At 53.0% G+C, this 68,949-nt stretch overlaps 4 protein-coding genes and 1 long non-coding RNA gene across 10 annotated transcripts in view; 4 read left to right on the forward strand and 1 right to left on the reverse strand.

Moving 5' to 3' along the window:
- Positions 1-234: 234 nt before the first annotated feature.
- SOX12 (SRY-box transcription factor 12) lies at positions 235-3,436 on the forward strand. The gene has a single exon (XM_030309866.1). It carries the CDS (start codon positions 579-581, stop codon positions 1,521-1,523), a length of 945 nt encoding a protein of 314 aa, XP_030165726.1. The 5' UTR covers positions 235-578; the 3' UTR covers positions 1,524-3,436.
- Positions 3,437-14,864: 11,428 nt separating this feature from the next.
- On the forward strand, positions 14,865-21,696 carry NRSN2 (neurensin 2). Of its 2 annotated transcripts, none has more exons than XM_030309867.1 (3): positions 14,865-14,924; positions 18,435-18,629; positions 21,112-21,696. In XM_030309867.1, exons 2-3 carry the CDS (start codon positions 18,441-18,443, stop codon positions 21,535-21,537), a joined length of 615 nt encoding a protein of 204 aa, XP_030165727.1. In that variant the 5' UTR covers positions 14,865-14,924; positions 18,435-18,440; the 3' UTR covers positions 21,538-21,696. The 2 variants fall into 2 exon arrangements, with proteins under 2 accessions (XP_030165727.1, XP_030165728.1); XM_030309868.1 differs by lacking the exon at positions 14,865-14,924 and adding an exon at positions 14,956-15,082.
- A 2,770-nt stretch (positions 21,697-24,466) lies between these two features.
- On the reverse strand, positions 24,467-32,440 carry LOC115510232. Its single transcript, XR_004343362.1, has 2 exons — positions 32,309-32,440; positions 24,467-24,699 (listed from the first exon to the last, which is right to left on the reverse strand). It is a non-coding gene; the product is annotated as an uncharacterized LOC115510232 (long non-coding RNA).
- Positions 32,441-43,095: 10,655 nt separating this feature from the next.
- On the forward strand, positions 43,096-52,400 carry TRIB3 (tribbles pseudokinase 3). Its single transcript, XM_030309875.1, has 4 exons — positions 43,096-43,269; positions 46,882-47,172; positions 48,936-49,228; positions 51,153-52,400. The coding sequence occupies exons 2-4, from the start codon at positions 46,882-46,884 to the stop codon at positions 51,643-51,645; spliced, it is 1,077 nt and encodes a 358-aa protein (XP_030165735.1). The 5' UTR covers positions 43,096-43,269; the 3' UTR covers positions 51,646-52,400.
- Positions 52,401-59,565: 7,165 nt separating this feature from the next.
- Positions 59,566-68,949, forward strand: part of RBCK1 (RANBP2-type and C3HC4-type zinc finger containing 1) — a 17,992-nt gene continuing 8,608 nt past the window's right edge. The window contains exons 1-7 of one of the 5 annotated variants that reach the window (XM_030309871.1): positions 59,566-59,597; positions 60,220-60,309; positions 61,396-61,540; positions 67,036-67,129; positions 67,272-67,470; positions 68,648-68,769; positions 68,892-68,949. The exon at positions 68,892-68,949 is cut by the window's right edge and continues 116 nt beyond it. In XM_030309871.1, coding sequence (XP_030165731.1) covers positions 60,288-60,309; positions 61,396-61,540; positions 67,036-67,129; positions 67,272-67,470; positions 68,648-68,769; positions 68,892-68,949 — 640 coding nt within the window. In that variant the 5' untranslated portion in view covers positions 59,566-59,597; positions 60,220-60,287. The other 4 variants (XM_030309872.1, XM_030309873.1, XM_030309870.1 and 1 more) reach the window with 4 other exon arrangements.

Below are 68,949 nucleotides of genomic sequence, written 5' to 3' on the forward strand. Positions count from 1 at the left end.
CCGGCAGCCAGCGATTGGGAGATGCAAATACCAGCTTCTCTGCCCAGCAACGGGTGACGCGCCGCCTGAGCGCGAGGCGTGGCCCGGCCGCAGCCCAAGCGGGCACCTCGGTGTTTACACGGGGCGGCCCCGCGCGCGCCGCAGCGGCCCGCAGACGGCGAGGGGGAGGGGTGGCGCGCGCGCCGGCGGGGCCGCGCGGGGAGAAAGACACTGGAAGGCGGCGGGGCGGGGAGCGGCGCGCGCGGGCCGCGGCGGAGCAGGAGACTGAGAGGAGAGCCCGCGGGGGCCGGAGGGTGCGATTCCTCCGCCCCCGCAAAACAATGTGCAGCGTGCGGCTGGGCTCAACTTGCCGGAGGCGGCGGGGGCGCGCCGAGCCCGCCTGAGACCGCGCCGCTGACCTTCTCCCCCCGCCGTCCGTTGGGCCCGAGCGCCCAGCTCCTCGCTCCCCAGCTCGCGGGGGCCGGGCCGAGCTGCGGGGCGGGGCCGCCCCTCCGTCGCTGCTGCCTCCTCCCCCACCCCCAGCCGCGGAGGATGCGGACGGCCCCCGGCGGCGTCTAGCGGCCCCGGGCCCAGGCGCGATGGTGCAGCAGCGGGGCGCGAGGGCCAAGCGGGACGGCGGGCCGCCGCCCCCGGGGCCCGGGCCGGCCGAGGAGGGGGCGCGTGAGCCCGGCTGGTGCAAGACGCCGAGCGGCCACATTAAGAGACCGATGAACGCGTTCATGGTGTGGTCGCAGCACGAGCGGCGGAAGATCATGGACCAGTGGCCCGACATGCACAACGCCGAGATCTCCAAGCGCCTGGGCCGCCGCTGGCAGCTGCTGCAGGACTCGGAGAAGATCCCGTTTGTGCGGGAGGCGGAGCGGCTGCGCCTCAAGCACATGGCGGATTACCCGGACTACAAGTACCGGCCGCGCAAAAAGAGCAAGGGGGCGCCCGCCAAGGCGCGGCCCCGCCCCCCCGGCGGCGGTGGTGGCGGCAGCCGGCTCAAGCCCGGGCCGCAGCTGCCTGGCCGCGGGGGCCGCCGAGCAGCGGGCGGGCCTTTGGGGGGCAGCGCGGCGGCGCCCGAGGACGACGACGAGGACGACGACGAGGAGCTGCTGGAAGTGCGCCTGGTCGAGACCCCAGGGAGGGAGCTGTGGAGGATGGTCCCAGCGGGGCGGGCTGCCCGGGGACCCGCGGAGCGCGCCCAAGGGCCGTCGGGCGAGGGGGCGGCTGTCACCGCCGCCTCCCCCACTCCGTCGGAGGACGAGGAGCCAGAGGAAGAGGAGGAGGAGGCGGCGGCGGTGGAGGAAGGCGAAGAGGAGACGGTGGCGTCGGGGGAGGAGCCGCTGGGCTTTCTGTCCAGACTGCCCCCCGGCCCCGCCGGCCTGGACTGCAGCGCCCTGGACCGCGACCCGGACCTGCCGCCCCCCTCGGGCACGTCGCATTTCGAGTTCCCGGACTACTGCACCCCCGAAGTTACCGAGATGATCGCGGGGGACTGGCGCCCGTCTAGCATCGCCGACCTGGTTTTCACCTACTGAGCCCACCGTCAGCGGGGCGCGCACGCCCCCAAACCAGCTGTTTACATACAGGAATCAGGTATTGGGGCCCCTCGGAGGCCGAGGCTGGCACCCCATCTCCCGCGCAGCCTCCCCCCTCCCAGACGTGCCCATCCCCCTCAAACCCAGACATGCCCCTCCCCCGCAGACACACCCCAAGGCAGCCCAACCCCCACTCTTTCCCTGACATCCAAGCCCCGCCCCGTCTTGCCCCCTCCCGCACAGCCACCAGCAGCCAGCCCCCCTCCGTTACACCTCCCGTCCACTCCTACAGACCTGCACCCCTCCCCCCACCTCGCACACGCCCCTCCTCGTGGCCGGAGGACACGCCCCTGCCCTTGCTCCCGATCCCTCCGCCTTCGCCCAGCCCGCCTCCTCCCTGGTTTAGGGGGGCGCTGCGGCTGGGCGGCACCGCGCGCTCCTCCCAAACCCCTTCGCTCCCCTCCCCCGAGCGCTGGGGCCCGCCCCCTTCTCGCGCATGCTTAATGCTTCTTAGGAGGAGGGGGCCGGTCCCAGTTGAACCGCAAGCCTCTGTGGCCCGCTCCGGGAAGAAGTGGGGCGGGCGTTGAGCGATCCTTAGAAATCTTTTGATCCGGGAGCCGCGGCTTCCTTTCAACCCGACGGGGCGTCTCTGCCTTAATGGGAGGAGCACTAGGAAGGGGGAGAAAGAGACTAGCTGGCCCGGAAGGGTTGGGTTTGGCGCTTGGAACTCTCCCTAAGTGGCATAACCCCTTTTCCTTGCGGGGTTACCCAGACTGACGTGCACCCTCCCGCCTGCTATACACACACCGCTAGACTGCCTCCACAGTCTACCTTGGCACCCAGAAACTTGCCTTTTCTTTCCCCCATCCGGGAATTGGGAATAGGGTCTTCATCTGGAACTGCACCACGAGAGGACCGCCCAAGAAAGCTCTGAACCAAGGCAATTATCAGTCTATTTGGGGACAAGGGCCTTGCTGCTCTCCACCCCCATCCCAAGTGCCCCATTACGTTAAGGCACACTCCCAGCCTGGACTCCTCCCTTAAGCCCACCGCCCTTTTCTATCACTCAAGTCCTGTGCCCACAGTGACCGTATTCAGTGGGAGAAGCTGAGGCACGTTGGTACGGGGGCGGGGGTGTTGAGACTGAGGCATGAGAGCAGACGGAGTGACAAGAAGAGACCCACTTTTGAACAGCTGGCTTGAGACCATCGACTGGGCCAGTGACACCGAAGGGAGGGGCAGAGTAGTGGAGGTGTGCCGTTTGCGCCTGTTTTTCCGTGTGAAAAATCTGGATAGCGCTGCTGTCGGAGGAGGTTGTGTCCGGTTCGAGGTGCCCTCGGGGACCCCTGCCCCAAATTCCCCCTCTTACTCCCCAACTCTCAGCTCAAGTCCCGCCCCTCCGGCCTCCCCATACCCCCTTTTGCCCTCACTACCTGTATCTCACCGGCGTGTGTTCACCCTCCCGGGTGAGCACACACTCTCATTCACACACACAAATCTCAGGAACAAACGGTCCCAGAGTCCTCCTGGACCCCTGCCCAGGGTCTCTGCAGGTCTCTGCCCCACGCGTTCCCGTCGCTGACAAAGCCACCAGCTGCCTCCTTTAAGCTTGGTGCTCCGGCTCTGGGCCTTTCTCGCGCTCTCTCTCTCTCTCTCTGTCTGTCTTTCTCTTTCTCTCTTTCTCTCTCTCTCTCTCTCTTTTTTTTTTTTTTTAAGAAAAACAACAACAACAAAAAGACAATGAAAAAAACCCAGAAAACGTCATGTGAGTGAAGAGATGTCACTGTCTGTGGTCTTGGAGAACTAGTCTAGTAGCTGAGGGGAGGGGTCCCCCGATCTGGGGCACTGGCACCCACAGCAGGACTTCGCCAGTCTGATGCCAGGACTGAATAAAGTGTATTTGCCCCGACCTTGCCCTGTGGTTCTACATGTCTGTGCCTTTCCTCAACCCTCCCCCAGACAGTTTGTCAGATTGAAGTCCATGTGCAGGAAGAGCTGGGGGTCGCTGGGCAAGGCACCTGGCCCCTTTAGGCCTCTGTCTCCCTCTGTCTCAGGACTCCCTGGTCTTGATTAAGGGTGACACATTCATCCCCCACAGGGCCAGGCAGGTCATGTCCGTGAGAGAGTCTGGGTAGACACTCCGTGGGGACAGCTGCTCTCCTCCCGCCAGTTGTGACCTTGTGGGAAGGCAACCCACGGTGGCCTGGTTTTTCAAGAGAAGGTAGAAATCTGGATGTTTCTGTGAACATCTCAACTACAAAATGAAAGCTGACTCCGTTATTTTTATTTATTTATTTTTATTTGTTTCATTTTTTTGACGCAACTCTCTTTAAATCCTTGTGGACCAAATGAAACAAGTGTCGCAGGCATCCCTGGCCCAAGGGGGCCTGTTTGACCCTGCCCTTCATGAGAATTAAGAAGGGTCGGGCCACATCGTCTGGGCGCAAAAGCCCCAGCACCACCACCACTGAGCATCTGTGTGACCTTGAGCAAATTCACTTCACCCTGACTCTTCTCTCAATATGAATAACATGAAGATGATAACAGTACCTTCTTCAGGGTGAAATGAAGTTCGAGGTGAGCAGCATTTAACAAGGTGCCCCCTGAAGTATATTACTCCATTGTCCAGAAGAGGAAACGGGGTCAGGGTGGTGCAGCAACTGCAGGAGGGCCTGCAAGCGGCCAAGGTCAAAGTCGGGGCCCTGCATCTTGGTTCTCTGCCCTGGCGGAGTGTCGTGTCAGGGTGCTGCCTCTCCTTCCCTGTTTGAATCCACAGATGGCGTTAGGCTGTCAGCGCAGGGCCTGGGCTGGCGGGGTTGGTCCCAGAGCTGGCCCGTCATTGGCCTGCAGTGTAGATTTATTGAATGACTAAAAGAGGAGCAACAGAAGCCACAGTGATTCCTGTCCTTGAGATTCTTACCAGCGTGTTTTGGAAACCGAGGAAAGCCTTTTCAAACTCTGTCACCCTCCCCCCCCCCCCCCCCCCGCCCCAGTGCCTCCACTGCCAGGTCCAGTGGATTCCTGAGGTTGGACAGAGCCTGTGTCCCCTGTAAGAACGAAGGCCAAGTGTGCAGACCTCATCGAGAGAGGGTATTTGGGGACTGGGGTACACATAGATGCGTTAAAAGAGGACGATTGCAGGTTTGGGAGGGCTGGGTGTGTACAGAAGGGGGGTGTCTGTTTGGGGAGGTGCAAGAATTCCAGTGCTTTGGCTCAGCCTCTGATTGAAAGCAAGATGGGGAAAAAAAAAAATCCCTCCAGGAAGAGTTGAGAAGGTGAGGAAGATAGAGATGGGTGTCACCCTTGAACCCCTTTTAAGGAGCACTTCCCTAGCTGTGAGGAATCTGGTCGGTGGATGGCCTCCAGCTGCCAAGATCCACTCGCCCTAGGGCAGCCCGTGTCTGGTGGCCCAGGGGGATCAGGTAGAAACGCCTGGCCATTCCTGTCCAGTGTGGGGACACGCTGACAGGCAGTACTTGCACCACCCACCCCTCCGGACACTCACCCAGGGCCCCTCCGGGGTGGCCGAGGTTTTGCCAGGCCTGAAGCGCAGTTTGACCTCCCGTACCCAACCTTGCTCCCTCCCTCTTCTTTTCACAGGTGTTTATATCCCTAATAAATCTCTTGCACCCCAGTCTCCCGTCTCCGTGTCTGCTTTGGGGGAAACTCAGTCTGCAACGAAGGGTGCCAGGGGCTGGACAGCGGGACTTGGGCCACTGGCCCTATAACCACAGCTGGGCATTTCTGCTGGCTCCGTCCCCGGGAGGGGTTCCTTCCCTTCTCCACACACACCGGCAGCCCCAAGCTCAAGGCTGCACCCTTTCCAGTTGGGATCAATTAGAAACTGCAGTCTCAGCCTACCAGTCACCCCGGATCTCTCCCCTAGTGAAAGCTGGAAACAGGGAGGTTGTCTGTCTTTTTGCCCTTGGGAATGTGGGGGCGGGTCCAGCGCCTGGCGGGAGGGATAGTCCTAGATCTCTGTGGGACCTTGGGCAAGGCTCCTTTGCAGGCCTTAGTTCCCAGACGCAAAGTTGGGGAGGAGCCCACTTATTGTTACGGGAGACCATTTATTGTTATGTTATCTGGGTCTTTCCATTTCAGAAGGAAATGGATTCTGACCTGTAAGAGGTGGGGAGAGACCTGCTTATGCGGACTCTGGAGACACCTAGAGGCTGGAAGGAGTAAGAAGCATTTGAGGGTGAGGGGCGGGGTGTGTCCCCCTCCAGGCTCACTCTGTTCACGCGGTCATTGACTCATCTCTGTGGGGTCCCAGGCCTGGGCTATTTGCACCATCTTGGTTCCAAGGTTTTAAAAACACCTGTATGTTGATGGGTTAGTTATCTATTGCTGGGTAACAAAGTGCCACAAACAGCCTAAAACAACATGCATTTATTGTTTGAGTCTCTACGGGCCAGGCAGGGCTTAGCCGGGCTCTCTGCTCAGAATCTCAGGGCTGCGTCAAGGTGTTGGCTGGGGCTGCATTCCTTTGTGGAACTCAGAGTCTGCTTCCAGATTCACCTGGTGGTGGGCAGAGTTCAGTTCCCTGGGGTCAAAGTCCCTGTGTTCTTCTGGGCTGTCAGCTGGTGCCATTATTGTAAGGGCCACTCACAGTTTCTGTCTTCCCAGGTGCTCTCACAGAGTGGCACCTTATTTTGCCAAAGACAGCGAAGAGAATCTTCTTGCAGCTTCTAGTTGTTTGGTCCAGGGAAGGATCTTATTCGTTCATTCATGCATTCATTCATTCACTCACTCATTCATGTTTAAAGTAATTTCTGCATCCAACACGGGGCTGGAACTCATGACCTCATGCCCCCAAAATCAAGAGTCATATGCTCTACCGACTGAATCAGCCAGACATTCCAGGAAAGGCTCTCTTTTATTTTTATTTATGTAGTTACTTATTTTAATTTTAAGGGAAGGCTCTCTTTTAAAGGGCTCGCTTGAGGGGCACCTGGGTGATTCAGTTGGTTGGGCATCGACTTTGGCTCAGGTCATCTCACGGTTCAGGAGTTTGAGCCCAGCATCGGGCTCTCTGCTATGAGCATAGAGCCCACTTCAGATCCTCTCTCTCTCTCTCTGTCTCTCTCTGCCCCGCCCCTGCTCACACTTTGTTTCTCTCAAAAACAAATAAACATTAAAAAAATAAACAAATGACTCACTTGATTAGATTGGGCCCACCCAGGAAAATCTCTCTTTTGATGAATTAAAAATCAACTGACTGGGGACCTCACTTCTGCAAAAGCCCTTCCCCTTTGTCACATCATGTAACCTAATTGCCTGAATGACATCCATCGTGCTCCCTGGTCTCACCCATACAGAGAGGAACTGGTTTTGTTGGGCATCCACACCAGCAGGTGGGAATCTTGAGGCTATCTTGGAATTCTACTTACCATAGCTGTGAATTCTCAAGCCCGAATCTCCATCCTGCTGCTGCCAGACACTTATGTCTAGCTGCCTTCTTATCATCTCCACCGGGGTATTTAATTGGCACCTCAAACTTGGCATAGCTAAACATGAATTCTGGTTTCCATGGTCCTCCCAAGCCTGCTCTGCACCCACATCTTTGTTGGCTAAAAGACTAAAAGGCCAACAATCTCCTGGTGATCCTTGGCTCCTCTTTTCCCCCATAGCTTCATATCCCTCATCCCTGTTGACTACACTTCCAAAGTGTGTCCTGTGTCCTATCACTTCTCACCTTTTCAATGGCCACCCTCATGATCCCCGCCCCCCGCCCCATCCTTGCTTTCTCCTTTGCCTCAATCACGGTCTTGCCTCAATCACTCATTCGCTCACCCATTCAACAAACATTTATTATGGGTCTGCTTTTACCAGGCTCTGTGCTGGGTGTACAAAGGTGAAAAAAAAAACAGACGTGGTCTGTCCTTACTGAACTCACAGTCCTGAGGAGGAGAAAGACGCATAAACAGAGGGCTGGAAATGCATTTTTGGAGATGGACAGTGGGGCTAGCGGTGGGGGGGGGGGGGACACAGGAGGCACTTAATCCAGACATGGAGCAGGGCGCGTCAGGTCACTTCCCGGAGAAGGCGATGCTTAAGCTGTAACTGACCCCTCAGTACGTTGTTGCCATTTTAGAACATGGCTACAAGTTCTTTGACATTCCTTCCATAAATTTCCTGCCTCTTGAGTCTGGACTGGCCTTCGTGATCCACTTTGTAACCAGTAAGATGTAGCAGAAAGATGCTGTAGGTTTCTACACTGAACCACCACCTAAGAAGTCCAACACCCCTAAGGTCGTCATGCAGTGAAGAAGCCCAAAACCTATGGAGAGACTCCATGCAGGTGCTCCAGGTGACAAGGGCACCTGCCCAGGTGCCAGACGAGTGAAGAAGCCTCCAGGTGATTCTAGCCCATAGTCATTTAAGTCACTCCCAGCTGAAGCAGCGTCTTCCCAGCTGAGGCCCAGCCACCATGGAGCAGAGACAAGCCATCCCCTCTTACCTTGTCTAAATTCCTGACCCTCAGAGTCCATGGACATAATGGAAGGGTGGTTATTCACACTAAGTTTTGGGGGCAGTTCGGTATATAGCAATTATAACTAGAACAATAAGATTAAGCAGATTCAGGTGAAGGAAAAAGCTTTCTAGACGCCAGCAACCACAAGGGGAAAGGCTCCGCAAAAGAAAATGGCATGGAAGGGAGTTGGCTGTGGCTGGCTGGAGGGGGCGGTGAGGAGAGAGGAGACAGACTGACAAGAGCATGAAGGGCCTTGAGGGCACTGAGACTTTGTCCTGGGTCTCCACACTGCAGCCCGAGGGGTCTTTGGAAAACAAATGGGACCACCACTGAAAACCATTCAGTGACTCCCCATTACCCTCAGGATCAAGTCTAAGATTCTTGGCCTGGCATTCAAGGCCTTTCACAATTGACTTCCTTATTGTTTTATAGACTCTTCTTCAGTTATCAGCTCTACCCTAAAACTCTGCCTCAGCCATGCCAGGTCACTCCCCATGACGATGCCCCCCTATGCCATTTGTCTTTGCTCTTGTTGAGAAACCGGAGGGAATTTGGGCTAATCATCTTGCCTTTGAGGCCTTAGTTTCCCTATCTATTCAGTTAGGGGGTTGGAGCAGAAGTGTCTAAGAGCATATCCAGTCTGGCGTTCAGAGAGACTATGAAAAGGAGGGGGAAAGCTGCTTGCAACCCAAACCTGCCTGTCTAGCTTCTTTTAGGTTGCCTAGCAATGGATGCCAACCGTCTCCCCCATTCTAGAAGGTTTCTTAGCAACCCAGTTTCTCACCCTCGGTTGTTTTCAAGGTTTCCTGTTAACTAAATGAATGCTAAGTTCTGCTCTTTCTCCTCCAAGAAATTCTGCGGCCAAGGATCTCTTTGGAGACCTGGGTCTCATTGGCCAGAACTAATCACATGGCTTTGTCTAACTTCAAGGGAACTGGGAAATATATGTGAAGCACATGGAAATTTGGTGAGCAGTCCATGTCCCTACGACAGTGTTTAAATAAAACCTCTTTGACAAGGTGACATATGAGCAGAGATCTGAATAAAGCCAGAAGCTAGTCATGCAGATATCTGGAGAAAGATCAGTCAAGGCAGAGAAACAAACAAGTACAAAGGCTCTGAAGCCTTGAGATAGGAGTTTGCCTGATGTGCTTGGCTCATTCTAGGAATAGCAAGGATGCCAGTGTGGCTGGAGTAGTGAGTGAGGGAATGGAAGAAGATGAGATCAAGGAGGTAGGTAAGGTTGTGGGGGAGGGGCAACCGTAGGTCCTAGTAAGAACTGGTTTGGCATAGTCATTGCTGCATAACAGACCATCTGTCAACTTAATGGCCCAACACTGTTTTATTCTCTCTCAAGATACTGTGGGTTTACAGGATTCAATGGGATAATTCCGCTCACATGATGTCATCTGGGGGCTCGAGTGGGCTTACACGTCTAAGATGACTCACTTACACGATGCTGTTCATTCAGTGTAGTGTTTGGTGTTAGCTGCGGGCTGGGAGTTTGTCTGGGGGTGTCAGCAGGAGCACCAGGGTGTGGGCTCTCCATGTGGCTTGGGCGTCTTCAGCGTGGGGACTGGAGTCCAAGAAGGAGCTTTCCAGAAGGGAGTGTCCCAAGAGGGAGAAGAGGAAGCTGGTCTTCTTGAAAGCTAAGTCCAGAACAGGCACGACATTGCTCCCACCACATTGGGTTGGTTGAAGCAGTCGCCAGGGCCAGCTCTGAAGAGAAATAAACGCCAGCTCTTGAAGGGCAAAGGGACAGAGAGTTCGTGGCCATATTTATTCCACCAGTTTTCTCCCTCTTACCCTGAGTAAGATGAGATGTCAGTACAGGGTTTGGGGCAGGGAATGAGACTCCCCTATGAGAATCTGACTCATGCTTTAAGGATCCCTGTGGCTACAGTGTAGAGAAGGGACCCAATAGGGGGGCAGGGCAGAAGCACTAGGTGAAAAGGGATAGATGATGGGAGTCTGAGATGGCAGTCATGCCCAAAGTAGGGCCCTGGCAGCAAGTTTGTCCCACCGACACCCAACTGTCCAATAAGGTGGCCACTAGCCACATGTGACTATTTAAACTTAAATTTAAAGTAATTAAGTTTGGGGCGCTTGGGTGGCTCAGTCGGTTAAGCGACCGACGCTTGGTTTCAGCTTGGGTCACGATCTCGTGGTTTCGTGAGTTCAAGCCCCACATCGGGCTCCGCGCTGGCTGCTGGGAGCCCGTTTGAGATTCTCTCTCTCCCTCTCTCTCTCTGCCCTTCCCCCACTCGTGCTGTCTCTGCCTCTCTCAAAATAAATAAACTTAAAAAATTAAAAAAAAAAGTACTTAAGGTTAGGGGGCACCTGGGGGGCTCAGTCGGTAGAGCGTGTGACTCTTGATGTCAGGTCGTGAGTTCAAGCCCCACGTTGGGTGTAAATAGTACTTCCAAATAAATAAATAAATAAAGGGGTGCTGGGGTGGCTCAGTTGGTTAAGCATCCGACTTCAGCTCAGGTCATGATCTCACAGCTCATGAAGTGGAGCCCCACATCGGGCTCTCTGCTGTCAGCACAGAGCCTGCTCCAGATCATGTGTCCCCCTCGCTCTCTGCCCCTCCCCCACTTCTCTCTCTCTCTCTCAAAAATAAACATTTAAATAAATAAGGTTAAATACAATTCGATTCATCAGTCACACTAGCCCCATTGCAAATGCTTAATAGCTAAATATGGCCTGTTCAGGCAGCACAGATCTAGGACATTCCCTTCTTTGCAGAAACTTCTATTGGATAGCACTGGCTTAGTGAACCTTCTCACCTCTTACCGGGTTCTACATCTAAAGTCTTTGACTACAATATCCCACACTCTGACCTCAGACTCCCTTTCTTCCCATCCACCTATTTTTGGACTTCACTGAGTTCCTCCATCTGGAACCCCTGCATCTTCTGCCCCACCTGTCCAGGAGGACCTACCCCAGGAGCTGGGGTACCAGCAGCCTCTTTCTTCATTCCCAGGTCTCCTGACACTGCCGAAGAAAGTCACAGCCGCGCACGCTGTGGCCTCTCCAGATCGTGGCCTCAGAGCCATCAGAGCAAATTCAGATTCTGCCACATTGTGACTGAATGACCTCAGGCAAGTGGCGTCATAAGGTTGCTGAGAAGATAAATTACCCTGGCACATAGTAAATGCTCAGTAAGTGATATCCGTCCCCACCACCACCATCATTATTACTGATCATTCCAAATCTTTACCACCCTTTAAAAATTGTGGTAAAACATGGGGCGCCTGGGTGGCTTGGTCGGTTAAGCGTCTGACTTCGGCTCAGGTCATGATCTCACTGGCCGTGAGTTCGAGCCCCGCGTCGGGCTCTGTGCTGACAGCTCAGAGCCTGGAGCCTGTTTCAGATTCTGTGTCTCCCTCTCTCTCTGCCCCTCCCCTGTTCATGCTCTCTCTCTGTCTCAAAAATAAATAAACGTTTAAAAAAATAAAATAAAATAAAAATAAAAATTGTGGTAAAACATACATAACATAAAATTTCTCCCTAATGATAGTACATTCACGATGTTGTGCATCCATCGCCGCTATCTCATTCTAGAATATTTCCATCACTCTGAAAGGAAACCCATTAAGCAGTCACTCTCCATTCCTCCCTTCCCCTAGCCTCTAGGAACCACTAATCTGTTCTCTGTCTCTGGATTTTCAGACTCTGGGTATTTCATATATATGGAAACATACAATATATGGCCTTTTGTGGCTGGTTCACCACCCTTTTTAAGCCTCCTGTTGAACTAAAACTTTCTCTTCCTTTTTATTTCGTATTTTATTTTTTAAGTAACCTCTAAACCCAACGTGGGGCTCAAACTCACTACCCCACGATCAAGTTTGGCAGCAAGTTTGTCCCACCGACACCTGACTGTCTAATATGATGGCCACTAGCCACATGTGACTGTTTAAAAAATTTAAAGTAATTAAGATCAACTCCAAGATCCAAGAGTCTCATGTTCCACTGACTGAGCCATCCAGTACTCCTAAAACCTTGCTCTTTCTTTTTTTTTTTTTTTTTTTTTTTTTAAATTTTTTTTTTTTTTTTTCAACGTTTATTTATTTTTGGGACAGAGAGAGACAGAGCATGAACGGGGGAGGGGCAGAGAGAGAGGGAGACACAGAATCGGAAACAGGCTCCAGGCTCCGAGCCATCAGCCCAGAGCCCGACGCGGGGCTCGAACTCCCGGACCGCGAGATCGTGACCTGGCTGAAGTCGGACGCTCAACCGACTGCGCCACCCAGGCGCCCCTCTTTTTTTTTTTTTAAGTTTGTTTGTTTCTTTGTTTGTTTGCTTAGAGAATGCAAGGAGGGGTGGGGCAGAGAGAGAGGGGGAGAGAGAGAATCCCAAGCAGGCTCCACACTGTCAGCGCACAGCCCAATATGGTGCTTGAACCCATGAACTGTGAGATCCTGACCTGAGCCAGAATCAAGAGTCAGACACTTAACCTCTTAACTGACTGAGCCACCCATAAACCTTCCTCTTAGTGGATGATGTTTCTTGTTTTTCTCCAGAGCATTCGATTTATCAGATGTCTTGTCACTCAACTTCCTACCCTCGTCACCTATAAACTAAGGTGACCATACGAGTATTAGGGACAATTTGTTGAGTTATTACTCTGGTCCAGGTGCTACACTAAGGGTCTTATATGAACACCTCATTTCACTCTTACAACTCTTCTGAGAGGCAACTACTAATATTACCTCTATTTTACGGTCAGGGAAACTGAGGCTCAGAGCCGTTAAATCATGGAAGTACCAAGTGGCAGAACCAAGATTCACACCTGGGCCTGAAAGACTCCAGAGTTCAACTCACAACCACTACCCTGTATCTCTTCTCAGTGGCCACCCTCTCTCCTTTCCCCGGGTCTCAGAGAATACTGGATCCTTCCTGTGCTGGCTCAAGGCCAGCCTATCCTCCTGTACACTTGACCTCATCCCTTCCTGTTGCCTCCAGAACTTCCAGAACCCTCTCCACTACCATCGGAGCTGAAACTGATTTGAACAGCTGTGGACTGGAATCATCTGGTTGCTTCTTCACTCACTTACCTGATGCCTGAACTGGAATGACTGAAAGAGCAACGTCTGCTGGGAATCGTAGCTTCACGTGGGCTCTCCATGTGGTTTTGGCTTCCTCACAGCATGGCAGCCTCAAGGTAAACAGACTTCTTGCATGGCTCCTCTCGTCTCCAAGAGCTAGAGTTCCAGGGGAAGTGCACGGCCTTTTTTTTTTTTTTTTTTTTAACGTTTATTTATTTTTGAGAGACAGAGACAGACAGCGTGAGCAGGGGAGGGGCAGAGAAAGAGGGAGACCCAGAATCCGAAGCAGGTTCCAGGCTCTGAGTTGTCAGCGCAGAGCCTGAGGCGAGGCTCAAACTCAAGAACCGCGAGATCGTGACCTGAGCCGAAGTCAGATGCCCAAACCGACTAAGCCACCCAGGCGCCCCCCTGCATGTTCTTTTATGTCCTAGCCTTGGGAGTCAGAGCCTCACTTGTCCCGGGCAGTCATCAGCTCACCCAAGATACTAACAGAGGGTACGTGGACCCCAGCCCTCCATGGGAGAAGTGCTAAAGAATTTGTTGCCATGTTTTAAAACCAGCACAGGTCGTTTCCAATGCTTCTTCAGCTTCACCTCCTGTCACTCTTTGAGGCCTTTAGTTTGGGGCTCCAGGACTTCCTGTCTCTGTCCATCTGTCTGTCTGCCTGCCTCTGTCTCTCACACACACACATAGTTAGAGTAAGTAGTACATGTAAAGCACTTAGACAAGCCCTTCACACATGACAAGCAGCATATATTTGTTACTATTACTGGTCTGTGTTCAGTGAATGTTTGTTGAGCTGCCTACTCAATGCCAAGCAGTACGTGAGGCTCTGGGATACAGCAGTGAACGAAAAAGATCTGGCCTCATCTCGCAGAGTTCATTCATCCCTGTGTCCCTGCCCCCAGCACATGGAGAGATAGAATGCATGCTCAAGGCATGAAGGCATGTTTGTGCAATGGTGCCTGAAGCAGCTCAGAGCAGTGCGGTGACTTTCCTAAGAGCACACAGCAGCAAGTGTGGGACAAAACCAAGGCTGTGGGCACATGACAAGGAATGAAGTAGACACAATTGCCAAGGCCTGGCTGTCCAGAGAGATGGGCCATAGGCACACGCTGCCCAGGGTGGAACTCGCCGTAGGTTAGAAGCAAGAACAAGGGAGGCCATCTCATTGGCTCCTTCCAGAGGAGACATGAAGCTTCTCTCCCAACCCCTTCTCCCCAACCCCAGCTTCCTTCTCAAGATGAGAGGGGCTGATCCTTAGCAAGGGACAGAGGCTCAAAGAGGAAAAGAGAGTGGAGAGAGGATGGGGGACTCAGTGAGAGGTGAGGGCCCCAGGGAGAGGCAGGGGGCTCCTGAGAGCGAGATGGGGCTCAGCCATGGGTGAGGGCTGAGAGAGAGAGAGCTGGAGTCTCTGGAGAAGGGGGGGTGCTCTGCAAGAAGAGCGTTTGTCTACTGGCTTAGGGGCTCCATGCAGGGGACGGAGACCCAGAGAGGGGAGTGAGGCTACAAGGAGGAAGTGAGGGCTCAGCGAAGGCGAGGGTCTTCAGGCAGAGGGATGGGAGATTGAGGGAGTGATGGAGAGTCAGATGTGGAGTTTCAGGGGCCGCGGGAGGGGGTGGGTTCCAGGGAGGCCTGGGGGTTTCCGCGAGGGGTCTGGGGTCTCAGAGAGAGAAGGGAGCTCTGGAAAGAGACAGGGGCTCTCCATCCTGCAGGGGTGCGCCATCTGCAGAGCCAGGCCGTGGGGCGGGCGCCCCCCTCCCACCCTCGTGTCACCCCCGCCCCCCGACTGCGGCGCAGGCGCCGACAGAACCAGCTTCGGCTCGGCTCTCTCGCTCCGGCTCCCGCTCCGCGGAGACCGCAGGCAGAGAGGTGAGCTCAGCCCTGCTCCGCGCGGGGCCCGACCCCCCACTCCGCCTTCTCCCGGGTTCCGGGGAACCCCACCCCCGCCCGCATCCCCAGCACGGCCACGTCCAGCCCCGGACGGGACGGCGGCGCCCAAGCCTCGGCGTTGCCTCGGGCTTTAGGAGGTGAGGTTCCAGAGAAGCAGCAGGGGGCAGAGGTCACACCAGCCGCCTCGCCCAGAGACCCCTCAGGGCTGAGAGGATGGGAGGAGGCTTCAGAGGACCAGATCCGTAGCCACCTCTCTCCTAAAACCCATCCCCACCCCTCCGTGCCTCGGTTTCCCCCTGGGAGAAAGGATGCAGTTAATCTCGCCCAGGGAACTGGTGGTCCGGTCAGAAACAGTGGTGCGGTGGAGAGAGGGGAGGAACTGGCCGGATTTCGCTGGCCTCGCCCCCCAGGAGGGAGCCCCTACTCCCAGCCTGGGCTGCGCCGGACACTGAGGCGGGCGGGTCTGGGGGTCTGGGAAGGAGAACTGAGCGAGGCCGTGCTGGCGAGAGCTTCCATCCATCTTCAGGCCGTCCCGCCTGTCACTCTCGCGTACGCCTCCCTCCGCCGGCCTCCGCCGCAGTCTCCCCCCGCCCCGACTCTGCAGCCCCCTCCTCTTCCCGCTCCCCCCCCTCGCCGAGCTCCTCCCTCCTCCCGCCTAGGGACACCTCCCCAGCGTTTCCTATGGCAACCCACGTCCCGGGTATCCGCGCGGTGTCCCGAGCATCCTCCCTCTCCCTCCCCCTGACCGCCCGACCCCCTCCCCGCAACCTCGGCAGGGGAGGAGGAGGGGCCAGGCCGACGGGGAGGCAGCGCCAAGGTCACCTTCCTTCCCCATTGCCAGCAAGATTGAGTGATTAGGTGTATTTGGGGGAGAGGGACCGTGAGAGTTGCAGGGGAGGAGCTAATCCAGACCAGCAATTCCGGGGCGTCCCCTCCCTGCCCCTTCCCCTAGGGTCTTTTAATAGTCGCCGCTTTGACTCTGACTGCCCCTCTGGCCCCCATGCATCCCCCCCTACCCGGGGCCTCCAGAGAGCCGCGGCCGGGGGGCGGGTCCCTCGCTGGCCACACCCCCTGGGAACCCCGCCCCCCACCTCTCAGGGAGATTCCCGTTCTCTCCAGGGACCACTCGCCCTCTTCCTCCGTCTTTCGTTTTTGGTCTATGCCTTTTCCCATCCTCTGTCCAAAGAAAAAAAATTGTGCCCTTTCCTTTTCTTCCTTTTCCCCGAGTTTTGAGTGAGGATGGTGAAGAACCGCGATTTATAGACAGGCCTTGAGAAGAGCCCTTCTGGCGCTTATGTGGATCCCTGGGGACTCCAAGAATCGCCCCAACACACACTTACGCTCTGCGTGTCTTTGTGTGTTCTTGTTTCTCTGTGGCGTGTCTTTGAATGTGGGTGTCTGTGTGTCTGTTTCTGTGTCCTGTCCGTGTCTCTATGTGGTGTATGTGTGCCTGCGGGGGTATGTTTCTGCCATGTTTGTGTATCCGTGTTGCTGTGTGTCTGTGCGTCGATCTGTGCGTCTCTGATGTGTGTGTGTGTGTGTGTGTGTGTGCGCGCGCGCGCGCGCCTGTCTGTGCTGTGTGTGTATGTGTGTGCTGGTGAGTCTCTCTATGCAGGAAACTGAAGGCCACATTGATTGGAAAATGTGGGGGAGGGAGGGCTAGAAATTTATCTTATCTTTCAGTAGAAGTGCCTTGCTTTATTTTGTTTGAAGCTGTTCAGGGGTGTTGGTGCAGGAGCCCAGTCCGTCCCCCTCACAAACCCCTCTTCCCCCCAACCCACCCCTCTCCCCATTCCCCACTTTGGTTTTAGTCCTCTCCGTGTGTGCATACGCAAGTACTTTCCGTGACTCAGTCCTCAGGGTCTCCATCTGTGAAAAGAGAGATTCTTAAGATTAGCGGTTGCCAGAGGCGGGGGTGGGGGGTGGGCAAAACGGGTGAAGGTGGTCAAAGGTACAAACTCCAGTTAGAAAACAAGTAAGTTACGAGGACATGATGTACAGCATGGTGACTGTAGTTAATAATGCTGTGCTGCATATTTGAAAGTTGCTAAGAGAGTTGCTCTTAAAAGTTCTCATTACAAGGAAAGAAATTTATTGGTAACTATGCATGGTAACAGATGTTAACTAGACTTATGGCGATCATTACAAATACCAAATCATTATGTTGTACACCTGAAACTAATATGACGTTATATGTCAATTACACCTCAATAAAAACGTCTTATTAAAAAAGAGGGGCTCAGGGAGCCTGGGTGGCTCAGTTGGTTGAGCATCGGACTTTGGCTCAGGTCGTGATCTCACGGTCCGTGAGTTCGAGCCCGGCGTCGGGTTCTGTGCTGACAGCTCAGAGCCTGGAGCCTGCTTCAGATTCTGTGTCTCCCTCTCTCTCTGACCCTCCCCCATTCATGCTCTGTCTCTCTCTGTCTCAAAAATAAATAAGCATTAAAAAAAATTTAAAAAAAAGAGGGGCTCTTAGATAGGTTTCCCTAGAAATCTAACAACCCTTGAGCCTCAGAGGGCCCCTGGCTTTCACCACCTCTGGAGTCAAGATTTCCTGGGACTTGGAGGCTGTTGCTTTGTGAGGGGCAGCCCTGGGGAGGGATTTTTTTTTTTTTTTTTTAGAGCTTTGCACCTTGGGAGCTCAGCCTGATTAGGCAAAGTGTCAGCCATGACAGTCACCCCCAAGAGTACCCTGAAAACGGGGAAGATTTTGAGGGGAGATAGGGATGAGAACCTCTTACTTCAGATACGGAGCTCAGAAAGTTTAGGATTAAAAATAATAATGAAGGGGCGCCTGGGTGGCGCAGTCGGTTAAGCGTCCGACTTCAGCCAGGTCACGATCTCGCGGTCCGTGAGTTCGAGCCCCGCGTCAGGCTCTGGGCTGATGGCTCGGAGCCTGGAGCCTATTTCCGATTCTGTGTCTCCCTCTCTCTCTGCCCCTCCCCTGTTCATGCTCTGTCTCTCTCTGTCCCAAAAATAAATAAAAAAACGTTGAAAAAAAAATTAAAAAAAAAATAATAATAATGAAGAAATTACAGGAATAGTAACTACAACAGCTGCCATTCCTTGGCCTCAGATACAGTGTGAAGTGGGTGTGATTATCAGCCTTGCTTTACAGATGAGGAAACCGAGGTTTGGAGAGGTGAAAGCATTTGTCTAAAGTCACACAGCCAGGAAGTGGTGGATCTGGGATTCCAACCCAGTCAGTCAGGCTCCAGAACCCACAGTGCCAGCCACTGGGTGGCTTCCAGACTAAACAAGTACAATTTGTTGGCACCTACAATTGTCAAGCACTGGGCTCAGTGTTCCTGCGCATTGGCTCATTCACAGTGTACGTAGGGAAAGACAAACCAGCATCTAGAAGGCCGGGCTGTGTTACGAGTGTGGGTTATCTAAAATGGGAGGAAGAGCGGAGGAGGTACAAAGATTCAGGGGGCCTGGGAGGGTTTCACTGGGCCCTCTGCCCACTGCACCTTGCTTCCTCCACAGAGATCCATGATGCCAAACTGTGACCGTTCCTGCGGCTGTAGCCGCGGCCCCAACGTGGAAGACGGCAAATGGTATGGGGTCCGCTCCTATCTGCACCTTTTCTATGAAGACTGTGCAGGTATGGCCCTCAGCGATGACCCTGAGGGGCCTCCTGCCCTGTGTCCCCGCCGACCCTGGCCCTCACTGTGCTGGAAGGTAAGGCCAGAGGAGGAGCAACTCATGTGATTTCCTGTGACTACAGAGAGGACATGGGATCAGTGGATAGAAAGGAGAGGGATGATATAGCAGATATAGGCGTCTTGCTTGTGCAACAAACAACAATAGCAACAAACACCCAACTGGGGGGGGGGTGTCTGCCTGGCTCAGTCGGTAGAGCATGCGACTCTTGATCTCAGGGTCATGAGTTCAAGCCCCACCTTGGGTGTGGAGCCTACTTAAAAAAAAATTGCCAAATGGCTACTGTTGATAAGTCATTCAACACCATACAAATTTGGGGCGCCTGACCGGCTCAGCCGGTAGAGCGTGCAGCTCTTGATCTTTGGGTTGTAGGTTTGAGCCCCACACTGCGTGTAGAGATTACTTAAAAATAAAATCTTGAGGGGCACCTGGGTGGCTCAGTCGGTTGAGCGTCCGACTTCGGCTCAGGTCACGATCTCACCGACCGTGAGTTCGAGCCCCGCGTCGGGCTCTGGGCTGATGGCTCGGGGCCTGGAGCCTGCTTCCGGTTCTGTGTCTCCCTCTCTCTCTGCCCCTCCCCCGTTCATGCTCTGTCTCAAAAATAAATAAACGTTAAAAAAAAATTTAAAAAAATAAAATAAAATCTTGAAAACACACACACACACACACACACACACACACACAACTCAAATGGATTTAAACAGTAGACCAGAGGTTGAGCCACTTCAGGTGAGGTTCAATCCAGCAGTGCAAACCGGCACCCCGAGGACTCAAGATTTCTCTTAGTCTTTAGGCTCCCCGTGGCGCCCCCATCCAGGTGGCCCCTGCTAGGTTTCAGGGTCCCCAGATAGCTGCCACCTTGCTGACCCTCTGGGTTTCCCTCCACACTACCCACGGGAAATCAGAATTTCCTCCAGCCTTTCCTTCAGAAACAAAAACAAAAACAATGCTTTTCATTTCCAGAAGTCCTGTCAAGCATTGCATTGGCTCTGACTGGGTCACTTGCCCGTCTCTCAACTGATCGCTATGGCCACAGGGAAAGTAGATACTGACTTGCATGAACTGGGGTTCATCTCAGTTAAATCTTACTGTGGTTTCACAATGATATATTGGGGTACTGTTGCCAGGGCCGGGGAAGACAGGGGAGAAACAATCGGTGTCTCTAACAACCAGGGAGAGAGGTCAGTCAGGGCACACAGTGTGGGGAAAGGTGTGGAGATGACAGTAAGCTGAGTGCCTACCCTGGGTGTAGCTCTTTGCTAAATACTGTACGGAGACCGAGGCAGGGGTCCCTTTCCCTCTGCTTTCAAATGGCTTCTCTCCAGGGGGGGAGGCAAAGTGTCAACCTATCTACAGTGAATGCACAACCCCAGGCCAAAGGATCAGAGGGTGCCAGGAGAGGAGATACTGTCAGTGCCTGGGGTGATCAGGGAAGAGCAAAAGAAAAGTGAGTCCGTAGCCTAAAATTTTGAGCATCTTCTAATTCCCGGGCAGGGAGCGAGGCTCTTGTGCACAGAGAATTTAAGATGCGGTCCCTGTTCTCTAGCAGCTTCTAGCTGTGCTTCGTTTAGTCATTCTGCAAACATTCCCTCAGCTCCTGCTCTTTACCGGCACCGTGCTAGGAAGACACCGCGTGACCCAAAACAGACAGTGTCTGTTGTCATAGCTCCCCGGGCCCTCTTTCCAGCGGGGCAGGCAGACATCGCTTACACGGTAACGAAAGTACATGTGCAAGGGGCATCTGGGGGGCTCAGTTGGTTAAGTGTCCAGCTCTTGATTTCAGCTGAGGTCGTGATCTCACGGTTCGTGAGATCAAGCCCTGAGTCTAGATTCCGTGCTGAGCACGGAGCCTGCTTGGGCTTTTCTCTCTCTCCCTCTCTGTTTCTCTCTCTCTCTCTCTCTCTCTTTATCTCTCTTGTCTGCCCCTCCCCCACTCATTCTTGAGCGTGCGTGCTCCCTCTCTCAACATAAAGAAATCAAGTTTAGAAAATAAATAAATGGGCAAGAAAGTAGATGTTCAAGTGTGCACCAAGGTGAGTGCACTGAAGAACAAACGTGCAGTGTTTGTATGAATCCAAAGCAGGGGACGTGACCCACTCCAGGAGCATCCTGGAAGGCTTCCCTGAGGAGGTGAGGTTTGAGATGAGATCTGGGGGATGTGTAGGAGTTATCCCAACAGACAGATGGGGGTAGATGGGACAGAGAGAAGAGATGGGACCTAAATAATGATGGCGGGAAACTCAAGGTGGGCAGGAGAAACCTACTAAGTGGTTCCTAAGTGGGAGTCGGGAAGGACATTGATCAAGGGGCCTCAAGATTCCCAACAGAACATGATATCTTGTGCCCCTCATCAGTTAGGTCCTAGAAGGTATGTTCTGTGACTCCTCTGTGATTCCCATCTCTAAGGTTAGACCAAGGAGTTACCTTTAAGTCCACTTGGGATCACCTTGGGGCCCCCCACTGACCCTCACTACCTCCCAATCTGTCTGCCTCTCTCCAGATCAGCCTGTCTACGGGGACCCTTCTTCTGTTGCTGGGTGTGGCGGCCCTGACCACTGGCTACGCAGTGCCCCCCAAGCTGGAGGGCATCGGAGAGGGGGAATTCCTGGTGCTGGATCAGCGGGCAGCCGATTACAACCAGGCCCTGGGCACCTGCCGTTTGGCAGGCACGGTACTCTGCGTGGCGGCTGGGATCCTGCTGGCCATTTGCCTGGTTTGGGCTGTGGCCGGCTGGCTGAGCCAGGACACCAAGGCAGAACCCTTGGACGCCGAAGCTGATGGCCACGTGGAGATCTTCGGGGACGAGCCAGAGCAACAGCTGTCCCCCATCTTCCGCGATGCCAATGGCCAGTCTTGGTTTTCACCACCTGCCAGCCCCTTTGGGCAATCCTCTGTGCAGACCATCCAGCCCAAGAGGGACTCTTGAGCTGCCCACAAGGCTAGAGGGGGAGCCAGACCTGGGGTCTGGACCATTCCTCTGTCCCATCACACCCTGCCCTCCAACTGTGTCCCTAACCTCTCCCTGAGAAGCAGGTCCCTTTCACCTATGCCCCCATAAGATCCAGCTCCAGGTCAGAGAGGCTGGAGCTCAGATCCCAGTGCCCCTTCCCAGGGATTGGGCCCCAACTCATCCAAGATGCCAACTTTCCCCAAGTCCTCCCCAAACTTCCCTCCTTTTCAAGGCCCTTCAGGAGTAGAAAACATCCCCCTCAATCTATCCTTACTCTACTCCGACCTTGGGCAAACCCCTTACCCTTGCAGACCATCAGTTCCTGTCTATGTACTGTGAGGGGATTGGCTCAGATTCTGGAGTTCCATGACTTTCCTATTCTACCCAGATAAAAGCATTACTCTCCATAGGCAATGTTGGGGGGAAAGGTGGTAGGGTCATCCTCTTTCCCTAAACCCTTCATCTGTCAGCTGCCCCAGGATGCCTGAGGATGGGTCAAAAACCCCCACTTGGACTTCTCCAGGATGGTGCGAACACAGTCACCTCCTTCAGAACGTTTTCTACGTCCATTTTGGCGTCAGAGCCCCTCAGTCCCCCCCCCCAAATCGTGGGCTATTATTAGCCCCAGTTTACAGATGAGGTGACTGGGGGAGGCTGGCAGTCTGCAGGAATTAGGACCCACATCTTCAACCTCCTCCTGGGCCAGCTCTTGTTCTACACATATGGAACAGGGGGCCTGCTGGACACCTTCCTGGCTTCCAGGGGGCCTCAAGGGTTGGGGGACAGTTAGGGCCCAGAGAGCCTGGCTGCAGGCTTGATGGTCCCTGGTGGCTCAGAAGATGATTTGGACATGCGCTTAAATGGTTTATAAGAGCCAGGGGTCAGGAGAACTGGGATGTCTTTGCCGCTGAAAATCCACTCATCTAGAAACCGTCACCCACAGGTTACCCACAGGTCCTGACCTCACCCTGTAACAAATGTGCCCTGCTGGGCCCCCAGCAAGCACCTCCATCCTGCAGCCTCCCTGGCCAGACGCATCATCTCCATTCTCACCACTAGAGGGAGCTCCAAGACAGCCGGAGAGAGGCGCCGATGGCCTCCGCCCCATACCCTCCCCCCCTCGGTCGCACCTCCAGCCTGGAGGGGGTCTCCCGGGAGGGTCCTCCGTTCTCCCCCACCCGGCCGGCACTACTGCCCTTGTGCCCCACGCCCCTTCCCCATCCTGCCCACCCCTTCCGTCTTGCCTTCCCTTTCAATAAACAGCTGGGATGGATACTGACTTTGCTTCTTTTCTCCCTGAGCATGGGACAAGGGTAAGGAGGAGAAAAGACTGTTAAAGCACCTACCAGGCGCTGGGCACTGACATCCACTATTTCGCATTCGCGTCTCACGCTAATTCTCCGAGAAAGGGGACTATTGTTTTCGTTTTACAGATGACTTAACTAATGGTCAGAGAAGTGACCCAAGGGTGGGTTTACATGCTAATTTGTTGGGAACGAAATTTCTCCAGCATCCTCACTGCTCCCACCCCCGAGAGGGATATGAGGCCAGGAGTACTGGGAGAGAGAGCCGGAGCCAAAGCTGGGCAACAGGAACAGCTAACCCCTACTAGCACTTAAGGAGCGCCAGGCGCTCTCAGTGCCTTACAGACAGATTATTTTCTCCAAACCCTGCTCCCAGGCTGCAGGTATGTATTTCCAACTGCCTTCGCCTGAGTGTTGAGGCCTCGCCCAACTATCCCAAACTGGATCTTTTTTTTTTTTTTAATTTTTTTTTTTAACGTTTATTTATTTTTGGGACAGAGAGAGACAGAGCATGAACGGGGGAGGGGCAGAGAGAGAGGGAGACACAGAATCGGAAGCAGGCTCCAGGCTCTGAGCCGTCAGCCCAGAGCCTGACGCGGGGCTCGAACTCACGGACCGCGAGATCGTGACCTGAGCTGAAGTCGGACGCTTAACCGACTGAGCCACCCAGGCGCCCCTATCCCAAACTGTTTCTGTCAACCCTCCCCTCCAGATCCACCCCTGCAGGAACTACCCACCCCCAGCCCCCTGCTTGCTCTAGCCAAACCCCTGGAGCGAACTTGGCTCCTGTCTTTTCCTCATGCTCTAATCCAACCTGGAGGCTAGCCCATCTTGGGAGTACAGCCTGAACCCACCCCTCCTCACCGTCCTTTCAGCTTCTCCCTGGCCTGAGCTACCATCGACTTTCTCTGAGATTATTGGACCAGCTTCTCCCGGGTCTCCCCAGTCTCCCGGCTTTCCCCCTCTGTGCTCCCTCACCGCCACCCCCCCCCCCCAAAGTCTAACCTCAGCAGAGCAGACAGATCCGGGTATAACCATGCCCTTTCTCTGCTCAGAACCTCCCATGGCTTCCATCTCACACGGTAAACCAAAGTCTTGGGTGGCCTGTAAGGTCTTACATGATTTACTGACACTCGCTTCCCCCTTTCTTCCCCTGTGACCTCAGCTCTCTCCCTCCTTGTCTCCTCTCCCGCCTCTTTGTTGTTCCTCCAACATCAAGGCCAGCTTCTGCCCCAGGCCTTTGCATAGCTGTTCCTTCTGCTGGTACATTTCCCCCAGCTCACCAGCGGGCCAACTCCCTCACCCGCTTCAAGTCTGCACAAATGCCTCCCTTTTCAGTGTGAGGCCTTCCCTGAACAGCCTGTTGTAAAATGCGACCATGCCCCCATTCCTTATTCCCTTTGGGGTTTGGTTTTTGCTTTCCTATAGCATTTATCACCTTTCAGTATACTATATCACTTACCTATTAGTGTTTGCCACTTGTCTACCCCCTGCCTCAGTATGATCTCCACAAGAAGGAGGATCTTTCCTTGCTCTATTTACTGGCATGTCCCAAGTGCCTAGAAAATGTCTGGCACATAGTAGATACTCAATAAAATGGGTTGAATCAATCAATCATAGTTTTATAGAGAACGACGGTGAGGCTCGGGAACACCGAGCAGCTTGCCCAAGGACACACAGGTAGCAGGGGGAGGAGATGGGACTCAAATGCAGGCAGTCGGGCTTCTGAGTCCACAGCCTGCACCACCGCACTGAACTGCCCCTTGGTTTGAAGGCCCAGAGCTGGGGAGACGATATCAAATGCCAATAAGTGTATTCAGGAATGTTTCTTGCCCTGTGGAAATGCGAGCACAGTGTTAACCGACCGACATTTCTTTCCAGAGAAGTTAGAATCCAAATTTTTATCTGAAACGTACCTATTTTTAAACATTTGTATCTGTTTCAGAATTTGACTAGGCGCTGCCCAAGACAAAACATTCCCAGGGAACAACCCGCGAGTGGCCGTGTGTGACCTCTGACCTGGGTACTCTGGGTTAGTGCCCACAGCTGATCGGGACCAGGGATAGAATTTCACATTGACAAAATGGCCCAGAAAAGGGAGGTAGACATCCACCCCAGAAGATCTATGTCACATGAGCTTTTCTTTCCAGCTGCCACGTAGGAAGCCGACCCTGCTCTTGTAACCCCAATAAATCCCACGACCCCACAGAACCCCATCCCCACAGAGTATCTTATTTCCGAGAAGCAGAATCCAATAACCAAAGTGAATTCCCAAGTGTCACGTGAATCCTTGAAGAATGTCAAAGCAGGCTGTTTCACTGTCATAGTTTGCCAGTGGGAATATGTACTGGGTTGAATACTGTTTCCCTAAAGTTCATGTCCACCTGGAGTCGGTGACTGTGACTTTATTTGGAAATAGGGTCTTTGTGGGACAGCTGGCTGGCTCAGTCAGTAGAGCATGTGATTCTTGATCTCAGGGTTGTGAGTTCGAGCCCCACGTTGGGTGTAGGGATTACTTAAAAATAAAATCCTTTTTTTTTTTTAAAGAAATAGAGTCTTTGCAAATATAATAAAGTTAATATGAGGTCCTATTAGATTAGGATGGGCCCTAATCCAATAATCAGTGTTCCAGTAAGAAAGGGCAATTTGGAGATGACACACACAGAGGGCAGGCGGCCATGTGAAGACAGGCAGAGTCTGGAGTGATACATCTATAAGCCCAAGAAAACTAGGGGTTGCCTGTAACTTCCAGAAGCTAGAAGAAGCAAAAAAGCCTTCTTCCCTAAAGGCTTCCGAGGGAGAATGGCCTTGCCAACTCCTCGATTTCAGACTTCCGGACTCCTAAACTGTAAGACAATACATTTTTGTTGTTTTAAGCCACGTAGTTTGCGGTACTTTGCAGAGGAGCCCTAGGAAACTAACACAGGGTGTAAACCAGCCCCGACTCCAAGAAACGCAGTATGGCAATATCCAAATGGAAAATACACATGCCTTTTGGTCCCTCCCTCTCGTGCAGATATACCTATAGGTTCAATTCCACATGCAGGAACACGGCAGTATCGTTTGTAAGAGAAGACATTTGGAAACAGCCGACATGCTCATTGGTAGGGGACTTAGTTAATAAAGCGGGGCACATCTATGTTGCAGGAACACCAGAACACCGTGTAAAAGAATGAGAAGATCCTTAAGTACTGATCTGGACTGATGTCCAAGTTATATTGTTAGATGGACAGTGTGGAGCCTGCTTGGGATTCTTTCTCTCCCTCACTCTCTGCCCCTCCCCCGCTGGTGTTCACCTTCTCTCTTTCTCTCTCAAAATAAATACACTTTAAAAAAAGCATGATTGGGGCACCTGGGTGGCTCGGTCGGTTAAGCGTCCGACTTCGGCTCAGGTCATGATCTCACGGTCTGTGAGTTCAAGCCCCGCGTCGGGCTCTGTGCTGACAGCTCAGAGCCTGGAGCCTGCTTCGGATTCTGTGTCTCCCTCTCTCTCTGCCCCTCCCCTGTTCATGCTCTGTCTCTCTCTGTCTCAAAAATAAATAAACGTTAAAAAAAAATTAAAAAATAAAAGCATGATTAATTATAAAATGTAAAAAAAATATGCATAACGGATTATTGAGAGAATTAGAAAAATCACCCCCAGAGCACCACAGGAAGAATTTCTGCAGGCCAAACCCACCTATGAAAGCTCAAATTAGTGGGTGAAACTTTAAAGTGAGAGAGGATATTTGCACGGTCTCTAGCTTCCTCCCCCCACGAACACGTGTGATTTCTGTGGTGGCTTTAACCTGTCCTCCGATGTCCTCCTCTCCAGGCGGTGAAGCTTGGTTCCCCTCCCCTGGAGCGTGAGTTGCACTTTGCTTCCCACAGATCGAATGTAGAAAGGGGAAAAATAAGAAACGTGACAGTGGAGAAATCTGTCAGGCACCACCTGAACCAAAGGATCAGGTTAGCATCCCTGGTAACACGTCTCGTGATAGCATGGCCCCCTGAAATGGTGTGATGGAGACAGGCACTTCACCCTTGGTGTTCTTCCTCCCCAACTTCCATAACTTCACCCTGACCTTGGGAAACCCAAACTGAAATGAAACATCTGGCCAGCACTCTTCGGAAGTGTCGAGGTCACGAAAGACCAAGAAAGACCAAGAGACTGTCGCTGATTGGAGGACAGTGAGGAGAGGGGGCTGAAGGGTATATAGGAACTCTCTGTATTGCCTTCGCCACTCTCCTATAGATCGGAAATTATTTTCAAGTAAAAATAATCATGATAGTAACGATTGTTCTTGTCAAGATGGAGTAACAGAGGGGGCGCCCGGGTTAAGCGGCAGACTTTGCTTCAAAGCCCGTGAGTTCGAGCCCCGAGTGGGGTTGGTGCTGACAGCTGGGGGCCTGGGGTCTGCTTCGGATTCTGTGTCTCCCTCTCTGCCCCTCCCCTGCTCATGCTCGGTCTCTGGCTCCTTCAAAAACAAATAAACATCAAAAAAAAAAAGGAGTAACAGGAATTAGGTTCACCCTCCCATCTGAAAAAGACCAGGAAACGAGTGAGTGAGAAGAGCCTCCCCCCCACTTGCCCCAGGGCACTTCCCTGGGAGCTTCCAGGCTGTGGCACAGATTTGAATCCTCTCAATAAATGAGGAGACAAGTAGACAGCAAATCAGTAATTTGGACACTGTCCCCCAGCTTGACCTAATTGACAATGTAGAGGGTGCTCCCCCCACCCCAAGAGCCGAACACAACAGGGCCTTGGGCTTTGGTGGCTCCTGGAGACCCAAGGGGCGCTTGGGGGTACAGAAGAGACACAGAGCACATAGCTGCCTCGGGCGCCCTCTGGTGTTCCTTCAAGGTGGTGGAGGCTCAGCCGGTTGACAGCTTCTCCCCTACATCAGAGGGAAGCCCCTCTTCCTTTAGCCCGCGCTCCCTGCTCTCTGAGGTGGGGAGACCTGAGCTGGAGAGGGACTGACGGGCTGGTGGCGGAGGTTCACCTTCTGCCTCACCCCCTTTTATTCCAGAGCCTGAGCACCCAACCCACATCACCCCAGGGGCTACCCTCCCTCCTGTTGAGTCCTGTATACCCTCCCCACCCCTATGGTCCCGGGGACAAGGTTACTTCTCAAGCCCAGTTCCAGGGGAGCTCCTCCACCTCACCCCCAACTGGATCTAAGAAGAGGTGATCTGAGGCCACTGCCTGGCCTCTGGGGGCGCTGTGCCAGGGCAGGGAGATGCCCCAGGGTGAGACAAACAAAGCGATATTGACAGAGATGGGGAAGGTATTCGTGGGAGGTGGAGGGAGAGAGCCAGCTGTGAGGCAGACTATCAGCGACATTCCTGCCCCAACTCTTTGTCCCAAATCTTATATTGAGGGCAGGCTGAAAGGGGGACAGTCGGCCAGGGTTCAAGTCCCTGTGTTAGTCGAGGCAATTCCCTAACCCTTCTGAGTCTCCGTTTCTTTTCCTCTAAAATAGGGGACAACAAGGGACGGTGGGTTGAGCGTCCAGCTCTTGATTTTGGCTCAGATCATGATCTCAAGGTTCGTGACTTTGGGCCCCAGTGGGGCTCTGTGCTGACAGCTCAGAGCCTGGAGCCTGCTTCGGATTCTGTGTCTCCCACTCTCTCTCTGCCCCTCCCTGCTCAGGCTCAAAAATAAATACACATTAAAATTTTTTTTTAAATTCTTTTTAAGGTTTATTTGTTATTGAGAGACAGAGAGAGACAGAGCATGAGCATGGGAGGGACAGAGAGAGGGGGAGACACAGAATCCGAAGCAGGCTCCAGGCTCCGAGCTGTCAGCACAGAGCCCGACGTGGGGCTCGAACTCACAAACCACGAGATCATGACCTGAGCTGAAGTCTGAGACTTAACTGACCTAGCCACCCAGGCGCCCCTAAAAAAAATTTTTTAAGGAGGACAACAAGAACACCAACCTCTTGAGATACTTGGAAGACCGAATGAGCTTAACACAGAGCTTGGCACGTAGGAGTGCCCGATAAATGCTAGCTATTGTTATGCCGGAGGAGAAATCTGAGGTCCAGATTAGCAGGCAATGTACAAGTTATAATTATGGATGACTCAGACGTGGTCCTGCCCTCCATCACAGTCTGGCGGAAAAGGACAGCCCTGCAGACTGACGATGGCAGTAACATAGAGGAAGGGCCGCAATTGAAGGACCAGGTGAGGTCACATCACAGAGGACAGACGCGGGGAGATTTAGAGAGAAGCACGTACCGCACCAGTCCGTGCCATGCGGTGCAATTAGTATTTCACACAAACTCTTTTCGCCCTTGTGCCACCATAACGAGGTAACCACTATCTCCAACTCGTAGAAAAGGAACCTGAGCACAGTGCTTAGGCCTCTTGCCCAGGGCTACACAGGTGACATTGAACCCAAACGTCCAGGTTCAAAATGTTCCATAACTCTGGCATCTGTGGATGTAGAAATAACCCCAATGCCCCCCAGAGTGTACCAACTAATCAACCCGATAAAGGATGAAGTCATCTGCATAACCCCTCACCCAGGCCCACAGGGTGAGCATATGGGTGTTGGGTAGATATCCAGGTATCACATTTACCCAGGTAGACACATTAGTCTGTCCTGCCTGTGACAAGTGCCCAGAGAAGCCTCTGGAACCCCCCGCTCCCCAAGTATGGTGTACATTGTTGGGGAAAAACAATCTGCCCGAATGAATTCACAGACACACGCATCCATGCGCGAATTGGCCGACCCCTGCCCAAGCCCTTGAGTGAGCATGGTGCCTGTGTGGGCGTGTACCGCGACCCATTCGTGCGCACACCAGCCGGCGTGTAAATTATTATAATGGTGTGTTTGTGGACGCATTGAGACCCTCAAGAGCGTATTTGCCCTGACTCGTATTGCCTTTCTTTAGCAGCTACGTTTATTGAGGATCTGCCATGTGTAAGTAAAAATAAAGCTCAGAGGGGCGCCTGGGTGGCTCAGTCGGTTAAGCGGCCGACTTCGGCTCAGGTCACGATCTCGCGGTCCGTGAGTTCGAGCCCCGCGTCGGGCTCTGGGCTGATGGCTCAGAGCCTGGAGCCTGCTTCCGGTTCTGTGTCTCCCTCTCTCTCTGCCCCTCCCCCGTTCATGCTCTGTGGTTTGCCCAAGGTCACACGGCTAGTAAACGGCTGGGATTCAAACCCTGCTCCTGTAATACTGGGCAGCACTGTCTGTGTCTCCACTGCCGAGCAGATGTGTTCAAAAGTGGGCAGCGCCGTGGTTGAATTTCCACATTGACATTCCCTGTGACCTCGGACACATCATGTCCTGTTACAGGCCACGTCTTCACGTGTCTAATCACAGGTGTGCTCCGTGGGCCCGTGTGGTGGTGGGGCCAAGTCTCAGCCTGGGTTGGCATCACCAGGGGCCCATGAGCTTCCTGCCCCAGCCTCACCAAACCTCAGAGCCCATGACTCAAAGCCAAGCCCCGGGCACCAGGCCATCAGGAGTCTGGTGCTGGAAGAACCCATAGGATTTGATAAGCATCTGGCCCAGGACATGCGGTCAAGGCAGGGAGAGGGAGGGAGGAAAACAGGATATTCACCAGATGTGTGTCCCGGCGGGGCCCACGGGCTGAGTTTGGCAGAGGAAGAGTTGCCAGGCCTCAGCATCTAATACCCACTCAGTGGAGACTTGTGTGAGGGAAGGGAAGAGGGCAGAGGGAGGGATCGGGGCTGTGCCTTGCCTGATACTGGAGGCCCTGAGGGAGGCGGGGAGGGGTAGCAGGAAGGGTAATAAATAGAAGATGGAAAGAGGAAGGAAGCGAATGTATCTTCTCCACCGATCGTGAGTGCCCGCCCTGGGCTGGGGACTACGGATGCCGGGTGGACTGAGCCCTGCTGTTGCAAAGCTCAGAGCTCACATGACACCAGTCAGGCCAGGCAGCTGGGAGGGCCCAGCCAGTCTGGGCAGTCATCAGTGTGCCTGCAGGGAGAAGAGTGTGCAAGAGGGGTGTGTGTGTGTGTGTGTGTGTGTGCGCGCGTGCACACACAAGCACCTGCACAGCCTGGTGTCTACATGTGTCCTGTGAGCATGAGCGTGGCCTCGTTTTTTCCCCTCCCCAGGCCTCCGCCTGACCCCGTCCTGCCCCTTCCAATCACAGGACAAAGGCTCCCCTCAACTCAGACCACGGAGCCCAGGGGTAAAGGTTTGCATTTATAGAATAAAAAATGCCCAGCAATTCTGAGCTTTTATTATGCTGAGCACTTTCACATTCATTCATTCTAGACAATTATTCACTGAACACCCAGTAAGGCCCCCCCCCCCGCACCCCACTCTGTGCTAGATATAAGGATTCAACATTGTTGCTTTCTGGGTTCTTCCTTTCTGGTGGGGGCAGGAGGGACAGATGATACACAATTCACTACACACGAGAGGTCATCTCAAACCTTGGCAAGGGCTGTGAATAAATTAAGACAGAGTTACGGAATAGAGACAGACCCCAGGGACTGGGGCAGACCGATGCTTCATGAGTGGTCAGGGAGGGCCTCTCTGAGGAGGTGACATTTGACCTGAGACCCAAAGGAGGAGGAGGAAGCGGGGAAGATGTGGAAAAGTTCCAGGCAGATGGAGCAGTAAGGATGAAAACCCTGAGGCAGGAAGAATTTGGTTTGTACAAACTAGAAAAAAGGGAGCGCGGGGTCCCTGGGTGGTCCCGTCGGTTAAGCGGCCGACTTTGGTTCAGGTCATGATCTCGCGGTCCGTGAGTTCGAGCCCCGCGTCGGGCTCTGTGCTGACAGCTCAGTGTCTCCCTCTGTGCCTCCCTGTCTCTCTGTTCCTTCTCTCCTCGCACTCTGTCTGTCTGTCTCTCTCTCTCAAAAATAAAGATTAAAAAATTTTTTTAATTAAAAAAAAAAAAAGCAGAAGCAAGGGACCTGATGCTCAGAGAGGGCAGTTGACTGTCCCAACAGCATGGCTGGTTAGAGGCTAAGCGAGAATTCGAACTCGGGCCCGGCTAGGCTCCAGACCCAGGCATTTTTTTCCTTGACCACAGGCTGCCACAGAGATATACCATCTATGGAATATACACATCAATATACGCACATGGGCACTTACACACTACACGACTCTGCCTGCCTCCCCCCACGACGAGGGGGTGTGGGCTTGACCGTCACTAAGTGTCAGAGTAGCAGAAATAGCCTACGATTCTACGGCTTTCTCCGTCTTGTGGGGCCAAGTAGAAGGGCTAGATGTCACCTTAGCCCAGCATTCCAGAAGCTCTGGGCCAACAAAAGGTCAAATGACAGGAAGAAGGAAGAGGTTTCCTAAGGGAGGGGGCAGGACCCTTGGGGTGGCCTGTGGAGATACAGACACCCTGGACAGCCCATGAAGCACGTCTGGAGGGAGGGGGAGGAGAGAATGGAGGAAGCAGAGGGAGTTGAAACTGTTCTTAGAAGCCTAGTCCGTGCCAGGCCAACACCTGGCCTCCTCTTACCTCTGCTGGGTCACCTCCCAAGATGGGGTGCTCAGCACCCAGCAAGGCAGGTGCCGGCCCTGAGAAGTTCTCCTTTCCCATCCGTCTTTGTGCCTGTAAATGTGAAAAGATTCGTCCATCAGAACAAGAGAAACATACGGAAGCTGCGTGAAGACACTTTCGTTTTTCGGAATCAGATTAGTAAAGATCGAAAAACGTTGATAAGGCACTGTGCTGTCGAAGTTGTGGGCAAACAAGCAGTCACACGCTCTGTTAGCAGGGGGTAGATTGGCACACTCTCGATGGATGATCACCCAGAAAGTTCCATTAAAAGTGCAAATGCCCAAACTTAAAAAAAAATTTTTTTTTAACGTTAACGTTTTATTTATTTTTGAGAGAGAGACAGAGTACGAGCGGGGGAGAGGCAGAGAGAGCAGGAGACAGAATCCACAAAGCAGGCTCCAGGCTCTGAGCTGTCAGCGCAGAGCCTGATGCGGGGCTCGAACTCACAAACTGTGAGATCATGACCTGAGCCAAAGTCAGTCGGACGCTTAACCGACTGAGCCACCCAGGTGCCCCCAGGAAGTTTTTTCTGAACCAATGTGAAATAATCCCCAAGACAAATTGTCAAATAGGAAGAAAAATAGGAAGAAAAAAAAGGGGGAAAATAGGGGCGCCTGGGTGGCTTGGTCGGTTAAGCGTCCGACTTCGGCTCAGGTCATGATCTCACGGTCCGTGAGTTCGAGCCCCGCGTCGGGCTCTGTGCTGACAGCTCAGAGCCTGGAGCCTGTTTCCGATTCTGTGTCTCCCTCTCTCTCTGCCCCTCCCCCGTTCATGCTCTGTCTCTCTCTGTCCCAAAAATAAATAAACGTTAAAAAAAAAAAGTTTTTAAAAAAAATAAAGGGGAAATAGTCATCCCTTACGTCTTTAAGGAAACATGAGAAAATCGGTTGCCCCCAGAAAGAGGCGGTGGGCGGCTGGAGATAGGAATGGGAGGGAGACTTTTCAAGTATTACCCCTGGTACCTTTTGAGTTCTGAGCCAAAATAGAAATAAATACAAATATTTAAAAATCTATCCTCCTGGGGCACCTGGCTGGCTCAGTCGGTGGAGCCTGCGTGACCCTTGATCTTAGGGTTGTGAATTTCAGCCCCATGTTGGATTACTTTAAACAATAAATTAAATAAATCAAAATCAAAATCTATCCTCTCGCAAGCGTCACATTCCTACACGCTCCTTGCTCCCAGCTAACTTCTGTCCCCTTGGACGGAACATCCTGGAAGAGAAAAAAAGACAAGAGGCCTGAGTGTGAATCTCCGTTCCATCACGGACGCACAGTGCGTCCTGGAGCAAAATGCTTTCCCTCTCTGGTTCGTATTATACGGCACCCAGACCATGCCTCCAGCTCAGGCATTCTGTGTCCTCCTGCTGGACCCAGCACCTAGAAGACGAGCACCAGGTCTCCTTGCGTCTTAAATCATCCAATCCACCTAAATGGAATACCTCCTATGTGCCAGATTCCGGGGTCCCTGTTTCTTGCCCTACAAGCCCCCAACTCCAGTGCCCGGGGATAGAAGTTGGTACCCCGTAGAAATTCAGGACAGGTTTCTTAGCTTCCAAGTGACGAATGGATATTGGGATAGATGCATGGTGCATAGCGGATAGTAGATGACAGCTGAATAGATTCATGGCTGAGTCGCAAGTGGATGGATCTCCAAGACAATGGCCTTCACTTGATCCTACAGCCCTCCCCACAGCTACCATTCATTTTTTTTAGCCCCCTTTTGGCAGCAAAGGTCTTTGAAAAAGTGTCTGTCCTCTCACTGTCTCTAATTCCTCTTCTCTCTTCAATCCACCTCAATCATGTGGCTACCTGCCCACCCCATCCCACACCCATTGAAACGGCAGTTGTCAAGGGTACCGTGATTCAAAATTCAACACTCAATTCTCGGCCTTCATCTTCTCGACTGATCGACAGCTTTTGATAGTTGACCCCTCCCTGCTCCCCGATACACCTCTCTTCGCTTGGTGTCCGGAACTCCACAGTCTGATGGCTGTCCCCCTACTTCCCCGTTCGCTCCTTCCTGCCCGTGGCTCCAGATGTACATCGTCAGCCTAGTCCTCTCCCCTGAACTCCAGTGCACACATCCGATGGCCTGCCCAACATCTCCTTGAAGACGTTGGGACGACAGCTCAGACTCAAACTCAAAGCTGACCTTCCGATCCACCACCTTGCCCCGTTCCTCGGATGGCAAATTCACACTTGCAGGTGTTCAGGCCCAGGAACCTCGGAGGCGCCCTTGATAACTCTCGTTTCCTCTCCGTATCTGAGACATCAGCGACCCTGCTGTCCCCACCTTTTACATATATCCAGAGTCCAATCTCATCTCACCCCTGCTCTGCTCTGAGCCACCAGCGTTTCCCAACAGAATTATTGCAACATCCGCTCCTTTCTCCCCAGAGTCTTTTCGAAGGCCTTCAAAGCTCCAGATGGTCTAAATCTGTATTAGCGATGAGGTCATCTACCACCACCTCCCCTCACCTGTTCCACTCCAGCCACACTGACCCCCTTTGGCCTCAGCAAACCAGTCGAGCCTTCCCTTGAGAGCTTTGCAGAAGTGATTCCCTGGCCTGAACAACTCGTCCTCCAGATAGTCTCGTGGCATCCAGGGGACCACCTTACTGATTAAGATCTTCAGGATCCTCTTTACCCACGATTCTCCCCTAGCACCTCGCACCTTCCAACATGCCCTATCGTGTAAGCATTTATTGTGTTAATTATTCCTTGCACATTTTCTTTCTACTGGGAGATAAGCACCGTTTTTGTCTGTTATTTTCACTGAAATATCCCCAGCCTTTAGAACAGGGCCTGACATAGAGGTGGGTATTCAATACATATTTGTTGAATGAATGAATGAATGAATGAATGAATATGTAAATGGTTTGATTGATGCTGGAAAGATATATAGCTGGTGGATGGATGAATGGATGGATGGATGGATGATGATCAAATGGAGGGTAGATGGAAGGATGGAGTAATGGTAGGAGAAAGTTGAATGGATAGATGGTGAGGAATAGGTCATAAATAAATGGTAGATGGACGGATGAGGGATGTATAGATAGGTGGAGGGATTTAATCCATTTCGCTACAATTTACTGAGCACTTACCAATATGCTGGTGCGCCCAACCAGCAGGTGCCTGCCCTAAAGGAGCTTACAGTTTCACGGGGGAGACAAACATATCTATGTAAAATATATATGCAATGGTATCTAATTAATAGATTTAATATTAATATATAATGATTATATATAATTAAATACATGTGAAATTCCAAATTCTATTGTGTGTTATGAAGGGAATAAAGGATGTTCTGAGAAAGAATGATATGGACAAGGGATGGAAAAATGGGCGATAAATGGGTAGCTGGGGGTGGATAGGACTTAGACCGGGCTGCTTTGCCTCAGTGGTCCTGGCCGGCCACACGCACCATCCATCTCCAGACCCCGGGGTCTCCCCACACTTCACCTGCAGCTCTAATCTCGGAGAGACTGTCCTCTCTCTCCCTGTACTGACACAGCACCTGCCCTAGCCCATCCCCCGTGGCCCTGCTTGACTCCACGTCTTGCCCCCACCCCGCTGAGTCACAGTCTTGGGCTACTCAGAGGACACCTCCATGGAGCTGTGGTTTGTGGTTCAATCCAGCCCTTTGGCCGTCCTCAACCTTGCAGGGGGGCCGGCGGGGGGGGGTGCGGGGAGGGGATGTGGTGGTGAGACTGCCAGAAGGGAGGCCAGCAAGTGCCAAGCTCTTTTTTTCTTTTAAGTTTATTTATTTTGAGAGACAGAGTGAGAGTAGGGGAGGGGCAGGGAGAGAGGGGGAGACAGAGTGAATCCTGAGCAGGCTCCAGCCCAACGCGGGGCTCAAACGCATGAGCCGTGAGATCATGACCTGAGCCGAAACCAAGAGCGGGACGCCAACCAACTGAGCCCCCCAGGCACCCAAGTGCCAAGCTCTTGACTTCTGGGCCTGAGCACCACTCTTGAGTCTTGACAGACCAGGCCTAGGGCTCCAGTTGGGGGTTTATCTGGGGGCACTGGGAGTCAGGGGTAAAGGATTAGAGCTAAGTCTGCCTGGAGGATTGTAACTCAGTCATGAGCAGGAATTGCAATTTAGGTCAAGGGTCAGGATGGGAAAAAGTGGGTGCCTCTTCAGTGACCAAGTCAGTGCTTGGTTTGGGGCCAGGGTCAGGATTTAGCTGTGGCTGTCAGCAGTGATGGGGGCTCAGTCTCCGTCCAAGTTTTTAGGTCAGAGTTCAGTAAGAGTGTAAAGTCTGGAACAGGGCTCAGTCCATGACCAGAGTCAAGGATCAGGGCTCAGTCAGTATCCAGGGCACTGGCCTAGTCTCGGCTTTCTCCAGGGACAAAGTGGATGGGTTGGCTCCGGACCAGTCTAAAGTGCCATCATCCAGGTAGATGAGTAGCACCTGCCCCGAACCCTGTCTTCCCTCCCGTCACTCCATGCGGGCCAGGCCTGGCTCAGTGTCCCCACAAGGCCTAGCAGTCCTCATTCTGGCACCCAGGAGACCAGGGTCGGTGTAGGGGCTATGGGGCAGGGCTCTGTGCCCGACCTGGGAGGGCACCTTGCGCAAGGCTTTCTGATGCAACTGGCGCCTGGCTGAACACCTCAGTGCCCCCTCCTGCTCCCCACCCCGCTCCTCAAGCTTTTCCCAGAAACGGAAGGGCTGGACAGTGGCCTGATTCAAACACACGATCCCTTTCCTTCCTGGCCCTGACGGCTTCAGAGCCAGCAGGAAGCAGGCAGGGGGGAAGGAAGGCAGGGCAGGGATCGGATGACTCAGCAAAGACTCCAGTATTGGGAGGACTCGGATCTGGGGCTCCCTCCTCCTCCCAGCGGGAAGGCAAAGAAGAGAATGAGGATCTCTGGAAGGTTCCAGAGCCCCACCTCCAATACACACAAAGCCATAATTATGTGGCTGAGCCCGGAGAGGGACTGGAGGCTGCCTAAGGTCATCCAACCGGCAGCTGCAAGGTCAGAACTGCAACCCAGCTTTCCTCCTGCCGTCTCTGGCTCCTCCTACCACCAACTGGGGGAGAGGACCCTTCACCCTTTGAGGGAGGCATGGGACTTCCCCAGGAACTTCTGACTGATCTGGTGGAGGCTCCTGAAACAGCCGACTGTGAGGGCTTTGGAACCATACAGACCTGGGCTCAAACCCCTCTGGCTTGCTGTGTGATCCGGGGCTGGTTACTTCTCCTCTCTGACACCTGGTTTTCTCACCTGTCAAAAGAGCATAAATTCGTCCTTAGCTCACCGGGTTGTGGTCCGGATTGTATGAGAAAGCAGACGAACGGCACAGCCCAGGCCGGCCACATGGGGGATGCTCAGGAAATGTGTCCCTACCTCTCCCTTCACCCTCAGCTCTCCAAGGGTGTGTGTTGGGGGGGGGGAGGGAAGGGGTTAAGAGATGGCATCTTAGGCTTTGTGGAAACTACCACTTTGCGGTAAGTTAGCCACTTACCATCAAGTGCTTGCCCTGTGCCAGGAACTCTTCTAAGCACCTTGTATTAACTCATTTAACCCTCCACTGGGTCTAGTAACAGTTCCCAGCTGCAAGATGCTGTTCAACACCCCTCTCAGGAGGATAGATGTCAATTCCATTTTATAGACGAGGGCTCTGGGTCTCAGTGGCTAAATGACTTGCCCAGGTTCATACAGGTAGGGAGAAGGCCAAGGAGAAGGCACAAAGCCGTAGACAAAGGACACCTGGGCTTTGAGCCAGACTGACTGGCTCCTAATCTTGATACCTCCGTAGACTAGTGATGTCACCTCTCCGAGCCCCAGTTTCCTCATCTGCCTCCAGGCATGAAAACAAGAACTGGGTGGGGAAGTAGGATGATGGAAGGGGAGCATCTACACAGGGCCACGCTCCATCCAAGGGCAAAGAATCACACTCCCAAGCTCAGGGGACAGAGCCGGATGGCCCAGCAGGGCTCTGACTGTCAGTGGACCCCTGCTGGGCTGATGTTGTGCCCAGGCACCGACCTTCCAGCCTTTCCTGGGGCCCGGCCTGAGACAGATTCAGATGATGAAGGATCTCTGCAAAGCCCCAGAGAAGAAGGAGGTGCCCCGTCGTCTCCTAAGCGCTCCCCCAGCAGAGCTGAGAGCTGCAACCCTTGAATCAGCCACCGTCGTTCCCAAACCCGTTGGCCCAGATCCGTTTACCCATTTGTATTAGGTTTTTCTTGCAGTCAGCTCATTTTTAAAAACTTAGGGATGTATGGAAACCAATTTGGCAATAAATTTCACGTGAAAAACTAAACTAAAAATAAATAAAATAAAAATGAAAAAAAAAATAAAATAAAAACTTAGGGAAATTTCTTTCAAATGGAAAATTTTAATCACTAACCTCAAATGGAAAGACGCTATCAGTTTCCATAAAGAGAAAGTGACCGTAAAACTGAATATAAGAACAAGCAAGAAGAAGATTCTTAGATTCTAGCTAAGTCCTGTCTCTTGCTGAAGGCTCTGGACGGAGCCTGCTCTCCTTTCCTTAACAAGTGAGGCGTCAAAGACATAGAAGCCGTTACATGAGACTTTCTCCCTAGTAATTGGAGGAACAGGAAGAAAATCAAAAGGAAATGCCTATATTGCGATAGTCGGTGTTATGTCACAGAGTCTTGAGACCCTAAAACCCCATTGGTGTACGTTTTATGTTTTGGAAAACACTGACCTGATCCAACTCTCTTTTCCTATTTCCCAGGGAAGAACAGTAAGACCGCCAAAGGGGATGCGACTTGCCCACCATCTCACGGGATCGGGGTCGGTGACTTTAGCCAGACCTGGGATCCAACCAGCGCTCTAAGGCATTTTTCCGCTTCTGTGGGAGGAACTTATCAAGATGGAAGCTTTAAGGACGCCTGTGGTGGGATTTCAGGCATGTGGCGGGCACCAGCCAGCGGGGGTGGAAAGGAAGGAGGCCAGCAGCTGCTGTCATTGGCCCTTGGACCCCCACGCCTCTTCTCCCTTGGAGCACAGCCTCTGTGTCCCTGCGCCCAGAGCTGAGGGCCAGCAGAATTACAGCAAATAGAAACGCAGCCTCCTTGGGGCGCCTGGGGGCTCAGTAGGTTGGCCATCCGACTCTTGGTTTCAGTTCAGGCCATGATCTCACTGTTGGTGGGATTGAATCCCGTGTCCAGCTCTGTGCTGACAGTGTGGAGCTTGCTTGGGATTCCCCCCCCCCTCTCTCTCTGCCCCTCCTCAGCTGGTGATCTCTCTCTCCCTCTCAAAATAAATAACAATTAAAAAAACCTTAGAAAAGAAAGACACACAACCAGCTGGGCTGAGAAACCAGGGTAGGGGGATGTTCTAAGCCTGGAGAGAAGGAAATTCACGAAAGCCAAATTCTCTCTCTAGGAAAGTGCCCGTGGTTTGCATTTAACTGGGGAAGGGAGCTGGTCACCATTTATTTTCTTTACATTTTAACGAATACTTAGACAGCATTTATATTCCAGACACTTCACAGGTATTAAGTCATGTGATTCTCATGACGAACCAATGAAGTAGGTGCTATTATTATCCCCATTTTGTGGATGAGGAACCTGAGGCACAGAGAGCTTAAGTCATTTACCTAAAATCTCATCACTTGGAAGCGGTGAGATTTGACCGGGAAATGGGATCTGACTTGAGGGTGCCTTAGTGCATTTAATCCTGACTACTACCATGCTAGGAAAGGTGTAATTAATCCCACTTTATAGGCGTGGAAACTGAGGCTCAAGGCTATTTGGCACCTATGCTGTAAACCCAACAGGTCTTAACTTCTTTGCTATTCTCCCTGGATCATGTACCAGGAGTTCTTGCTCTAGGGTGCTACTCAGTGTGGTAGCCGTTTACTACACGAAGCTATTGAGCATTTAAAATATGGCTAAGAGGCTGAAAATTTGTACGTGATTTAACTTTAATTTTAAAGCAGGTAAAACATGTTGTCCCCTAAACACAATTTAATTGTCTTGGTAGAACAGCATTTTACTTTTTTTTTTTAATTTATTTATTTTTGAGACAGGGAGAGACAGAGCATGAACAGGGGAGGGTCAGAGAGAGGGAGACACAGAATCGGAAACAGGCTCCAGGCTCTGAGCTGTCAGCACAGAGCCCGACGCGGGGCTCGAACTCACGGACCACGAAATCATGACCTGAGCCAAAGCGGCCGCTTAACCGACTGAGCCACCCAGGCGCCCCACAGCATTTTACTTTAAGCCCTCACAATTTAGCCTCTGTTCCGATTTGTTTCCAAAGTATAAAACACCGGATATTGAAGACATTAGCGGGGAAAAAAATTTTTAGAGTATATCATTAATAATTTCGTAATTATTTGTTGAGATGATCACATGCTCGATATATTGGATAATTGAATATATTATTAATGTTAGTTTCACCTGTTTTTTTTTAAGATTTTTTTTTTTAAGCAATCTCTACGCCCAACATGAGACTCGAACTTACAACCTTGAGATCAAGAGTCACAAATTCCACTGACTGAGGCATCCGGGTGCCCCTCACCTGTTTCTTTTTATTCTTCTTTAAATTAAAAAAAAAATTATTTGAGAGAGAGAGAGAGAGAGCAGGGAGAGAGGGGCAGAGAAAGAGAGAATCTAAGGAAGGCTCCATTATCAGCTGAGGGAGCTGGAGGTGGGGCTCAAAGCAGGGCTCCTGCGGCAGGGGGAGGGGGGCCCCAATCCCTCCACCCCAGGGATCATGACCTGAGCCAAAATCAAGAGTCAGATGCGTAACCAACAGAACCACCCAGGTGCCCCTCTTTGTATTCTTTAATGCATGACTAGAAAATTTAATCCTACATTATGTGGCTTATATTTTATGTTCCATTGGTCTAGAAAACCAGGATTTGACCCCCCCCCCCAAATGTGACAAGGCCCTCCTAAACCTGGGGAGTCATTCCCAGGGTGCAGTTCCAGAAGCCATATCCACTGGTCCAGGTGGAGGCTGCCGGGTGGCAAAGCTTGTAAAATGTCTCTGGACGGTATAAGCATTGGCATTAGCTGCCCCAGGTTCAAATCTCAAATCTGCTTCATACCACAAGGTAGGTGCTTTTGGGTAAACCTCTCACCGTCACTCATCTGTAGAATAGAGGTCATAGTGTTCATCTCATGGTTCATTAGGTGCCTCGGGGTCTTTGCGGTTACTTTTTCTATGTCCCCTCAGATCTTTGCATCCTCAGCCCGTCTCTTCCGTGGGATCTTAGTTTAAACATCACCTTCTTGACGAGCCTTAATGAAAATAGCCACCCCTCAGTCGTCTGTGCTCCAAGACAAATCTAATCTATCCTCTTTGTTTACTCAAGAAAACACATGACATTTATCCTGAATTTTAAATGACCTTGGTTATTGATTTTATTTTCTTGATCATGGTCTGTCTTCCCACTGATTTATAAGAACTGTGAGGGCAGGGATGGGTCACTCTTCTTACTGCTGAGTCCCCAGCACTTAGAACAGGGTCTGACACAGCATGAACAAAGTAAGGAATGTATGAGCAAACCCAGCACAGTGCTGGCTGCACAGAGAAAACAACCAATTCCACTTTTCTTTGTCCCTTACTGCTGAGGGATTTTCGACCTGAGTCTAGACTTCCCGGGGGTAGAAAATGAGTTCACTGGTTCCTCCGTGGCAGGGGAGTCTCCAGGGTTAAATGAGATCCCAGAGTCCCCTGGTGTGCCCTGAAGTTCCCGAAACACAGGTGAGCTGGTCCCTGGGGTTCTGGAACCTGAGCAACAAAGGTAGCTTCACCCACCTTTCCAACCCATCCAACCTCTTCCTGGAGAAGCTATTTTTTGACACTGGTGCGTTCAGAGACATCAAGACCTAAAAGGGATTTCCAAGAAAGGTACTGGATCCCTGGGGCTGCACGGGGATGCTTCACCAAATAGGAAGTGGCACCAGGGTCTCTTAGGCTTGGGGTGTCAGTCCTGTTATGGGTGACTTCCCCTCCCCGAGCCTCTATTCTATTTATTGAACACTTAGGCTGTGCCATCTAGTTCTAAGCATTTTGTCCAAGCGAAAGCCTTATGAAGTGAGTACTCCTATAAGCCCATTTTACAGAGGAGGAATTTTCGGCTCTAGCAGGGTTTTAAGTAACTTTCCTGAGGTTGCACAGTGCGTCGGCGCAAAGGTGGGGTGCGCTCTTAGGCAGGTTGGGTCTAGGGCGCTGGCTCTTAATCATTAGGCTGCGCTGCCTGTATCCAGTGACGCTGTGACGCCTGCCCGACCCCAGGCCTCCCCGGGGGACCACATCGGTTCTTCTGAGCCCCGCGACTCAGATCCTAAAGTCTGAGGTCTTTGCAAAACTCCCGGGCTGCTTTCCCATGCCTGGGCCTCGGGCTGGGATGGGGCGAGCGGAGCTTCCTGCCTGCCCAGAGTCCTCCTAAAGGTTAATAAAGCATTGGTAGGAAGGTACTTTATAAAACAGGAAAGCACCCGGGGAACTGTCACGGTTTGCTCTTTTTCTCCTCTGCATCCTGAGAAGGAAGGACGTTCTCCCCATTTCGCATATGGGGAGACTGAGGCTCAGAAAAGCAAAATGCTCTTTCCAAGGAAGGAGGGAGAGCCAGTGGCTGGTGTCTGCGCGGGGCAGGTGGGGGAGGGGGTGGAGCTGAGACACCCGTGGGGGGCGGGGCGCGCCGGGGCGGTGACCCCCCCCCCAGGGGGCGGAGCGCGCGGGATGTTGCAATCCCCGGCTGGAGCGCATCAGGCGACGGCGGATTAGCGCAGGTTTGCATCACCCGGGCCCGGGCCGGAGCCGGCTCTGGAGCCGGGAGACACTCGCAGCGGAAGCGGCGGCGGCTCCACACGTGTCTGGCTGCGGGGTCCGGGGTCCCGAGCGCAGCCGCGTCGCAGAGGGCCCCCGGCCACGTGGGAGTGCCCTGGAGACTCAGGATCCCGCCGCACGCCCGGGCAAGGTACCCTGCGGGGCCGGAGAGGGGTCGGGCCGGGGGTCGGGGGCGGACGGGTTGGAGGGTGCGGACCCGCGAAGGTAGAGCATATCCTGGGGGCGGAGGGAGCAGGGGACAGAGGTGCGAGCGTGTGGCCCCGGGAGGTGAGCGTGGGGCGGGGGAGGCGTGTGTGTGAGGGGCCCGCGGGGGACGCTGGGGACCGCGTAGGGTCTGTGTCCCTCTGGGGTGTGTGTGCGGGATCCGCGTGGGCCTGCGGGGTTGGAGGGGATGTGTCTCGGCGCACGGTCAGAGCCTCGAGGAGCCGGTGGCAGGTGTGGGCTGTGCTGGGGCCGGGCTCGGGTACCTTGGGGGCAGGTGCAGGGGGAGAGGGAGCGAGGACGCAGCGCGCGGGGTGCGGGACCCCCGGAGCGTGCGGGGCGTCGGCCGCAGGTATGCACCTGGCGCTGCGGCTGCGGGTTGCGGGCTGCACCGTGCGCGCTTGCGTTTTGTCCCTGCAGACTCTGGGGCGTGAGGAGCGAGGAGGGCCCCGGTCCGCCCCTTCTCACAGCCCTGGGGCCCAGCCCCCTTTCCTCGCCTCTCCCCCTCCCGCTGCTCGGTTTCCGCTGAATCTTCTGCCCCGGGACACCCGCGGCCCGCCGCTTCCGCTCCCACGGGAGGAGCCCGGCGGCGGCAGGCGGGGCGGGGCCGTCTAGGGGGTGGGGCACGTGTCAGACCTTGCCTGTGACCTTACAGGTATCGGTCAGTGGTGAGTGGGAGAGTTGGGAGGGCTCTGCGTGTGTATGCCTGCCCACTTGCCCAAGGACGACGAGGTGTGTGTCCCTTAATGATGTGTGTGCCCCTCTCTGCCCTGGATGTGGTGTCGCAGCTGGCCGGCTTGGACAAACTGTGTTTTTGAGGGGCGTGTGTACAGCTGTCTGCTCTGGGTTCTGTGAGTGTTTGGTGTGACCTGCCCTTATTCCGCCAGAGGCGTCAGGGAACAGCAAGAGTTAGGTGTTAGGGGCCGCCTCCATTGCCCAGGGCTACCCCTGCCAGGCCGGGTCTGGGCCAGGATTCGAACCTGGGAATGTCTGACTACAGCCACCCGCTGTTGCATTCTTACTACGTTGGGATTATGGCCTTGCACGCCATTTGAAGTCTCCCTGCCTCCCTCCCAAGGCAGCCCACCGCTCGCTCGGACTTGGGTGTAGGTGGTCCTCAGTCTGAGAACCGACTCTGAGTGATGTTTCCCCATTGATCCTGGCTCAGACCTTCGGGAAGGTCTTTACCGGGGCCGAAGTCGATCTCCCTCTAATGTCTTATACCTTGGCTCCGTGTCCCTCATCTGGAGCCGGAATGGGTAGGCAGATAGATCCAGGAGAGAACCTCCCTGCTCTCGCATGCCATTGCCCTCTCCTCCACCCACCACACAGTTATACAGCTGTGTCCCCCCACCCCCCCACCCGCCGCCCCGGAGGGGAGGGGTGGCTTCCTCCATAACTGAATGAATGAATCTTACCGCCTTTGAGAGACATCCCCTCCTTGCCTTACTTCTTACCTGATGGTGAAACTGCACTGTCTATTGTTGACTAACTCTGGACCTGTGATTCTGATAGCTTTGAGTCATCAGGCAATAGTAAAGTTCACATTTGAAAAAACAAAAAAAGAAATACATTCATTTTTGAAATACTCAAGCCATAAAGGAGTGCAGGATCTTTATTTTAAAATACTGAAATTGAGGGGCGCCTGGGTGGCTCAGTCGGTGGAGCATCCGACTTCGGCTCAGGTCATGATCTCGCGGTCCGTGAGTTCGAGCCCCGGGTCGGACTCTGTGCTGACGGCTCAGAGCCTGGAGCCTGTTTCGGATTCTGTGTCTCCCTCTTTCTCTCACCTCCCCGGCTCATGCTCTGTCTCTCTCTTCTCAAAAATAAATAAATGTTAAAGAATAAAATAAAAAATAATAATACATGAATAAATAAAAATAAATAAAAATACTGAAATTGAAAATGCCCTTGCCTTTCTACCAAATCCCTTCCTCTCTTGGGCCTCCCAGGAGGCCAGGAGCTACTGTGGCCGGTTTAGTCTGGGTCCTTCCAAAACTTGTGCATTTACATACCGACCTATAAGCAAGTATGAAGATATTTTTTTGATATGCTGGTGGCATTTTTTACATGAATGATATTGTCTCAATCATCTCAGGGTATATCTGTCCTATAGCAGCTTGCTTTGTGCACTGTACAACATATCCATTCCAGAGCCCGCATTCATATGTACATTCATACCTTCCTCATTCATTCATCATCCCTCCCTCCCTGCCCCAGGTAATAGCTCCCTGCACTACACCACTCAGCAGATAGAGTGCAAAGTCTCTCTTCCTCTCACCGCCAAGGCCAATTCTCCACTTTGCTTTTTTAAAATTCCACTTAACCGTTCACTCTGGAGGTTTTTCTAATCAGCACATAAGGAGTTTCTCTTTCTTTCTTTTTTTTAGGTTTATTTATTTTATTTTTGAGAAAGAGTGTGAGCACAAGTTGGGGAGGGGCAGAGAGAAAGACAGAATCCCAAGCAGGCTCTGCACGGTCAGCACGGAGCCTGATGCGGGGCTCGAACTCACGAACTATGAGATCATGACCTGAGCTGAAATCAAGAGTCGGACACTTAACCGACTGAGCCACCCAGGCGCCCCTCTCTCCATATCTTTTTTTTTATTTGTTCTTGTTATTTCGGTCTTGATTTATTAATCATCTTCCTAGTAATCCTTCTTACTCGCTTTTCTTTCTGTTTCTTCTTTCTGTTTATTTCTTTTTCTTCTTTTCTTTCCCTCTTCCTTCCTTCCTTGCTCTTTCTTTCTTTCTTTCTCTCTTTGTTTCTCTCAGTAAGCTTTTAAAATTTTAGGTCTTGAATTTACGACCCTGAGATCAAGAGTCACACGCAGGGCACTTGGGTGGCTTGGTCGGTTAAGCGTCCGACTCTTGGATTTGGTTCAGGTCATGATCTCGTGGTTCAGGAGATGGACCCCCATGTTGGCCTCTATGCTGACAGCACGGAGCCTGCTTGAGAGTCTCTCTCTTTCTTTCTGCCTCTCTCTCTCTCTCAAAATAAAGAAATAAACTGAAAAAAAAAATTCTCATGCTCTACCGACTGAGCCAGCCAGGTGCCCCTAAAGAGTTTTCTTAATCGTAAATGGCTACAGTTTTTTCGTGTACGGATGACATAGAATTGATTTAACCAGTTCCCCAATGATGGACATTTAGTGGTTTCTATCACGTGGGTGCAGGATAACCGTGTACCGACATCATTATATCGGTGTGTACAGGGCTTGCTGGTCCCTTTCCGGGGCTGTATAATATTCCACCATGTGGCTTGTATCATGACCTTTAACCAGCCCCATACTGCTGGACATTTGGGGGTGTTTCCTGCCTTTTGCTATTGGGTGCAAGGCTCTGATGAACAGCCCTTGACATGTTTAATTTTTTGGTGGGCATTTTAATTGGAGGATAAATCCCCAGAAGCGGGACATGCAGTCAAGGTTAAGGGTGTTTGTCACTTTGATGCACACTGCCAAGTCCTCCTCCATAAAGGCTAGGGAAGAGGGGGGGCCACCAAACAGCCTCACTTCAGTGCTTTTTCCCTTCTTCGCAGATGCGAGCCACCCCTCTGGCTGCTGCTGCGGGTGCCCCCTCCAGGAGGAAGCGGTGGGAGTTGGACAATGACCTAGACACCGAGTGTCCCATCCGGAAACAAGCGCGAATCGGGCCCCAGCCCAGGCTGCCCTCCTGCCCGCTGCCCCCGAGCCCACTTCCTGCTCCAGCCCATGCCTGTGCTGGGACCACTGCCTCCCGTCTTGGGCCCTATGTCCTCCTGGAGCCTGAGGAGGGTGGCCGGGCCTACTGGGCCCTGCACTGCCCCTCAGGCACCGAGTACACCTGCAAGGTACGTTCCCCCAGGGTCATTCTCCCCCAGCATCACAGGGGGCCTGGAAAGGGCCTTGGCTCTAGAGGATTGCCAGGGCTGAGGGGTCCTTATATTACTTTATTCCTGTGTTTGTTGGGGAAGCAGCCAGTGAACCTCCAGCTTTCCCCATCGCCTAGGCTTTTCTGGTCAGTGTGTAGAAGGATCATCGGCCTGTCTGTAGAGGATCACCTATTCATTCATTCAACAAACCTTCACTGAGCGTGCCATGCACCCTGCTGTGGCTCTAACATAGACCAAGTCCTGCTCTCATCAAGCCGATGCTTAAGTGGAGGATATGGACAGTAAACAAGAGAATAAGTAAAATACGTACCAGGGGATCGTAAGTGCTTTGGAGAAAAAGCTGGGAGCTGAAAGAGAGGGGGACAGGGATTATGGGGGAGCAGGTGATTTTAGTCCAGGAAGACCTCTCCGAGGAGGTGACATTCAAGCAGTGACTTAAGTGAATGGGGGGAGCCAGCCCTGTGGGTCTCTAGGAAAGAGCATTCCGGCGGCAGGACAGGCAAGTTCAAATGCACAGAGGCAGGAATGTTTACCCTGACTTAAAAAAAAGTAGTCTCTGTTTTTTGAATTCTTTCTTCCGTGACACCCAGCTGTTTGGTTTTCTTTTCTTTTCTTTTTTTTTTTTTTAAACATATGCATACTTTTTTTTTTCATGAATTAAATATGTATGCGCTCTATTTATTTTTATTTTCTGTGTGGGCATGGCCAAAATAACATGGGAAGGGTTTAAAGGCAGACAAAGTCAGTATACCAGCTCTGCCTCTGGTCAGCTGTATGGCTTCCGACAGGTGACCTTCCTTCTCTGAACATCAGTTTCACCATCGGTAAAACGGAACACACCTTTCAGGGCTGTGGGGAGGTTTCCATCTGATGTCCGTAGAGCCCCGAGCACATTTTCCAACACCCTCACCACACTCACCACTGCCCCCTTCCCTCCCCTGCCCCACTCCAGCTGAACTGATCTTGGGCTGGTTTTTCTGAAGTGGCTCAAACACTTTCTTGCCTCAGGGCCCTTGCACTGCCCATGTCCCCCACCTGGAAAGCTTATCCCGTGGGCATCTCTGAATCATTCAGGTCACTTCCCCAGAGTCCCTTTTAGACCACACCTTTCCGGGTAGGTGCCCCCTTCCAAAATATTCTCTCCTCCAACATCTTTCTGGAGGATGCTCATGAGAATTTGTAAATATGTTGTCTGTTGGCTTGTTTCCTTGTCTCCTGTATTGGACTGTGGGCATCAGGAGGGCAGGGGCCACGGCCGTCAGCCAGGTTGGATCCCCAAGGCAGGCACAGGCAGCCGCCAGTGTCTCCTTGTGGAGTGAATGAGAGGGCGGGCAGGCGGTGCATCCTAGGGAACGGTATAGCTATGAGTACGGGATGCTATGCGTAAAGTGACTCGTGGGCTATCTACTCTTCTGCATTTCCACGGCCTTGGGCTATTTCCGTTTGGGTTCCCTGTCACTTCCCAGTTGCCTGAAGTTTAAGGGCGTCTAAGGTAGCAGTTGAGGGCACAGACCGTGGAGCACGGATTCAGGTCTCAGGCCTGCCACCCGCTGGCTGTGCGGCCTCTCAGCTTCGTCCGGGTGGAGCGGCTTGCTGGAGCGCGTGGCACAGTGCCGAGCACACAGTGCCTGAATGGTTGGCCGTGACTGCTTCCAAGGCCAGGCCGGGCTCTGCGGGGCGGCCGCCACCTGCGCTCACGCCCCGCCCCGCCCCGCCCACAGGTGTATCCGGCCCGCGAGGCCCAGGCGGTGCTGGAGCCCTACTCGCGGCTGCCCCCGCGGGGACACGTGGCGCGGCCGGCCGACGTCGTGGCGGGCCCCCGCCACCTCTACACCTTTTTCCCACGGCCCCACGGGGACATGCACAGCCTGGTGCGCCGCCGCCGCCGCCTCCCCGAGCCCGAAGCCGCCGCACTCTTCCGCCAGATGGCCGCCGCCCTGGCGCACTGTCACCAGCACGGCCTGGTCCTGCGCGATCTCAAGCTGCGGCGCTTTGTCTTCACCAACGAGGAGAGGTGAGTGTGGGCACAGAGACCCTGCGCGCAGACACGCCTGAGAGGTGAGCCATGCTGGGGAAACCGAGGCCCAGGAGGGTAAAGGAACTTACGCAAGGAATGGAGAAGCCTGGACGAGCACCTCTGCCCGGGTCCCAGGAAAAGGTTGATTCAGACTGAATGCAAAGCCCCTGAGGTGGAGCATTGCCTCCGTGACAGTCACAGTAGCCGACGGCGATGAGCAGCTTGGCTGCCCTGTCTGACTTGGCTGGGATCCTTACGAATAGGAGGCGGGCTAGTATTGCTTCCTCTAGGTCAGGGGACCAAACAGGCCCAGAGAAGTCAAGTAAGGCCCAAGACCCCACAGCTAAATATATAGCAGAGCTGGGAACTGACCCCAGAGGTGACTCCAGAGAGGTCCTAATTCACCTTAAACTTGAGAGGCGGGAGTCTGGCTGGCCTTACCTGCTGACTCTGGGTGACCCGGAGTCTCTGGGCCTCAGTTTCCCCATTGGTAGGGGAAAGGGCCAGGTTGTCAAGATGCTTCCAGGATGTCAGGGCCACAGACAACAAGCCAAAACAGGCCCTGAAGCTCCTCACATGGGAACTATTTCTGTGACGCTGAGGATCAGTGATTTTTGGAGGGAGGGAACAGAAAGGCACCTGGCATTCTGTCCCCTCCCCTAGACTCCCCCGGGGGGTGTGCAGGACGTGTCAGGGAGCATGCCAAGCCAATCAGGTGCATGCGAACATCCATCAAGAGCATGAATTTCATTTCAAGATTTTTTTTGTGGGGGGGGAGTGGGGGGAAGGAGGGTGACCCCATCGTACCCTTTAAACTTTTTGAAATAGTTTTAGACTTGCAGAAAAGTTGCAAAAATAGTGCCAAGAGTTTTCATATTGTTTTCACCCAGTTTCCCCTAATATTAACTTCTCAACCACAGAACAGCCATCAAAACTAAGAAATTAACTTGGGTCTAGTACCTATTCACTGAACCACGGATTGATTTCAATTTCGCTAGTTTCCCACTAATACTCATTTCCTGTCTGGCATCCAGTCCAGAAGCCCAGCTTGCATTCAGTTGTCATACTCCTTAGTCTCCCCCAGTCTGAAACTGTTCCTCAGTCTTTCCTTGTCTTCCTTGACCTTGACACTTTAGAAGAGTACCAGTCAGGGGGCTCCTGGGTGGCTCCATCAGTTAAGTGTCCGACTTCCGCTCAGGTCATGATCTCGCGGTTCGTGAGTTCGAGCCCCGCGTCAGGCTCTGTGCTGACAGCTCAGAGCCTGGAGCCTGCTTCGGATTCTGTGTTTCCCTCCCTCTCTGCCCCTCCTGCGCTCATGCTCTGTCTCTCTCTCACTCTCCTTCAAAAATAAATAAACATTAAAATAAATAAATAAATATTTAGAAGAGCCTGAAGGCCCCCACCCATCTCAGCCCCCTCTCCAAGGGACTACTGGGAAATGTGCTCCTCTCAGAGTCCTAGTTCGAACTGAATTGCTCTGTGGCCTTGAGAAATGACTAATGTCTCTGAGCCTGGGCTTCCTCATGTGTAAAATGAGGTCAGTCAACCAGCCTCACAGGACTGGCTCAGTTCTTTTTTATTTTTATTTATTACTATTATTTTTTTAATGTATTTATTTTGAGAGAGACAGCATGAGTGGGATAGGGGCAGGCAGGGAGAATCTCAAGCAGGCTCCATGCCGTCAGCACAGAGCCCGACGCGGGGCTCGAACTCACGAACCATGAGCTCACGACCTGAGCCGAGGTCAAGAGTCGGCCATTTAACCAACTGAGCCCCCCGGGCGACCCAAGACTGGCTCAATTCTGCCAAATGCCAGCAGGCACTCAGGAAGTGGGTGCCATTAAGGGTGACAGCATGGGGGCATGTGGGGGCACGGGGGGCCCAATAGGAGGTGACCCTTCTGTCTCTCCACCTGCCACAGGACAAAGCTGGTGCTGGAGAACCTGGAGGATGCCTGTGTGCTGAACGGGCCCGACGACTCCCTGTGGGACAAACACGCGTGCCCGGCCTACGTGGGACCTGAAATCCTCAGCTCCCGGGCATCCTACTCAGGCAAGGCGGCCGATGTGTGGAGCCTGGGCGTGGCGCTCTTCACCATGCTGGCTGGCCACTACCCCTTCCAAGACTCAGAGCCTGCCCTGCTCTTTGGCAAGATCCGCCGCGGTGCCTTTGCCCTGCCCGAGGGCCTCTCGGCTCCCGCTCGCTGCCTGGTCCGCTGTCTCCTTCGACGGGAGCCAGCCGAACGCCTCACGGCCACGGGCATCCTGCTGCATCCCTGGCTGCGGGAGAAGCCGATCCCCTCAGCTCCACCCCGATCCCACCTCTGGGAGGCCGATCAGGTGGTCCCTGAAGGGCCAGGGCTGGAGGAGGCCGAGGAAGAGGAGGGGGTAAGAGAAGCTGGTCTATATGGCTAGGTAGCCCTAGACTCGCAGCTGCAGCAGTGGAATTGAGTTTGGGGTATCTCCAAGCTCTCTCCTGCCTTTTTTTGTTTTTGCACTGAGCCAAACCTTAGTGCCTTCTAGAAGGGAGAAAGGAGGCATGTGTGGAGTGTGCTGTATGCACACCTGTGTGGTTCCGCACACCTGTGCACACAGGCTTGCGCATTTAACAAATCCTGGGAGCTCACTGCGCGCCGAGCCCTGTTCTCGCTGCTGGGAGCGCCGCAGTGAACAAACGACGAAGCTCCTGCGGACGACACATCTCCAGCCCACGGTCAGTGTCCACACTGGGCCCTCTCAGCACAAGTGTCCGCATCCACTCGTGCTGGTGCCCAGGCACTTCCGACCTGGGACAGTGCCTCTCACAAATCCCTGTGCCAAAGTCTGCTGGCCTCTCCCTTGCAACTCAGGACTCCAGAGCCCAAGCCGTGCTGGGAATTGGGCTCCCAGCCGCTCTCTTCTCCGAGCCAAGGACTGGGCTGGAGGAGCCCCAGTTCAGACTATGAGGCTGGTCCTCGCCTAACTCAAGGAGCGGTTTGGAGCGAGGGCCCGCGCCTGTCCACCTCTGGCCTGAGCACCAGAGTTGGGGGATGGAGGGGGCACGGTCGTCTCCCCCTGGCCTCCTGGAAAGTCCCAAGCCCTGTTCTGGGTTTTGGACCAATACTATGGGTTTTGGATGCCAGAAGAATCTATTTTTACCTTGTGCCTAATAAAGGAGTGGTGAGATAGTTTAATTTCTCCGGGACATTTCTTCTAGCCTCTCATGGAATGGCGGCACCTGGGTGGTTCAGTTGGTGGAGCGTTGGGCTCTTAACGTCTTAGCTCAGGTCATGATCCAGCCCTGAGTACGTGAGTTCCAGTCGCGAGTCAGGCTCTGCACTGACGGTGGGGAGCCTGTTTGGGATTCTCTTTCTCTCTCTCTCTCTCTCTCTCCCTCTCCTCCTCTCTGCCCCTCCCCCACTCACTCGTGCACATACTCTCTCTCTCTCCCTGTCTCAAAATAAATAAACTTCAGGGGCGCCTGGATGGCTCAATCGGTAGAGCGTCCGACTTCGGCTCAGGTCATGATCTCACAGTCCGTGAGTTCGAGCCCCGGGTCGGGCTCTGTGCTGACGGCTCAGAGCCTGGAGCCTGTTTCAGATGCTGTGTCTCCCTCTCTCTCTGACCCTCCCCTGTTCATGCTCTGTCTCTCTCTGTCTCAAAAATAAATAAAACGTTAAAAAACAATTTTTAAAAATAAATAAACTTCAAAAAATAAATAAATAAAGGAAGGGGGCGCCTGGGGGCTCAGTGGGTTAAGTGTCTCACTTCAGCTCAGGTCCCAATCTCATGGTTCGTGAGTTCAAGCCCTGCGTTGGGCTCTGTGCTGACAGCTCAGAGCCTGCAGCCTGCTTCGGATTTCGTGTCTCCCTCTCTCTCTGCCCCTCCCCTGCTTATGCTCTGTCTTTCTATCTCTCTCTCAAAAATAAACACAAAAAAATAATAGAAATAAAAGAAGGAAATGTATTTCACACAAAGCGAGAAGTCAGGAGATGGGATGGGCTTCTGGGCTGGTTGATTCAGCTCTCAGAACTGTCAGCAAGGACTCTGGCTCTCCAGGCTCATTCCGTCTCTGCTCTGTTGTCCCTGGTGACTACTGGCACAATGGCTACAGCAAGTCCCAGGTGTCACATAAGCGATCCACGACCAGGGGAGGCAGGAGGGCGGCACCGTAGTACCGAACAACTCAGTATTCTGGAGTCAGGTTGCCTGGAATTAAATCCTGACTCCCGCGCTCACTGGCGGTTTGACCCTCTGTTTCTTAACCACCCTATTCTATGCCTGAGATGATTCACCTCTGCGATGAGGGCAACAGTGCCTAACTCACGGGAGTTCAGTGAGTTATTTCACGTAAAGCACTTAAACCTTCCATAAGAGTTAGCTGTTCCTATGAGCCCCACAGCTGTCTCTCGGGACCGGCAAAGTTTTCCCAGAAGCGCGCCTAACAGACTTTCCCACATAGCTCATTGGCCAGAGCTGGGTCACCTGCCCTTTCCTGACCAATCACCAGCAAGGGAAATGCAGTCCTGCTAATTAACCACGCCAATCCCCCAGCTGTAGGTGGATACAGCCTCCCCGAGGCTCACGCTACACGTGGGAGGGGAGATAGTGGGAGAAAGCACGAGCACTGAGGTCAAAAGCCTGCTGGCTGCAGACATACCAGGAAAGCCATCCCGGGATCACCCGGCCACCAGTCCGCAAATGCAGAGATCGGTCAGGCCGATGGAGGCCGGAAGACTTGCCCAGCTGACCCACAGGATCATGAGTTAAATAAAGTGATCGTTGTTTTAAGCCTCTGAGTTTTGGGGTGTTTTGTTAGGCGGCGAAAGCTAACTGATAGACTGGGAGACGTCAGCCTCATCTCTGTGCAGCCAGCATTCCCCGGGGCAGGGCCCAGCTGTGTTTCGGGTCTCATGGGGCAGGCAGTCCCCCAAGCTTTCCTCTTTCCCCTCCCGGCTTACACCTAGAGACCCCCTTTAATTCTCAGGACGACCCTGTAAGGTAAATGTGCCGGTCACTTTACAGGTAAGAAAAATACGGTTTAGAGAGCAGAAGACTCGTCCAAGACGACACAACAGACAAAAAGACTCACCTGGTTTTGCCGCGAAGCAGGAACTTTTCGACAAGCCTGCTCAGTCAACGGACAGGTAAAAATGTAAAATCCACTCTCCCCGAGTAACGCACATGGCCGCGATTACAGAGCACTTCCACGCTCCATTTATACCCAGATAATGATCATCATAAAACTTTTACAGAATCAAACGTAGTGCAAGTATATTCTGAGTATATCGCGAGTGAGGGGCTCTAGGAAATCTAACTGGGGATTTTCTCTATAACTGAGGGCTAAATACAAACGACAGTATTGCGGCCTCGCAGTATTGTATTCGAATACAGTATTGTATTCGCTCGCTTAGCCCGCCATTCAACCACTCTTATGGACGGTGGCTACAGGCCGGGCATCGTGCCAGATGGACTCAGTCTAATGGAGAAGCCAGCTGTGAAACAAGTAACCACACAAATAAAAAACTAATGACATCTGCGGTTAGTGAGTTCTTTGTGGCTAAGGTAGGGCGGTGGGCGTCCCCAGTACTTCAAGGGCTCCCCTAGCTGCCCTGCCCCACCTTACAATCATGTGACCAGTTCTGACCAATGGGGGGCTGTGCGTGCTTGGAAACGCCCACTGTGAGGGCGCTGAGAGCTGGTGATCCTCCACTCCTCTTGTCCTTAACGCAGGCCACCCCGAGGCCCCGGTGCCCTTAGCTACAAGTTGGAGGAGGACCACCAGATCCACACTGGATTTTACTGAGCAACACACGAGGCTTCCTGTGTGAGATCTTGGTGATCTCGAGTTTGTCTGTTGGGCAGTTAGTGTTAATGACCGCGACTAAGGACAGTTTGCCCCAAGTGAAGGGAGGACATTTCCCCCGCGCCCCCCCCCCCACCCCATAACTAGGCTGTCGCAGGTCTTTGCTGCATTGCAAACCCCAAAACTTAATGGTCCCTGATTCTCTGGCTCAGCAGTTTGGGCTGGGCTCAGCTGGCTCACTCGCGCTGTGGCAGGCTGCCAATGCTTTTAAAAAACAAACAAACATTTATTTATTTTGAGAGAGACAGAGAGCAGGGGAGGGGCAGAGAGAGAATCCCAAGCAGTCTCATGCTCAGCGCAGCCTGACATGGGGTTCGATCTCACAATGAGATCATGACCTGAGCCGAAATCAAGAGTTGGACACGTAACCAACTGAGCCACCCAGGTGCCCCAGGCAGCTGCTGCTTAGAGGGGTGCCCAGGCTCACTCACAGCCCCGTTGTCTGTCAGTCAGCAGGCTGTAGGGACGCCCACCTGGGTGGGTCACCTCTGCTCCAGGAAGTCTCAGCCTCCAACAGGCTTAGCCCTGGGCCCCCTCCTGTCGTGCTCTTGGGTTTCAAAAAAACAAGAGAGGGCAGGGGCCAAGGTGCTTGTTGTGTTTGTGTTGCATCAGCAAATGTCCCATTGGCCAAAGCGTGCCCCGAAGCCAGATTCGGGAGGTGGGAAAATAGATTCTCCCTCTTGCTGGGAGTCCCTGAAAAGAATTTATGGCTATTGATTGATGGATTGATTTAAATACACAACACGGGATATACTTGATCAACTGACTAAGCCGACCGCCGTGTGCTTCAAACCGCCCCTGCAGGCTGTGTGTCCCTGGACAAATTGCTCCGTGTCTCTGGGCTCCAGCCTGTTCCCCTCCTCTCTGTGTGGCTAAGCCCTACCCCTCCTTGGACGCTGGACCCTCCTTGGAGCAGGACTGGCCCTGCCCTGCATCACTGACTCACACAGAACAGAGTCTCAGAGGTGGTGGGTCAGTCGCCTGCATCGGTCCCCTGGGGTGCTTGCTTACAAGGCAGATCCCCAAACTCTCTCCTGACCTGTGAGTCAGACTGCCTCGGGTGTGCGCCTTAACAAGCTCCCCGGGGCGATGCGACTGAGCAGCCAATTTGGAGAACCTCTGTGTTTGGTGAAATCCTGAACTCCTTGGGGACTCAGAGCTCATTTCGGCTCCTCGCAGAGCTTGTTTGACCCCGGGCCCAGGTATAAAATGGGTCGAAGTCCCACCTGCCTGTGAAGCCAGTCATCATAGCACTTAGCCCTACGTGGCAGGACACTCTATGTCTGGGACTTTCATGAGGCCAGGGGCTATGTTCTGTTCACCGCAGTCTCCCCTGCTCCTAGAACAGTGCCTGGCGCACGGAGCTGCTCAATAAATGTTTGTTGAATGACTAAATGAAAGCGGTTGCTATATGCCCCGAACAAAGCAGGGCACTTGTTAGGGATGGTTAGTGTTTACTGAGGTCACATCACGTGTCAGGCATGGTTCTAAGCGCTTTACCCGCATTATCTCATTTGACATGTGATGGCTGGCCTCCAAGATGGCCTCCTATGATCCTTGACACATGGAATCCATGCCTTTGTGTAGTTCCCTCCCATCCTGAGCCGGGTCGATAGGTGTAACAAATAGGATATTATGAAAATGAAGGAATATGGCTTTTTTCTTTTTCTTTTTTTTTGCTTCCCACAAGAAGTGTATTATGTCTTTTTTTTTTAATTTTTTTTAAACTTTTTATTTATTTTTGAGACAGAGAGAGACAGAGCATGAACGGGGGAGGGGCAGAGAGAGAGGGAGACACAGAATCGGAAGCAGGCTCCAGGCTCTGAGCCATCAGCCCAGAGCCCGACGCGGGGCTCGAACTCACGGACCGCGAGATCGTGACCTGAGCTGAAGTTGGCCGCTTAACCGACTGAGCCACCCAGGCGCCCCATGAAGTGTATTATGTCTTCAAGACACTACAATGTAGGCTCTTCTCCCAGAGAAGGATCTTTCCGGCCCAGGGAGCCATCACCCAGATGAGTGGCTCGTTTGTCATTCTCATAAGCAGCCGGATTCTTCCGCTTGGCTTTCACAAACTCCTGGGTCCCCCGTGTGTAGACAGGATAAAACACTACAAATGGCGGCACGACATCCAGGATGCATGCCCGAGTGTGGTACCGCATGCTGGGGATGGCCTTGCCGTAGTGGTGCGGGAAGGCGGTGCTCGCAGGGCAACAAGGCTGTAGGTGGTCACGTGCTGCACCCGTGTCAGATCCCGGAACTCGTGGCCCAGGGTTGCGGCAATGCCTCAGTCCCGCACAGGGGTCACTCTGCCCTCCCAGGTCGTGGGGACCACTGTCCGTCTGAAGGAGGGAGGCTGGGCCATAAAACATACCATGGCTCCTGCCTTGCTCTCCAGGATCATCTGCTCTTGGGAAAGCCAGCAGCCATGTTTCAAGGACACTCAAGTAGCCCTTCCGGGAGGCACAGGTGGCAAGGAATTTAGACATCCCGCAAAGCAGCGCCAACCAGGTATAGGAGTAGCTTTCTCGAAGGCTGATCTTCCACCCTGGTCAAGCCTTCAGATGACTGAAGCCTCAGCTAACATCTTCACTAAAACCGCTGAGAGACTTTGATGAGCCAAAACCACCTAAGAAGCTCCTGAATTCTTAAACCCCGGAAACTGTGTGAGATCTACATGTTTGTTGTTGTTCTGAGCCCCTAAATTTTGGGGTAACTTGTTAGACATCAATAACCAGGAACTGAGACAGATCCTCAAAAGAGCCTTACGAAGGAGGGACCATCACGATCACCGTTGTACAGAGAAGGAAGCTAAGGCCCAGAGAGGGGGGATCTTGTCCAGGGTCACGTACATCATGAACAGCGGGCCTGAACCCAGTTTTGAATGATCAAGGAGTTTCCCCACGGGGTTGAAGGATGTCCAAAGTGACTGCCAGCTCTGCCCTTGAAGGCCCAAGGGTAGGACAAGAACACCTGAAAGAAAATATCTGCCCTCAATACACATTTGTGCAGGTAACCTCAGGGCTGAAGGGACCACAATCATCAAAAACCAGCAATGGTCACCAGAGGAAAACAAGGCAACAGAAGTGAAAATCAGCAGAAACAGACACTCAGAGTTCAGATGGCAATATTACCAGACACAGATCAGGGGCACCTGGGTGGCTCAGTTGGTTAAGCGAAATCAAGAGTCAGCCACTCAACCAACTGAGGCACCCAGGCACCCCAGTAGTATATGCTTTAGAAAAAAAAGAAATGAAGCCAGGAAGGAGGATATAAAATGCTGGAAGGGGGAATCTGGGTGGCTCAGTCGGTTAAGTGTCCAACTTCGACTCAGGTCACAATCTTGTGGCTGGTGGGTTCGAGCCCCACATTGGGCTCTGTGCTGACAACTCAGATTCGGATTCTGGAACCTGCTTCGGATTCTGTGTCTCCCTCTCTCTCTGCTCCTCCCCGCTCACACTCTGTCTTTCTGTCTGTCTCTCTCAGGAAATAAACATTAAAAAAAATTAAATGCTGGATGTATGTGGGTATATGAAATTTCAGATAGAGTGAACAGGGAAGAGTTTTGGGTAACGACTAAACTAAAGGGAGAGAGCAAGCCATGACGATACTGGGGTTATGGCACATGCAAAGATCCCGAGGTGGAGTGTGTCTGCCTTATTCCAGGACCTAGGAGGCCAGTGGGTTTGAGTGGAGTGAGCCATGGGTTGAACATTCCTCCCGGAAGTGGAGTGGGGAATCCAGGAAGGGGAGCTCTGACAGGTACCACTGCGGAGGTCTATTACGGGAAGAATTGTCAATTACATACCCCAACAGAGTCCTCAACAGGAAAGACTCAACTACAAGCCCAACAGGGAAAAGATGTGCATTGGATCTCCTACAAGAAATTCACTACCTCTGTAACTCAGCCAGTGAGAAAGTGTCATCACCCTGAACTCTTGCTTTTCTCCAATGGACTTTGGCTCAAAACATGCCTCCCAATTCCCTCCATCTCAGTAATGTTTCTATGCGTTGTTAGATTTGCCCATGGTTTTTCACAGCTTGAATGTCCCAAACTGCAACTCTTGGCTATTCCTGAATAACCACCCCCCCTTTTTTTTTTTTTTTTGAAAATAACTGGCTGTTTTATTTTTTAGGCTTAAAGTAGTAAGAGGAGGGGAGGCAGTTTGCAGCTGTGGAGAGGATCTCGGTTTTTACTTTGCTATGAGAGTGTTGGGAAGAACCGGGAGTGTTTTGAGGAGTGACGCGGTTTGATTTACACTCTAGGGACTGTCTGGCAGCGGGCTGGGGCCCTGTTGGGGCCAAAAGGAGAAGCAAGGAGCCTAATGCGGATAGAGCCTCGGTTTGTGTTTCGCAAACGGAGCTGAGGATGGGGCTGACCCTCCTGGGTGCCGGTGAGTATACAGGGCTGAGCCCCGCCCCCATACCGTCCAATCCCCGCCCCTGGCGGCCACTGCCCCGCCCCTCCCCTCCAGACCCGCCCCCCGCCCCTTCCCGTGGCGGTGCGGGCGCGGCCTGCCGGGTGAGTGAGGGTCGGGGAGTCCCGGATCAGCCCAACAGGGGTCACCCCGGTCAAGGTCCTTGAGCACCACGGACCACCGCGACCCCGGCGCAGGGCGGGCGCCGCCGGGGACTGCGTAGGTGCCAGTCGCCGCCGGGTGTGCCGGGCGGTTGAGGGGGAGGGTGTCCGGATGTCCCGACAGTCTGCTGCCCCACTTCCGGGGCCTCCACTTTCACTTTCCCTTTCGCTGTAGCTGCTCTCCTCCCCTCCCGACTGTCTGGGGCCGCCCCGCCAGGGGAGGGAGTGTGGCTGCAATCCCTGGCGCCAGGGGTGTTCCCAGAAGCGAGAAGTTGGGGGGAGGGCCCTCCCTCCCCAGGGACTAACAGCGCCCGGCTGTGCGGCATCACCCTCATCCCTGCACCAGGTCTGTCCCGCTTCCTCTGTCGCCCATTGTGGGCTTGGCTCGGTGCCCTTTGCCCTTTCACCTCCCACGCAGGGTCCCAGCCCGTTCCCATACCCGGTCTCCGGTGCTTGTGATGTTACCCGATTCCATCCGGGGACACCAAGGCATAAAGAGGGTTCGGGCCGGGCCGGAGGCCAGCGGCCGGGACTGAATTACTTGTGGTCATCCGCCCTCTCCCAGGTGACCCAGGGATAGCATTTCTCCGGAGCTGCTGCCCCCGCCTGGGGGCATGGGCGCAACCACGCCAGATGGACGAGAAGACCAAGAAAGGTGGGCACAGCCTGGAAGCGGCTGGGAAACTTCCTTTAGGCGGTGGGCCCCGGCAGGACCTGGCCTCCCCTGCCCTGAAGGGTGGGAGAGGTGGCTTTAACCGCACCCTCCCTCTATCCACCTGCCCCTCAGTTTCCTTCTTTGGGGCCTGGTTGCTTCCAGGGGCTGGTCCTTCAACTATGGCGTGTCCCTGAGGCCACCACGAGCCAGCACTGTGTTGTGATGGGGGTGGAGAGCTCCCAGAGAACACAGGAGATCTCTCAGGCTGGTGCAGGAGACAGATCTCAGTTGACCTAAATACCAGGGGTCCTTGCGCCCCCTCTTGCCCCCTCCACCCAGCATTGTAGAACATGTCAGGTCATGTCATCACCCTGCTCAAAACCCACCCCGTGTCCCTCTGTGTTCTTAGGCCAGAGCCCTCGGTCAGCCCACAGTTCCCTTCTGGCTTCACTGACCTCACAGTCTTACCCCATTCACCCCCTTGTTCATTCTGATGGAGCCCCACTGGCTTCTTTCTGTTCCCATCCAATCATTTCTGGCTCAAGGCCTTTGCCCTGACCTTTCTCTCCACCAGGAATACTCTTCCCTAACCGGGTTTGGACACATCTAGCTTCTCCTGGTCTCAGCTTCAGTGTCCCCTCCTCTTAGAGGCCTTCCCTGATCTCCTTATGCTGTTTATTTCCTTGCCAGCGTGGATCACAACCTGAATTTTTTTCTGCTGTCTATCTCCTTGCTGGGCCGGGAGGTCTGTCAGCACAGGGACCCGTTTATCTTATTCACTGCCGAATCCCAGTTTCTGGGACAGCGGCTGGTACACAGTAGGAGCTCAGTAAATCCTTGTCACATAAATGAATGGAAGTTTGGGGGCCTGGGAGTCTGAAGGACAAATAGAACTACATGAACAGGGAGGGAGGGGGAATGGGGAGTATCAGAGAAAGGGATTTTTAAGCTGGGTGCTGAAGGATATGTAGGAGTTCACCAGGGAGACAGAGGAAGCAGTAGGTGCAAGGGACCACCACCTCCCTCTCCCCCAGCTCCTGGAAAATAAACCGTGTGCTAACCTGCTTCCATTGTACTGGATTTCAGCCGAGGAGATGGCCCTGAGACTCACCCGAGCAGTGGCAGGCGGGGATGAACACGTGGCAGTGCAGTGTGCCATCTGGCTGGCAGAGCAACGGGTGCCCCTGAGTGTGCAACTGAAGCCTGAGGTCTCCCCAACACAGGACATCAGGTGAGGAGGGCACGACTGGCCTAAGTCTTAGGGCTTCCTGGAACCCAGTGGGCCGCAGTATATTCTTGCCGGTTATTCTCCTTTTAAAAAAATTTTTAATGTTTATTCATCTTTGAGATGACAGAGCATGAGTGGGGGAAGGGCAGAGAGAGGGAGACACAGAATCTGAAACAGGCTCCAGGCTCTGAGCTGTCAGCACAGAGCCCGACGCGGGGCTTGAACTCACGGACCGCGAGATCATGACCTGAGCCGAAGTCGGACGCTCAACCGACTGAGCCACCCAGGCGCCCCTATCGCCAGTTATTCTTAATGGCAGGTTCTGGTGTCAGGAGACCTAGCTTCAAACCCAAGCTCTGTCTGTCATCCACTGTGAGATCTATAGCAAGTCACTTCACCTCTCAGAATTTCCAGAGGTTTTTTGATTTTAAAAATGAGGCAATAATAGTAAGCCATCTCATAGGATTGTTAGAAGGTGTATTAGAATGTTAGTCCTCCTTGGGGCGCCTGGGTGGCGCAGTCGGTTAAGCATCCGACTTCAGCCAGGTCACGATCTCGCGGTCCGTGAGTTCGAGCCCCGCGTCGGGCTCTGGGCTGATGGCTCGGAGCCTGGAGCCTGTTTCCGATTCTGTGTCTCCCTCTCTCTCTGCCCCTCCCCCGTTCATGCTCTGTCTCTCTCTGTCCCAAAAATAAATAAACGTTGAAAAAAAAAAATTAAAAAAAAAAAAGAATGTTAGTCCTCGGAGGGGCGCCTGGGTGGCTCGGTCGGTTAAGCGTCCGACTTCAGCTCGGGTCACGATCTCGCGGTCCGTGAGTTCGAGCCCCGCGTCGGGCTCTGGGCTGATGGCTCGGAGCCTGGAGCCTGTTTCCGATTCTGTGTCTCCCTCTCTCTCTGCCCCTCGCCCGTTCATGCTCTGTCTCAAAAATAAAATAAAACGTTAAAAAAAAAAAAAAAAAAGAATGTTAGTCCTCGGGGCTCCCGGGTGGCTTAGTCTGTTAAGTGTCCGACTTCGGCTCAGGTCACGATCTCCTGGTTTGCGAGTTCGAGCCCGGTGTTGGGTTCTGTGCTGACAGCTCAGAGCCTGGAGCCTGCTGGGTATTCTGTGTCTCCCTCTCTCTCTGCCCTTCCCCTGCTCGTGCTCTGTCTCTCTCTCTTTTTCCAAAAATAAGTAAACATTAAAAAAAAAAAAACACATATAGAATGTTAGTCCTCATATAACAGAAAAAACATTGTAATGGTGGCATAAATAAATTTGGTGGCAGGCAGTCTGTACGTGGGGGCTGTGCTTCCTGTAGGTCCCCGGAGACTCAGGCTTCTGTTTTGTTGCTGTGCCATTCATGGGCTCCATTCTGCGGTTTGCTTCATGGTCTAAAATGGCTGTTCCAGCTCCGGCCATCCCATCAGCATTCTTGCCGGTAGGGAGGAAGGTGTGGTGTCTCCCAGCCAGATGGGGGCCCCCAAATGTGGGGCGACCCAGTTGGGTAGAAGCTGGCTGTGCAGGCGCAGAACAAAAGAGATAGAACTGTGTTGAAGACACCACCAGGGAGCGGTGGGCAGGACAGCAAAGCAGGGACTGTCTGTGGGGGGCTAGAGCTACAGGGGAGAATGAGAGAATATGGGGACGTTTGGAGTTTCCCCTTTTTTGGCCACTGTGCCTGGTGTGAGTGACCCCTTTGTCAGCGGGGGCTTAGGGATATTTCGAGGTGGGTCGCTTAATGAGCCTGTTTGCATTCAGCGCGGTGATGGTCGCTGTGGCCCCTTCTGTCTGTCTTAACTCAAGTTGCCATTCAAGCCTGTTGGCCAAAAGCGGCCTCTGCAGAAGGGAAGAGGGACCCCCGCTCCCACCCTTGAGGGCACAGCTCAGAGAGTTGCACACACTTCTTCCACTCAATTCCTGCGGACCAGAAGGTATTCTCACAGCCACGCTCGGCTTGAAGGGAGGCTACGAAACACGACTAGGCATCCAAGTAGAACTCAGGGTTTCTGTTAGCAAGTAGAGGCAAGGGAGAACGGAGGCTGGTCATCTTTCCCCAGGAGACTGAATTGCTCTCGGAATGCTTAGCACAATGCCTGGCACATGTCACTCACTCAGTGAATCATGGTGCTTATCTTCCCCCCTCCCACCTGCTTTTTCACTGCTGCCTAGTAACTTTCCATCGCCTTGTAAAGGACCCCGGTCCGTGCTTTTATTTGTAGTCTCTGCTCATCTCCCTCCCTTTCCCCAACCCCAGCCTTAGGCAGCCGCGAATCTACTTTTATCTCCAGGGACTTGCCTAGTCTGGACATTTCGCAGAAATGGAATCATACCGCATGTGGCCTCTTGTGTCCGGCTCCTTTCACTTAGCATCCTGTTTTCTCGATTCATCCGTGTGGTGGCGCGTATCAGAACTTTATTCCTTTCTGTTGCTCGATGATAATGTATTGTACGAATATACCACATTTTCTCTATTAATCATTTGATGGACATTTGGGGTTTTCCCGCTTGGGGGCTAACGTGAATAATGATGCTGTGAACATTCGTGCCCAATCTTCTTTTTGAGTTTTACCGAGCTATAATGGACACAGGACATTGTATTAGTTTAAGGTGTTGTGATCTTGTGAATTATAATAAGGAATATTTTCTTGGTCTTTGTCCTTTCCTGGCACAGAGCTCCTTGGAACTTCTTACGTTTTTTCGAGTGGTAAAGGTGCCTTTTGTTGTGCAAATGAGGTGACCTTTGGAACCTCCCTAGGTCACCTAAGGATGGGGGCCGGATGGGGGCCGCTGCTCACCAGAGAAACCAGCCAGTGTGATTAGAGGGTTGGAGTGTTCAGTCCCATCCCCCTGACCTCCTGGGAGGGGACGGGGACTGGAGGTAGAATCAGTCCCCAGTGGCAATGGTTTCATCAGTCACGCCTATGTAATGAGATTTTCATAAAAACTGAAAAGGGCGGGGTTCACAGAGCTTCTGGGTTGGTGAACACGTGGAGATCTGGGGACGCTAGAGCACTCCAGAGGGCAGGGAAGCTACCACCCTTTCCCGGATGGTATGCCTCGCACTGTGCATCTCTTCCAGATTCTTCCATCGGGCTGTCCCCGAATTATGTCCTTCCATAACAAACCAGTGGTCTCGTAAGCAAAATGTTTGAGTTCTGTGAACTGCTCTAGCAAATTAACGGAATCCCAGGAGTGGGCTGTTGGAACTCCCGATTCTGTATCCCATGACGCAGTACCGGCTTACGACTGCCATTTGAGAGGGGGCGGTCTCGTAGGACTGAGCCCTCAAGCTGCGGGCACTGCTGCTGTTTCTGGGTAGATTGGGTCAGAATTGAGTTGAAATGGAGGACGCCCTGCTGGTGCCTGAGAATTGCAGGAGCCTGCCTCTTCCCATCCACATGTTGGAAATCGAGTCTCAGAACCAGTTTAGATGCACAACATAATGACTTGGTACATGTATGTAATTGTGCAGTGATGAACACAATAAGTTAACATCCATTGCCTCACATACTTACGTATTATTTTTTTAAGTATTCTCTATACCCCACATGGGGTTTGAATTCACCACCCTGGGATCGAGAGTCACATGCTCTACCAACTGAGCCAGCCAGCCGCCCTTATTATTATTATTTTTTGCAATGAGAGCTTTTAGGATTTATTGCCTGCAGTATTCAGAAACATGAGGCAGAAATGTTAACGATAGTCACCATGCCTGTACATTACCTCCCTATGACTTGCTTATTAACCTCAATACCATTATCACATCTAAAAAATTAAGAATAATCCCTTAAAATCCCCTAATACAGTTTATAGTATAATTTCCCTGATTATCTCATTGACAGTTTTTATAGTTGGGTTATTCCAGTTAGGAGCCAGAGAAGATCTACACGGATCCTTTCTTTCTTTCTTTTTTTTTTTAAACATTTATTTATTTTTGAGAGACAGAGCATGAGCAGGGGAGGGGGAGAGAGAGAGGGAGACACAGAATCCGAAGCAGGCTCCAGGCTCTGAGCTGTTTGTTAGCACAGAGCCCGATGCGGGGCTCGAACTCATGAACTGCGAGACCATGACCTGAGCCGGAGTTGGACGCTCAACCGACTGAGCCACCCAGGCGCCCCGACATGTATCCTTTCTTAATCTTGTCTTTTTAATTCCTCCTCTTTATTTTTATGCCATTAATTTAAGAACCTTGGTCTTGGACCTCCAGAATTCCCCCACATGCTGGATTTATTAACTGCCACCTCGGGGTGTCATTTAAGTATCTCCAGTTTTTCTTGTGAACTTGTAGTTGGATCTAAAGGTTAGGTTAGGGGCGCCTGGGTGGCGCAGTCGGTTAAGCGTCCGACTTCAGCCAGGTCACGATCTCGCGGTCCGTGAGTTCGAGCCCCGCGTCGGGCTCTGGGCTGATGGCTCGGAGCCTGGAGCCTGTTTCCGATTCTGTGTCTCCCTCTCTCTCTGCCCCTACCCCGTTCATGCTCTGTCTCTCTCTGTCCCAAAAAAAATAAATAAACGTTGAAAAAAAAAATTAAAAAAAAAAAAATAAATAAATAAAGGTTAGGTTAGTCCGGAGTCACTTTGTACATTTCCAGGAACTCGTCCTCATTTACTGATTATTTCTTGCTGTTCTTGTTCTGTGCTCTGATGTGTCTGTGTCCTTTGGGATCCAGTTCTGGTTTTTTTCATCGTAGCCCTTCCCTTTCATGCTTTTGATCTTCCAGAAATGTTGAAGGGTCCTTCCTTGAGAAAGCTGGTGTTTCTCTGGAATAACACTGGGTTGAAGTCCTGCCTCTCACAGTCTCAGTGTTACTTGGTAGCCTCAGCGTAACCTGTCCGTGCCTCATGCTTTTATCTGTAAAACAGCAGTGACAATAGTATCTACCTCCTGGGTTTGTGGAGAGGATTAAATGGGCTAAAACATACTAAGTGCTGGGGCGCCTGGGTGGCTCAGTCGGTTAAGCGTCCGTCTTCGACTCAGGTCACGATCTCGCGGTTTGTGCGTTCGAGCCCCGCATCGGGTTCTGTGCTGACAGCTCGGAGCCCGGAGCCTGCTTCGGATTCTGTGTCTCCTCCTCTCTCTGCCCCTCCCCAGCTCATGCTCTGTCTCTCAATAATAAATAAATGTTTAAAAAAATTTTAAAAAAGAAACATATTTAGTGCTTTGAAGCATCGTGGCATATAGTAAATAACAACGATCGGTGGTTTGGCTAAAGAGCAAAGGAGGGAATGACAGGAGGCTGGAGAGTAGGGAGGGGCCCGGATCACGGAGGCCCTCGTGTGCCGCAGTGAGTCCGGATTGGATTCTCAGAAGAGCGTGGAGCCACCGCAGGGGTTTAAGCAGCGGGTTCTGATTCAGGAGGAAGCACAGGGCTGCGGGAATCCAGGAAAGGCCTCCTAACCCAGACTGGGCGTCTGTGGGCGCGTGCGCGTGTATATGTACACGTGTAGCTGCGTGCACAAGCGTGCAGACAGGTACGTGCCAGCAGCTGGTGGCTGAGGTTGGACCTGTGACCTTCTCCGCAGGCTGTGGGTGAGTGTGGAGGATGCTCAGATGCACACAGTCACCATCTGGCTCACAGTGCGTCCGGACATGACAGTGGCTTCCCTCAAGGACATGGTGAGTTGGGGGGGGGGGTGCAGGCAGAAGTGGAGGGGGTACACGAAAGGGAAACATCAGGGCAGACGCTTCCCATTTTACGTCCACTTCTCTTTACTCTGGTCCTCCCTTTCCCCTCTCCCTCTCTCCATGTCCCCGCCAGGTATTCCTGGACTACGGCTTTCCACCCGTCCTACAGCAGTGGGTCATTGGGCAGCGGCTGGCCCGGGACCAGGAAACCCTGCACTCCCATGGGGTGCGGCGGAATGGGGACAGCGCCTACCTCTACCTGCTGTCAGCCTGCAACACCTCACTTAACCCTCAGGAGCTGCAGCGGGAGAGGCAGTTGCGGATGCTGGAAGGTGAGACTCTGCCTCTGAGTGGCACGGGACTCATCTGAGGTCGCAGGGCAAGAGGGAGCAGAGTCCGTGGACTTTTGGTCAGGAACTCTCACCAGGAGGACCTTATCCATAGTGCACAAAGGACACCCCCCCGGAGGGAGCCATTTCTGGAGCCGGTGGTCTGGGGGAGAGGGGCTGAGTCCAGCCCCCGGCCCCAGCATTTATCAGCTGTGTGACCTTGGGCCAGTCCCTTCCTGTCTCCACTCCTCAGTTTCTAAATCTGTAAATTGGATACCATGATAATAATAGCATTTATTCTCAATTTTTAAAATTTTTATCTGGAAATAGTTCAGACACACAGAAAAGGTGCAAAGTTGTACAAAGAATTGCATAACAAATTCCCAAGGACCTTTCGCGTGTATTCCCCCAAATATTAACATTTCACCACAACTGCTTTGCTTTATCATTCTCTATACACAACTGTTTTTATATGCATAAATACTTGTTTTCTGAACGGTTCTGAAGTGCAGACATGATGTATCCCTCTCCCCTAAAAATTTCAGTGTGCATTTTCTTTAAAATAGGGTCATTTTCTTACATTACCATATACAGCTACCAAATTTAGGAAACCAACAATGATAAAGTACTGTTATCTAATCCACACATGTTACCCAGATTTGACCAGTTGTCTCACTAATGTCCTTTATAGCAGGAGACCTGGCCATGGCGTCGTGTCTCCCAGGGTCTTTCAGTCTTTGGTGCCCTAGTCTTCCTGTGACTGTCCTGATACTTGAAGACTCCAGCCAGTTTTTTGTTTGTTTGTTTGTTTGTTTGTTTGTTTTTCCGCTTTTCTGTCCGATGGTCCTTCATGAATGGTTGCAGATTCAGGATTTGGCAGGAGCAGGACAGAAGTGTTTGTCCCTCTAGGTGCATAACTTGAGCATAGGAGGCCTGTCTTTAGGCGGAGGGGTTTTAAGCCGGGAGCACGCGGGAGCATTCACGGGTGGAGGAGGGACTCTGACTTTGTGGGAGCCCGACACTCAGCCAGGTCTGGGCTCACCTGGGGAACCGAGCTGGAGACTCCCCCAGGGAGGAGGGAGAAGACGAAGGAGCGGAGCTGTGCGGGGCGCGCGGCTGACACAGAATGTGCGCCAAGTGGGCTGCGTGGATCTGCCACCCCCTAAATCCTCCTCCCTAGATCTGGGCTTCAAGGACCTCACGCTTCAGCCCCGGGGCCCCCTGGAGCCAGCCCCCACCAAGCCCGGAGCCCCCCAGGAGCCGGGGCGGGGCCAGCCCGAAGCCGCGCCCGAACCCCCGCCGGTAAGCCGCCCCCACCTCCGCGCGCGCCCTTGACCGCGCGCCCCGCCCCCGACTCCGCCTCCACGCTCCCGGACCCCTCCCCGCGCCGTGCTCAGCCCCACACCCTCCGACTCTGCCCCCAGGTGGGCTGGCAGTGCCCCGGCTGCACCTTCATTAACAAGCCCACGAGGCCTGGCTGCG

This window comes from Lynx canadensis, chromosome A3 (genome assembly GCF_007474595.2).
Source record: "Lynx canadensis isolate LIC74 chromosome A3, mLynCan4.pri.v2, whole genome shotgun sequence".
Taxonomy (NCBI): Eukaryota; Metazoa; Chordata; class Mammalia; order Carnivora; family Felidae; genus Lynx; species Lynx canadensis.

Coding starts and splice junctions, on each gene's coding strand:
- SOX12 (XM_030309866.1), top strand. CDS start 579: ATGGTGCAGCAGCGGGGCGCGAGGGCCAAGCGGGACGGCGGGCCGCCG.
- NRSN2 (XM_030309867.1), top strand. CDS start 18,441: ATGATGCCAAACTGTGACCGTTCCTGCGGCTGTAGCCGCGGCCCCAAC. Junction 18,630..21,111: donor GGCCCTCACTGTGCTGGAAG/GTAAGGCCAGAG, acceptor GCCTCTCTCCAG/ATCAGCCTGTCTACGGGGAC.
- TRIB3 (XM_030309875.1), top strand. CDS start 46,882: ATGCGAGCCACCCCTCTGGCTGCTGCTGCGGGTGCCCCCTCCAGGAGG. Junction 47,173..48,935: donor GCACCGAGTACACCTGCAAG/GTACGTTCCCCC, acceptor CCCCGCCCACAG/GTGTATCCGGCCCGCGAGGC. Junction 49,229..51,152: donor GTCTTCACCAACGAGGAGAG/GTGAGTGTGGGC, acceptor CACCTGCCACAG/GACAAAGCTGGTGCTGGAGA.